Source organism: Miscanthus floridulus, chromosome 8, assembly GCF_019320115.1.
Source record: "Miscanthus floridulus cultivar M001 chromosome 8, ASM1932011v1, whole genome shotgun sequence".
In the NCBI taxonomy this organism is placed as follows: domain Eukaryota; kingdom Viridiplantae; phylum Streptophyta; class Magnoliopsida; order Poales; family Poaceae; genus Miscanthus; species Miscanthus floridulus.
The window spans coordinates 216,946,039-217,017,828 of NC_089587.1; the positions used below are offsets into that span (position 1 = coordinate 216,946,039).

Below are 71,790 nucleotides of genomic sequence, written 5' to 3' on the forward strand. Positions count from 1 at the left end.
TTTGATCGGACGAAACGCGCGGCGAACCTTCCGATGACATCCGATGGTCGGCAGAGCTCAGACCGAAAGCAGCCCAGGTGGGAAATGGGAATTGTCGGCCCAGGGCCAGGTTGCAGCCTGGGTGCGGGGGAGCGCGGCACGAGCGGCCGCCGCGGGGCGGTTTTTGCCACTGCTGGGCCGCGAGCGCGCAGACGCGTAACAGATGGGCCGTGGACTGTTTCATCGGGCTAGGCCAAATGAATAGTACATGCAGAGTTTTGTTTTATTATTTTCAGAAGCAATTTTGTGGAATTTTGTCAAGTTTTGAATCTTTATCAAAATTTAAACCAATGGGATAATTTTTCAGAGAGTAGATGAGTAAGGTTGAAGGCTTCTAAAAAGTAGATAAAGAATTTTTCTATGTTTCCGTTGCAAAGTTTAATGTTTATTATCTTCTAATTAAATTCGAACCAACGGGAGAATTTAATTTGAAGAGCAGTTATATTTAGTAAACTATGATTATGTTTATCCTCTAATTAAATTAGAACCAACGGAAAAACTTAAATTAGAGGAGTAGTCTGTTTTGTTTAAGTCAGATTATGGTATTGTCATTTTCTGACCAACGTTGATGATGACAATATTATAATGAGTTCAAGTTTAAGGTTTAAATCTCTGATAATTTTTACATCAACGTGGTCAATTTTCCAGAGAGTTGATAAGGAACAAAAAAATGCTTCTGAACTAAAAGAATGTATTTTATTATTAAGTTTCCGCTGCAATGATGTTGATTATCTTCTAATTAAATTCGAACCAACGGGAGAATTTAATTTTAAAAGTAGTAATACGTATTTCAAGTTGATTTATGAGTTTTGTGCATTAATTCTATTTTCTACCCAACGGTGATGTAGAATTGATGCAGAAGCACCTTGTTTATTTAACCGATGAAATCACTCGGCTGCGTGCCAACGGGCTGCAATGCTAGGCTATGTGAATGAAAAGGCTTGAGTCAAGCCAGTTCAGGACTGATTTTTGTTAGTTTATTAATTTTCTAATTAAATTAAAACCAATGGAAATATTTAATTGGAAATAAAGTATAAGTGTCTCGGCGGTCTTGGGCGCCCCGGCCTCCGTCGCCTCAGCCTCAGAGACCTCGGGGGCCTCGACCTCGGTGGCCTCGGCGACTAAGGGCACCTCGGCCCCATCCGACTCACAAGCCCCGCCCTCGCGGGGCGGAAGCGCTCCCTCCCCCGTCTGTGTCGGGGTCGCCTCGGCAGCCCCTCCTTGGGTGGCCGGCTCATTCGGGTCGGCCCTCGCCGATGCCGCGCCGCGTTGTATGGCGGCTTGCGCCTCCGCCGCCCAGTGGGCGGAGGAGCCAGGGCTCACCTTGAGCGCCTTGAGGGGCGCCAAGGAAGCACCTCCGCAGGTCGCTTCCTACTAAGGACAAATCACCTACAGGGTCAGCACGAGACCAAAGAGTGAACGGAAAACGCTGCGGCTCTACCCAAAAATACGCTTACCCCGAGCGAGGCTGCAACCGCTTCGGCACTGCAACCCTCGTCTGCAAAGGCGGTGGCGGCGGCAGGGGCGTGGCCTCCGCATCCACCGGCGCCGGCCGGTCCCCGATAGGCCCCGGTGCTCCCTCGGTCCTTTGCAGGGGCGGTGGCGTTGCACGCGCCGCCGCCTGCTCCGCTATTGCCATCAGGCCCATCGGGCTGACGGCACGCTTGCCCAGCGCCCCGCGCCTCGGGCGTGTCGGCCTCGACCCCGGGGCGGGCGACTGCCGACCCCGGGACAGCTCCTCCTCCGCCCTCTGGGAGCGCCGGACTACTTGCCGACGCCCCAGGCACCGTCTCCCCGACGTCAGGGAGATGGTCCAGGGGACCCTGCCCCATCTCACCCTCGTCATCCCCGTCCGAGGCATCCATCGATACCGACGGTGACGGGGACTCCTCCAACGGGAGGCCATCCTTCCTTTGCTGGTGGCGGCGCTTGTCCAGTTCCTCGCGCACGAGGATCTTCTTCGTGCGCTTCGCCGCCTTGGCGTCCTTCCGCTTTTTCTGCGCCTCGGCGTGCGCCCGGTTGATCGCCCGTCGCCTCGCGTCCTCAGGAACGGGCGGCGGAGAGGCGCGCACGTCCCTCATCCCCTGCAGGAACGGTGAACGCGCATAAGGGAACGAGAAGTAGGGAGAAACGGAGAAGGCTCAGGGGCCGCAGCGGCGCGCGACTTACCCGCGAGAGGAACCCCTGCGACGGGCGCATCGTGATGGGGGTCAGGTTGCCAACCCTCAGCTTCGCCTCCACCGTCTCCCCCACCCGGCGAAGAATTTCCTCGTCGGAAAGGGCGGAGGAGGACATCCGGATGCCCTCATTTGGTTCACCCGGCCTCATCTCGAACAGGCGCCGCCACCGAGCCATCAGCGGCAGCACCCTTCGGCGGTGGAAGGCAGCCACGACCATGGCCGCAGTAAGGCCATGGCTCCGTAGCCTCTCTAGCCCCTCTAGAAGTGGCTGTAGCTTGGGCTGATCCTCCCTCGCGACGCCATACTTCCACCTCTCCGGGCAGCTCCCCACAATCCACCCAGTGTAGGGGGAAGTCCTCCGTCGTCGTTGCGAAGATAGAACCAGCTTGTGTACCATCGACGATTGGATGACGCGAGCTGGGCCAGGATGTAGAGGTGCTGGCGGTCCTGACGCACTTGGAGAGTGCAGCCGCTGGCCCTCACCGCTTTCCTCGTGCCCGACGTGCCCATCGGCTTAGTGGTGTGCCCCGCCCGGAAGATATGGAGCCACAACTCCCAATGGGGAGCAATCCCCAAGTACCCCTCACAGACAGCGACGAAGATGGCCGCCTGCGTGATGGAGTTGGGGTTGAAGTTGTGGAGCTCCACGCCATAGTAGTGCAGGAGCGCCCGCATGAACCGATCCGCCGGAACGCCGAGGCCACGCTCGTGAAAGGAGATGAATCTCACGACGTAGCCGTCGCGAGGCCTCGGCTCCGGCTCACCCGATGGAGCGATCCACTCTGGCCTGTTGGGGTCCGTCACCGGACGAAGGAGCCCGCCTTCGACGAGCGACTGAAGCATCTCCATGGTGACGTTAGACGGATCCCAAGGGTCCACCTCGATGACAACGATGTCGCCGGCCATGAGTGCGGTGGAGGGTTCGAATGCGGTGGTGAGTCTCTCTCTCTCCCTGGCTCGCCTTTCTCCCTTCTTCTTCCCGACGTCTGCTGCTCTAGCGACGGCTCGATGGGGGCAGAACTAACGCAGGCAAGGTAAGGTGAGGAGGGGCGAGGCTTGTTGCGTATTTATGCAGGGTAAAGGCAAAACGGACGGGCGATGAAATCGGGGAAGTTTCCCCCGAATTCGGCGTGGTTAACCCCGATCCGATTTTACCGCCCATGTGCCCACCTTTTTCTCATTAATTGCGGGAACAATTACGTCCCATCCGCTGACACCATGTCGCGCCCGACCGCTGCGGCAGCAGGTGACGTTCCGTCTCCCCAGAAAACCGCCTCAAAAGGCGCGCCAGTCGTTGCCGAGCCGATGGGTAAGATATTCTTCCCGCCCTATTCCTTTTAGATGAAGGAACCGGGCGCTAAGCCTATTACGGTCTAGGGGTTCGAAGGCTGGGCCCCTAGGGGTTTCGACAGCCGCCCCAGGGCAACAGAGTCAGGGACGACTGCGGGCGAGCCCATACGGGGCCGAGACCCAAGCAAGCGAAATGCTTGGGACGCCCAAAGTCGTGTCCGAGACCGGTAGGGAGGTCTCTGAATGGGATCCCACCCTAGGGAGGCACCGAGCCACTGGGGCCCAGCGAACGGCCCCAGCACCCACTAGAGAAACCCTCCGGTACTCTTGGAGTGCGTCTCCGGACCGCTAGCCGACCCTTAGCGAACGGGGCTCGGGCCTCCACTCGGACTACCCGATAATAGCTCACCGGGAATGTCACCGCTCGCGCCCACCGAGGGTAGCCTGGCATATCCCACCCCTCCTTCCGAGCGAAAAGGAAACGCGAGGGTCGTACAAAAAGTCAGGGGAGCTCCCGATCGCCCTCTCGCTCCATGCAGAGGCTCGGGGGCTCCTCCTGCGACCTTGCCTAAACCCCGCGACCCGAACTGACACTTGTGGGCTCGGCAAATGCAAAATCTCTCGCTCAAAGTGAGAAAAAAGACCCTGGGGGAATGAATCCACTCCCCCAGGGCCTCGAGGGCTACACCCAGCAGGTGCGCTCGCGCGCACCCACCGAGGCCTCGAAGTACAAAAAACACAATCCCTACAGGAGCGGCTGCAAGCCAAGTCTCGACAAACCCTCAGGGAGAGTGCACGCACTCCCCCTAAGGCTCAGGGGCTACTGTCGGGTACCATAAAATGGGGTACCCAGAGCGTACACCAAAAGAGTCACTTAAACCTCATCAACAACACAGCCAGAAGGTAAGCCATGGGTTACCACTAGCCCCGTCCGAGCCCACCGGCTCTCCGCCTCGCCTGAGGCCTCGCACGGGAGGTCTCGACACCCTGACAAAATCTCCGCCTCGCGCGAGGCCTCTCACGAGAGGTCTCGGCAAGGAGCCTGATTTCCGTCTCGCCCGAGGCCCCATGCGTACAGCCTTGAATGAGACAGCTATTCTCTGTATCGTCTGAGGCTGGCTTGTCAATAACCCATCACTCCCACCTCGACCAGTCTCCCCGACAGCATGTCACGTCCTATTAATGCGTCAACCACTCCCGCAATCTCAATCGGATGATGGCTCGACACCACGGAGTGGCCGACGGGACAAGGAGTCGCATCAACACCATACCGGCTAAGACAAGGCACGACGGAGATTACAGACCACTGTGTTCCGACGCTGTGCCCATGATTAGCGTCGGTGCTACGCTGTGCCCTGTAACACCCGCTCCGAAGACAACGCGGCATGGGAGGTCTGGCCCGGGTCATCATCGCCTCCGAACCAGCGTACCAGACCGACCGCTCCCTTCGAGCCTTGGCACCCTACATCAGGGCCTCGGCCATCTCGAGATTCACGTCTACCGAGACCCCCACCATGGTTCGGCCTCAGCACCAACCAAGCCTCGGCCTCGCGCGCAGTCAACCCACAGCGACCCGCACGCTAACCGCCGCGCCCGCTTCGAGGTAGCCCTAGGGCTCCCATGATGCACAGGATCGGATGTGACTAGCACGTCGCCCCAGTGCTTCAAGGACAGACCACTCCGACGACCATGCCGCCACAAGAACAGGCTACAGAGCTCAGACACACCGCCTCCGTTCGCACGACGCCGTATAGTTAGCACACGTACTACCCTGGTCCTCCCTTCAACTATAAAAGGAAAGGATTTGGGCCGTTTCTAGGAGAGGAACACAGGCATACACAAAAACAACACCATGTAACACGCATACTCACCCGCTGTCTGAGAGCAACGTCTCAAGCAGCCCGCATCACTCCATGCCGAGACCTGGGACTAGCTCCCTCTCTCACCTAGCTTGTAACCCCCTACTACAAGCACCTCAGTGCAAGGAATACAAGATCGATCTCTCAGACTGGATGTAGGGCACCGATCGCCTGAACCAGTATAAGCCTTGTGTCTCTTTGCATCACCATCCGGGATCGGAACACGCAGTACAAATTTACTAGTTGGTTGAGGACCCCTCGGTCCCAAACACCGACAGTTGGCGTGCCAGGTAGGGGCCTCTGCGTGTCAGTTTCGTCATCCCAACAAGTTCCAAATGGCAGACCCCGTACGACCGTTGTGTCTCGGCACGGTGATTTGGTTTGGGAGCCTAGAGTTCATGTCTCTAGGGCATGAGTACGACATGGTACTCCTCATGCCCCGAGCCCCACCAACCGACGACAAAGTCACGCACCGGCAGCCCAGGCGCAGGCGGCGCCCGGGCAGCCGCTCTCGCCGCGCTCGCCAGGCACGACGCGAGCAGGATCACCCCGACGCTACGCGACTCTAGGGCGACACGCCGCTCTCCGCCGGTATCCTATGACCAGCTGTTGGTGCAAGGTCCCTGGTTGGGGACCTGTCTAGCCTAAGCCTAGACAAGGGAAAAACGCCGGTGGCACGCGGCGACGCCCCATCATCAAGCTCCACTCCACCGCTCCCTGAGGAGCCAACTCCGGCGGAGTAGAGCCCGACGACGGCACCATCCCCATACCCCTTTGGGTTGAGATGAGAAATGCCGCCGCCTCTTATGCTTACGCTTACATTTCTGCTCACGAGGATCCCTTAGGACGCCGCCAGCGCTTCGCTCTCAACTTCGACACCACCACATCGACTCATACCCATGCCGACTCCTCAGAGGGGGACGAGGCATGGCCCGGAGCAGATTTCTCCGGACTCCACGACCCTGAAGCCATGTGCCGCTTCCTGGCCGCAAGCGACTACTGCTTCGGCTACTCCGACTCCGACGACGAGGGCATCTATGACCCCACTCGTGAGTGTTTCCACATCGAGCTCGGGATGCCAAGGGTAGACAAGGAGGACGCGGGCGCAGGCAACCGGTCCCCGCCTCACCAGGGGGTGGACGCTTCCACACCTCCGCGCATTGTCCCACCGGCAGTGTGGAGCAGGAACCTTGCCCCCGCGCTACCTCAATGCCTAGACGTGGAACAGCTCCGTGAGCTCCAGGCCAAGGTCGAACAAGACCGACTCCTCCAACAGCAGCTTCAAGACTCTCTCGAACAGGAGCAGCAAGGTCACGGTGGTGGCGGAGGAGCCCGACGGAGGGCCCGCGATGTGCACCACCGCATCCACGACGATGAGGGGAGTGAGCAACCCCTAGTCTTCAATCGCACTAGCCAGAACGTCACGGCTGCGGTAATGCTAGTCCGCGCGATGCCCGAGCCTTCTACCACAGAGGGGCGACGGGTCCACGGCGAGCTCCGAGATCTCCTAGAGACCACCGCGGTGCAGCAGGCCGAGAGTTCTGTCTCCCGACGGCACGGGGGCGCCTTGAACCTGCCCGCAGCACTGCCTCGGCAGGATAGGGAAGCCTCGGTTCATCCCGAGCCCACTCGAGCACCGATAGCCCACAGGGTCCCCTTACTGCTTGACCGCCTCGGCGACCGACGCGAGGCACATGGAGACCATGAGGTGGTCAGCAGGCGACGACGCCACGACAACGAGGGGCCCGCCCGGGGCTACCACCCACACCGAGGTGGCCGTTATGACAGTGAGGAGGACCGCAGTCCTTCTCCCAAACCACTAGGCCCTCGAGTCTTCAGCAGAGCCATCCGCACTGCTCATTTCCCGACCCGGTTTCGGCAACCAGCCAACCTCGCGAAGTATAGCGGCAAGACCAATCCCGAACTCTGGCTTGCCGATTACCGCCTGGCCTGTCAGCTAGGTGGCGCGGACGATGACCTGCTCATCATCCGCAACCTCCCCTTGCTCTTGTCAGACTCGGTGTGAGCCTGGCTCGAGCACCTTCCTCCCTCACAAATCCACGACTGGCGCGACTTGGTTATGATCTTCGTCGGGAACTTCCAGGGCACATATGTGCGCCCTAGGAACTCCTGGGATCTCAAGAGCTATCACCAGAAACTAGACGAGTCTCTCCAAGACTTCATCCGGCGCTTCTCCAAACAGTGCACTGAGTTGCCTAGCGTCGGCAACTCGAAAATCGTCCAGGCTTTCCTCTCTGGCACCACCTATCGAGACTTGGTCCGAGAGTTAGGACAGAACGTGCCGCGCTCAGCTGCCGCGCTCCTCGACATCACCACCAACTTCGCCTCGGGTGAAGACGTTGTTGGAGCCATCTTCCCCGACAGCGACGCCAAGGGGAAGCGGAGGGACGAGGCCCCTGAGGCCTCAGCCTCCCACCTCCCCAAGAGAAAGAAAAAGGGCCGCCTGGGGAAGCAGGAGGTTCTAGAGGCCGATCTGGTCACGGCCACAGAACGCAAGAATCCCCGAGGCCTCAAGGGCCCTAGGCCCTTCGACGACATGCTTAGGAAACCTTGCTCGTACCATCAGGGCCTGGTAAAGCACGCCCTCGAGGATTGCTCCATGCTCCGGCGTTACTACGCCAAGCTCGGGCCCCTCGACGATGACACCAAGCCAAAAGGGGCCGGCGACCGGGACGATGACAAGGACGATGGGTTCCCCGAGGTTCACAACGCCTTCATGATCTTTGGCGGACCCTCGGCGTGCCTCACAGTGCGCCAGCGGAAGAGGGAGCACCGAGAGGTCTTCTCAGTCAAGGTGGCCACTCCCCGATACCTCGACTGGTCTCGGGAAGCGATCACCTTTGATCGAGATGACCACCCCGACCATGTCCCGAATCCTGGGCAGTACCCGCTTGTTGTCGATCCGATCGTCGGCAACACCCGGCTCACCAAGCTATTGATGGACGGAGGTAGCGGCCTCAACATCCTCTACGCCAGCACCCTAGAGCTCCTAGAGATCGACCGTTCGCGGCTTCGGGGTGACGCCGCGCCCTTCCATGGCATCGTGTCGGGGAAACGCAAGTGACCCCTCGGGCGCATCGACCTTCCCGTCTGCTTCGGCACCCCGTCCAACTACCACAAGGAGGTACTTACCTTCGAGGTGGTCGGATTCAGGGGAACCTACCACGCCATCCTGGGGCGGCCGTGCTACGCCAAGTTCATGGCAGTCCCCAACTACACCTACCTCAAGCTCAAGATGCTGGGTCCCAACGGCGTCATCACGATCGAGTCCACATACGAGCACACATACGACTGCGACATCGAGTGCGTCGAATACACTGAGGCTCTCGTGGAAGCCGAGACCCTCATCGTCGACCTCGACTGACTCGGTAGCCAGCTGCCCGAGCCCAAGCGTCGAGCCAGGACGTTCGAGCCCGCGGAGGCCATCAAGCTCGTCCTAGTCGACCTCGCCTGCCCCGACGACCAGGCGCTGAGGATAAGCGCCACCCTCGACATCAAATTGGAGGTCGTGCTCGTCGACTTCCTCCGTGCAAACGCCGACATGTTCGCGTGGAGTCCCTCGGATATGTTGGGCATACCAAGGGAGGTCGTCGAGCACGCCTTAGACATCCAGGCCAGCTCTAGACCGGTGAAGCAGCGCCTATGCCGATTCGACGAGGAAAAGCGCAGGACCATCGGCGAGGAGGTGCAGAAACTTTTGGCGGTCGGGTTCATCAGGGAAGTATCCCATCCAGAGTGGTTAGCTAACCCTGTGTTGGTCAAAAAGAAAAATGGGAAATGGAGGATGTGTATAGACTACACCGGTTTGAATAAAGCCTGTCCAAAAGTCCCCTTCCCATTACCTCGAATCGATCAAATCGTTGACTCCACTGCGGGATGCGAGACTCTATCTTTCCTTGACGCATATTCTGGTTACATCAGATCAAGATGAAAGAGTCTGACCTGCTCGCGACTTCTTTCATCACCCCATTCGACATGTACTGCTATGTGACTATGCCTTTCGGCCTCAGAAACGCAGGGGCCACTTACCAGCGGTGCATGACCTAGGTCTTTGGCGACCACATCGGGCGAACCATCGAGGACTATGTGGACGACATCGTGGTCAAGTCCAGAAAGGCCAAGGATCTTGTCGATGACTTGAAGATAGCCTTCAAATGCCTTAGAGAGAAGGGCATCAAGCTCAATCCCGAGAAGTGTGTGTTCAGGGTCCCCCGAGGCATGCTCTTGGGATTCATAGTCTCAGAACGCGGCATCGAAGCCAACCCGGAGAAGGTCTCGGCCGTAACCAGCATGGGACCGATCAGAGACCTCAAGGGAGTACAGAGGGTCATGGGATGCCTTGCGGCCCTGAGCCACTTCATCTCGCGCCTCGGCGAAAAAGGCTTGCCTCTGTACCGCCTCTTGAGAAAATCCGAACGCTTTTCTTGGACCCCTGAGGCCAAAGACGCCCTCACCAAGCTCAAAGCGCTGCTCACCAATCCTCCTGTCCTGGTACCGCCGACCAAGGATGAGGCCCTCTTACTATACATCGCCGCAACAACCCAAGTGGTCAGCGCGGCCGTAGTAGTAGAGAGGCAGGAAGAGGGGCATGCTCTACCCATCCAACGACCTGTCTACTTCATCAGTGAAGTGCTCTCCGAGACCAAAGCATGCTACCCCACATCTAAAAGCTTATCTACGCTATAGTCTTGGCTCGACGCAAGCTGTGCCACTACTTCGAGTCCCACCCGGTAACGGTAATATCGTCTTTCCCCCTGGGAGAGATAATCCATAACCGGGAGGTCTCGGGTAGGATAGCCAAATGTGTCGTCGAACTCATGGGGGAAGCCCTGACCTTTGCGCCTCGGAAGGCAATCGAGTCTCAGGTCTTGGCCAATTTTGTGGCTGAGTGGACCGACACCCAACTGCCACCTGCTCAAATTCGGTCGGAGTGCTGGACCATGTACTTCAACGGGTCCCTGATGAAGTCCGGGGCAGCCGCGGGTCTGCTCTTCGTCTCGCCCCTCAGAATACACATGCGCTACATGGTTCGGCTCCACTTCGCTGCCTCCAACAACGTGGCCGAGTATGAAGCCCTCGTCAACGGCTTGAGGATCGCCATCGAGCTTGGAGTACGGCGTCTCGACATCCAGGGCGACTCGCAACTCGTCATTGATCAAGTCATGAAGGAGTCAAACTGCCTCGACCCCAAAATGGAGGCGTACTGCAAGATGGTATGTCTCCTAGAAGACAAGTTCAACGGTCTTGAACTCAACCACATCGCCCGAAAATACAATGAGGCCACGGACGAACTGGCAAAGATGGCCTCGACACGGGCTCCGGTCCCCCCAAACATCTTTGCCAGGGACCTCCACAAGCCTTCCATTAACTATGCCTCGGCAGCGAAAGGGGGCCCACCGGCCGAACCCACCGTGGGGCTCGACGTCTCCTCGGCTGCCAAGACTCCTTCGACCGAGCCTGAGGTCATGGAAGTGGACACGGGGCCTCCCAAGACCGACCAGAGCACGGACTGGTGAGTCCCGTTCCTTGATTGGCTCGCTCAGGGAGAGCTTTCTAGCGATAGGACCAAAGCCTGATGGCTTGCGCGACAAGCCAAGACTTACGTCCTCTGCAATCACGAATTGTACAGGCGAAGTCCCTCTAGCGTCCTCCAACGATGCATTACCACCGAGGCAGGCCAAGCCCTACTTTGGGACTTGCACGTAGGGGCCTGCGGGCACCACACGGTGCCTCGGACGCTCGTCGGAAACACCTTCCGCTAAGGGTTCTACTGGCCGACAGCGGTTGCCGATGCCACCAAGTTAGTACGCTCCTGCGAGGGATGCCAATACTACGCACGGCAGACGCACCTCCCGGCCCAAGCCCTCCAAACCATCCCCATCACTTGGCCATTTGCCATATGGGGGCTCGACATGGTCAGGCCTCTGCAGAAGGCGCCCGGGGGCTACACCCATCTCTTGGTAGCAATTGATAAATTTTCCAAGTGGATCGAGGCTTGTCCGATCAATCAAATCAAATCCGAGCAAGCAGTGCTATTCTTCACCGACATTATCCACAGGTTCGGGGTCCCAAACACCATCTTCACCGACAATGGGACACAATTCATCGGCAAAAAATTCTTGGCGTTCTACGACGACCACCACATCTGTGTGGCCTGGTCGGCCGTAGGACACCCAAGGACAAACGGCCAAGTAGAACGTGCCAACGGCATGATCCTACAAGGCCTTAAGCCAAGAATTTACAACCGGTTGAAGAAGTTTGGCAAGAAATGGCTCGCCGAACTCCCATCAGTCACCTGGAGCCTGAGGAACACTCCAAGCCGAGCCACGGGGTTCACACCTTTCTTCCTGGTCTATGGTGCTGAGGCCATCCTCCCCACTGATTTGGAATATGGTTCCCCGAGGCTACAGGCCTACAACGAGCAAAGCAACCGCACCGCCCACGAAGATGCCCTCGACCAACTGGAGGAAGCCCGAGACGTTGCGCTGCTACATTTGGCCAAGTACCAGCAAACCCTACGGCGCTATCAGGCTCGACGCATTTGAAGCCGAGACTTGAAGGTAGGCGACCTGGTGTTGAGGCTGACACAAAGCAACAAGGGCCGCCACAAGCTGACCCCACCATGGGAAGGGCCGTACATCGTCGCCCAAGTACTGAAGCCCGAGACCTACAAGCTAGCCAACGAGAAGGGCAAAATCTTCACCAACGCTTGGAACATAGAACAACTACGTCGCTTTTACCCTTAAATTTCCAAGCATTGTATATATTGTTTCTCGGAATACAATTAAGAAGCGTTCTTTAGTCGTTCTAATTTTTCAAGAAACCCCCCAAGCCCATCGTGTGTCTCGGCAATACGATAACACTGTAAGGGAGACTCGGCTCTACCTCTGCAGAACCAAGCCTCCCTCGGGGGCTAGATGGGGGACTCCCCCTAAGTCCCACGCACCATTCTTCAAGCACCATTCTTCAGTCGTTTTTCGAAAAAAATTCCTACGCCAAGTCTCTCTAGCACGCTCTGACGAATCGGTTGTAAAAAACCCATAGACCAAAAAGTCTGTTTCCTAAGCAGGAGGCCGGTAGAGTCACGAGATGGCCTACGCCCCTGGGCTACAGCACTCCCTCACCACCTCTCGCCCAAGGGACGGCTTAAGCTCCAAGGAGGTTTTTTGCAAAAGAAATCTGATTAGAGATAACAGAGGGCAGAAGCTCGGAACTACAAGAAAAACAACTAAGAAACACGAGTACTTTCAAAAGAGGCCTCGACGGCCACAAGTGTTAAGAAACAAAGTTAATTCCAACTCTATTTTACATGGCCTTTTGGGCCTAGGTCAAGGCTCAGGGCCTCCAGCATCGGCAGATGGTAGGGGAGGGACCACCTCCTCTTCGAACAGCGTTGCCAGCGCCGTGCCAGGGCCTTCCGCTGCCTCCATCAGCTTTGTGACCGCCGTGTCGGCCTCCTCGTCATCATTAGGCAGGACATAGCCATCACTGATGGCCAGGAGGTCAACGCCGATGTAGTGAGAGGCGATGATGGCCAACGCGCGCTTAACACCCGTGTGCAGTGCTCCTCGAAGCCGCTCGCGCATTTGGCCGCTCAGCGCAATCAAACGGCTCCCAAGGGAGCTGCCTGACTGAACCCCCTCAACTTCCAAGGCCTCACAGGCGGTACGGGTGGCACTTTTCAGCGTCTCGTGCTCCCCAATCTCAGTCTCGAGCACCACCTGCACCGCAACAGAAGCCTCGGCTGCCCGGGTGACCTCCGCCTCCAACCCTACACCTAGGGAAATGGAGTGAGATTGAGTGTGAAGAAAAATGTGCCAAAAAAGGGACGGAAGCCTGCGGAACTCACCCCTGGCCTTCTGCTCCCAGCGTCGGGCCTCGACCCGAGAGGCCTCGGCTTTCTCGCCCCAGCGTTGGGCCTCGGCCAAGGAAGCCTCGGCCTTTTCCTTCAGGCGCTGGGCCTCGACCCGAGAAGCCTCGGCAACCCTAGAAGCCTCTCTCCCTAGCTCTACATCACACCAGGGAGTTAGGAGGCAAACACAAGAAAAACAAAGAAAACGAAGGGGACAGTACTCACCCTCGGCCTTTCCCCTCCAGACCACAGCCTTGGTCCGGGAGGCCTCAACCGCCGTAAGGGCCTCATCCAAGGCGCCTTTCGTCAGCTAGTGCGCACTCTGCTCCGCCCCCAGCTGCCCAGCAAGGGCCTTGCCCGAGGTCGTCGCTTCTTCAGCCCGGGACCTAAAGGCATCCCGATCACCGGCGACGCGGGTAAGCTCCCCCTCCAACTCCTTTACCCGCGCCACCAAAGGGGCGACCTGCTCCTGCACCGTGACCACTTCGACCTTCGTGTCGGCACAACAAAGCCGAAGGTCCTCCACCTTCGCGCTCCGCGCCGCCAGAAGCTCGTTGGCACCCGCAAGCAAGCCCTTTTGCCGCTGGAGCTGGTCCTAGACGTCCCTCTCCCGCCGGAGAAAGACCGACTTCCCAAGGGACCGGGTCTCGAGCTCCTGGGGAAGCAGAACAGGGGTCATTCGCTGCAACAAAACTCAGAAAAAGACAATATCGCACGAGAAAAGAAAGCACGAACCTAGGTGACTCCGGGCAGTTTGTCGGCCACCATGGACAGTGCCGTCCGTAGTGACCGCTCCGCCAGCTGGCGGTATTGCTCGAAGGTGTCCCAGCACCCACCCTCGGCTACGTCCTCAAGGGCAAACAGAGGCTCCCCCTCAGGGTCATCCCGGCTCCACCACAGTACACGCGGGTGATCCCACCCGCGAGGCTCGGGTCGCACCCGCACGAGGGCTGAGCTTCCCTCGCCTAGGTTCAGAACCGGCTGTTCCACGGCGCCGGTCTCCTCGGCGTCGACCACCTCCCGCGCCCGGGAAGTATCGTCAGAGGAGATCGGATGGACCTCCGCCTCCCGGGCGCTCTCCTATAACGACGGTGGGCCCTGAACCAAGGGCGCCACCAAGGCCTCCGCCGCCTTCATCTCCACCTCCTGGGAAGACGGCCTCGCCACCATCACGTCGGCCTCGGTGATCTCGGGGGCTCCGGCCTCCGCAATCATGGCCTCGACGGTCTCAGGGGCTTCGGCCTCTGCCATCGTGGCCTCGGTGGTCGCGGAAACACCGACCCCCGCCGCTGTGGCCTCGGCGGTCTTGGGCGCCCTGGCCTCTATCACCTCAGCCTCAGAGACCCCGGGGCCTCGACCTCGGTGGCCTCGGCGACTAAGGGCACCTTGGCCCCATCCGACTCACGAGCCCCTCCCTCGCGGGGCGGAAGCGCTCCCTCCCCCGTCTGTGTCGGGGTCGCCTCAGCAGCCCCTCCTTGGGTGGCCGGCTCCTTCGGGTCGGCCCTCGCCGACGCCGTGCCGCATTGTATGGCGGCTTGCGCCTCCGCCGCCTAGTGGGCAGAGGAGCCAGGGCTCACCTTGAGCGCCTTGAGGGGCGCCAAGGAAAGCACCTCCGTAGGTCGCTTCCGACTAAGGACAAATCACCTACAGGGTCATCACAAGACCAAAGAGCGAACAAAAAACGCTGCGGCTCTACCCAAAAATACGCTTACCCCGAGCGAGGCTGGAACCGCTTTGGCACTGCAACCCTCGTCTACAAAGGCGGTGGTGGCGGTAGGGGCGCGGCCTCCGCATCCGCCGGTGCCGGCTGGTCCCCGACGGGCCCCGGCGCTCCCTCAGTCATTTGCGGGGGCGATGGCATTGCACCCGCCGCCGCCTGCTCTGCTGTTGCCGTCAGGCCCATCGGGCTGACGGCACGCTTGCCTAGCGCCCACGCCTCGGGCGTGTCGGCCTCGACCCCGGGGCGGGCAACTGCCGACCCCGGGACAGCTCCTCCTCCGCCCTCTGGGAGCGCTGGACTACTTGCCGACGCCCCGAGCACCGTCTCCCCGACGTCAGGGAGATGGTCCAGGGGACCCCACCCCATCTCACCCTCGTCATCCCCGTCCGAGGCATCCGTCGATACCGATGGCGACGGGGACTCCTCCAACGGGAGGCCATCCTTCCTTTGCTGGCGACGGCGCTTGTCCAGTTCCTCACGTGCGAGGATCTTCTTCGTGCGCTTCGCCGCCTTGGCATCCTTTCGCTTTTTCTGCGCCTTGGATCCTCGGGAACAGGCGGCGGAGAGGCGCACACGTCCCTCATCCCCTACAGGAACGACGAACACGCATAAGGGAACGAGAAGTAGGGAGAAACGGAGAAGGCTCGGGGGCCGCAGCGACGCGCGACTTACCCGCGAGAGGAACCCCCGCGACGGGCGCATCACGATGGGGGTTAGGTTGCCACCCCTCAGCTTCGCCTCCACCGTCTCCCCCACCCGGCGAAGAATTTCCTCATCGGAAAGGGCGGAGGAGGACATCCAGATGCCCTCATTTGGTTCACCCGGCCTCATCTCGAACAGGCGCCGCAGCCGAGCCATCAGCGGCAGCACCCTTCGGTGGTGGAAGGCATCCACGACCACGGCCGCAGTAAGGCCACGGCTCCGTAGCCTCTCTAGCCCCTCCAGAAGCGGCTGCAGCTTGGGCTGATCCTCCCTCAGGACACCGTACTTCCACCTCTCCAGGCAGCTCCCCACAATCCGCCCAGTGTAGGGGCGAAGTCCTCCGTCGTCGTTGCGAAGATAGAACCAGCTCGTGTACCATCGACGATTGGATGACGCGAGCTGGGCCAGGATGTAGAGGTGCTGGCGGTCCAGACGCACTTGGAGAGTGCAGCCGCTGGCCCTCACCGCTTTCCTCGTGCCCGATGTGCCCGTCGGCTTAGTGGTGTGCCCCGCCCGGAAGAGATGGAGCCACAACTCCCAATGGGGAGCAATCCCCAAGTACCCCTCGCAGACAGCGACGAAGATGGCCGCCTACGCGATGGAGTTGGGGTTGAAGTTATGGAGCTCCACGCCATAGTAGTGCGGGAGCGCCCGCATGAACCGATCCGCCGGAACACCGAGGCCGCGCTCGTGAAAGGAGATGAAGCTCACGATGTAGCCGTCGCAAGGCCTCGGCTCTAGCTCGCCCGACGGAGCGATCCACTCTGGCCTATTGGAGTCCGTCACTGGAGGAAGGAGTCTGCCGTTGACGAGCGACTGAAGCATCTCCACGGTGACGTCAGACGGATCCCAAGGGTCCGCCTCGATGACAATGATGTCGCCGGCCATGAGTGTGGTGGAGGGTTCGAATGCGGTGGTGAGTCTCTCTCTCCCTAGCTCGCCTTTCTCCCTTATTCTTCCCGGCGTCCGCTGCTCTAGCGACGGCTCGATGGGGGCAGAACTAACGTAGGCAAGGTAAGGTGAGGAGGGGTGAGGCTCATTGCATATTTATGCAGGGTAAAGGCGAAACGGACGAGCGATGAAATCGGGGAAGTTTCCCCCAAATCTGGCGCGGTTAACCCCGATCCGATTTTACCGCCCACGTGCCCACCTTTTTCTCATTAATTGCGGGAACAGTTACGTCCCATCCACTGACACCACGTCGCGCCCGACCACTGCGGCAGCAGGCGACGTTCCATCTCCCTAGAAAACAGCCTCAAAAGGCACGCCAACCGTTGCCGAGCCGATGGGGAAGATATCCCCCCGCCCTATTCCTTTCAGATGAAGGAACCGGGCGCTGAGCCTATTACGGTCCAGGGGTTCGAAGGCTGGGCCCCTAGGGGTTTCGACAGCCGCCCTAGGGCAATAGAGTCAGGGACGACCACGGGTGAGCCCATATGGGGCCGAGACCCAAGCAAGCAAAACGCTTGGGACGCCCAAAGTCGTGTCCGAGATCGGCAGGGAGGTCTTTGAATGGGATCCCACCATAGGGAGGCACCGAGCCACCGGGGCCCAACGAACGGCCCCGGCACCCACTAGAGAAACCCTCCGGTACTTTTGGAGTGCATATCTGGACCACTAGCCGACCCCTAGCGAATAGGGTATGGGCCTCCACTCGGACTACCCGATAACAGCTCACCGGAAGTGCCACCGCTCGTACCCACCGAGGGTAGCATGGCACATTCCACCCCTCCTTCCGAGTGAAAAGGAAGCATGAGGGTCATACAAAAAGCCAGGGGAACCCCTGACGGCCTTCTTGCTCTGTGCAGAGGCTAGGGGGCTCTTCCTGCAACCTTGCCGAGACCCAGCGACCCCGGCTCGCACTCGAGGGGGCTCGGCAAAACAAACCCTCCTTCCGAGCGAAAAGGAAGCGTGAGGGTCATACAAAAAGATAGGGGAGCTCCTAACGTCCCTCTCGCTCCATGCAGAGGCTAGGGGGCTCTTCTTGCAGATATGCCGAGACCCCGCGACCTAGGCTTGCACCCAAGGGGGCCTCGGCAAACAAACCCTCACACACGAGGGACGTACAAAAAGCCAGGGGAACTCCTGATGGCCCTCTCGCTCCACGCAGAGGCTAGGGGGTTCTTCCTGCAACCTTGCCGAGACCCAGCGACCTAGGCTCGCACCCGAATGGGCTTGGCAAACAACCCCTCTATCTGAACGAAAAGGATATGTGAGGGTCGAACAAAAAAGTTAGGAGGACCCCTGACCGCCCTCTCACTCCGCGCGGAGGCTCGGGGGCTTCTCCTACACCCAAGAAAAAGACAAATGACCAAAGCCCGCGCTGGAAGTTTCGTTAAAAACACGATAAAGGGCATCGACCCCGTTACGGTCCAGGGGTTCGAAGGCTGGGCCCCCTAGGGTTTCGACAGCCACCCCAGGGCAACAGAGTCAGGGACAACTATGGGCAAGCCCAAGTATGGCCAAGGCTCGAGCGAACGATCGCTCAGGATGCCCCAAGTCGTGTCCGAGACCGACAGGGAGGTCTCCGAATGGGATCCCACCGTAGGGAGGCAATGAGCCACCGGGGCCCAGCGAACGGCCCCGGCACCCACTAGAGAAACCCTCCGGTACTCTTGGAGTGCGTCTCTAGACCGCTAGCCGACCCTTAGCGAACGGGGCTCGGGCCTCCACTTGGACTATCCGATAATAGCTCACCGGGAATGTCACTGCTCGCGCCCACCGAGGGTAGCCTGGCATATCCCACCCCTCCTTCCGAGTGAAAAGGAAATGCGAGGGTCATACAAAAAGTCAGGGGAGCTCCCGATCGCCCTCTCGCTCCATGCAGAGGCTCGGGGGCTCTTCCTGCGACCTTGCCTAAACCCCGTGACCCGAACTCGCACTTGTGGGCTCGGCAAATGCAAAATCTCTCGCTCAAAGTGAGAAAAAGACCCTGGGGGAATGAATCCACTCCCCTAGGGCCTCGGGGGCTACACCCGGCGGGTGCACTCGCGCGCACCCACCGAGGCCTCGAAGTACAAAAAACACAATCCCTACAGGAGCGGCTGCAAGCCAAGTCTCGACAAACCCTCAGGGAGAGTGCACGCACTCCCCCTAAGGCTCGGGGGCTACTGTCGGGTACCATAAAATGGGGTACCCCGAGCGTACACCAAAAGAGTCACTTAAACCTCATCAACAATAAAGCCAGAAGGTAAGCCATGGGTTACCACCAGCCCCGTCCGAGCCCACCGGCTCTCCGCCTCGCCTGAGGCCTCGCACGGGAGGTCTCGACACCCTGATGAAATCTCCACCTCGCGCGAGGCCTCTCACGAGAGGTCTCGGCAAGGAGCCCAATTTCCGTCTCGCCCGAGGCCCCGTGCGTATAGCCTCGAATGAGACAACTATTCTCCATATCGCCCGAGGCTAGCTTGTCAATAACCCGTCGCTCCCACCTCGACCAGTCTCCCCGACAACATGTCACATCCTATTAATGCGTCAACCACTCCCGCAATCTCAGCCAGACGACGGCTCGACACCACGGAGTGGCCGACGGGACAAGGAGTCGCATCAACACCATACCGGCTAAGACAAGGCACGATGGGGATTACCGGCCACTGTGTTCCGGCGCTGTGCCCACGATCAGCACCAGCGCTACGCTGTGCCCCATAACACCCGCTCCGAAGACAACGCAGCATGGGAGGTCTGGCCCGGGTCATCATCGCCTTCGAACCAGCGTACCATACCAACCGCTCCCTCCGAGCCTCGGCACCCTACATCAGGGCCTCAGCCATCTCGAGATTCACATCTGCTGAGACCCCCACCATGGTTCGGCCTCGGCACCAACCGAGCCTCGGCCTCGCGCGTAGTCAACCCACAGCGACCCACACGCTGACCGCTGCGCCCGCTTCGAGGTAGCCCTGGGGCTCCCATGATGCATAGGATCGGATGTGACCAGCACATCGCGCCAGCGCTTCAAGGATGGACCACTCCGACGACCATGCCGCCACAGGAACAGGCTACAGAGCTCGGACACGCCGCCTCCGTTCGCACGACGCCGTATAGTTAGCACACGTACTACCCTGGTCCTCCCTTCAACTATAAAAGGAAAGGATTTGGGCCATTTCTAGGAGAGGAACACAGGCATACACAAAAACAACACCCTATAACACGCATACTCACCCGCTGTTTGAGAGCAATGTCTCAAGCAACCCGCATCACTCCGTGCCGAGACCTAGGACTAGCTCCCTCTCTCACCTAGCTTGTAACCCCCTACTACAAGCACCTCGGTGCAAGGAATACAAGATTGATCTCTCAGACTGGATGTAGGGCACCGATCGCCTAAACCAGTATAAGCCTTATGTCTCTTTGCATCACCATTCGGGATCGGGAACACGTAGTACAAATTTACTAGTTGGTTGAGGACCCCTCGGTCCCAAACACTGACAGGAAGCGCCATAGCTTTCACCATCGCCACTGGACCGCGTCTCCACGTCGCTGCTACCTCGTCGGTGGCGCAATGACCGCGACTGCGTTCGACGTGAGGTACATCACCAAGTCTCCCATTAAGCTAAGTATTACCCACTAATCTACGCCTAGAAATACTTTCAGTTCTATCAATGGTACCAGAGCCATGGTTGCTAGTGGGTAGATCCAGTTTGGGGTAGAAAATAGGAAAGAAATCAAGAAAGAAGTGATCCAAATTGGATTAGAAACCCCAAACATAACCCCAACCATAACCATAACCCTAACCCTAACAAAGAGGTCGGCGAGGGGAGGGACCTACCCGGTTTTTCTCGCTGCTGTCATCACCGCCGTCGCGTGGGAAGAAGCTCCACCGTCGTCGAACTGGCACGTGGGGAGAAGCCGAGTCGTGCTCGTCGCCGTGCGTGCGAGCCCTGGCCGAGAGCACCGTGATAGGACCGCTTGAGACGGTGCGCTCACCCACTGGGGAGCACGCGCTCCGCGTGAGGGGACCCACGGCGGTGCCGCACTTCGATCTAAGGTTTAGGGCGAGCCCTCACTGCAGCGTCTGTGGGGACTAACTGCACCACCGCGGTGCCACTCGACGGCACCGCCACCTCATGTGTCGACCTAGGGTGTGTCATCTGTGGTATGCAGCGAATGAGTAGCTAGGGTTAGGGTTAGGGGAGTGGAGCCACACGGAGTTAAGGGCACCGCCGCCTAGACCGCTCGATGGCGGCGCGCTCAGCCTCGGGCGAGCGAGCTCACCGGCGGTGACGCCACTCTGCTGTGCCTCTCGTCTCTCCGTCGTGGCGCCGAGGACAGAAGAGAGAAAGCGAAGAAGGAAATGACGCTAGAGTTAGGGCGCAAGCGGCCGTGATGCGATTTTGATCGGACGAAATGCGCGGCAAACCGTCCGATGACATCCGATGGTCGGCAGAGCTCAGACCAAAAGCAGCCCAGGTGGGAAGGTGGGAAATGGGAATTGTCGGCCCAGGCCCAGGTTGTAGCCTGGGTGTGGGGGAGCGCGGCATGAGCGGCCGCCGCGGGGCGGTTTTTGCCACTGCTGGGCCGCGAGCGCGCAGACGCGTAACAGATGGGCCGTGGACTGTTTCATCGGGCTTGGCCAAATGAATAGTACATGCAGAGTTTTGTTTTATTATTTTCAGAAGCAATTTTGTGGAATTTTGTCAAGTTTTGAATCTCTATCAAAATTTAAACCACCGGGATAATTTTTCAGAGAGTAGATGAGTAAGGTTGAAGGCTTCTAAAAAGTAGATAAATAATTTTTCTATGTTTCCGTTGCAAAGTTTAATGTTTATTATCTTCTAATTAAATTCGAACCAACGGGAGAATTTAATTTGAAGAGCAGTTATATTTAGTAAACTATGATTATGTTTATCCTCTAATTAAATTAGAACCAACGGGAAAACTTAAATTAGAGGAGTAGTCTGTTTTGTTTAAGTCAGATTATGGTATTGTCATTTTCTGACCAACGTTGATGATGACAATATTATAATGAGTTTAAGTTTAAGGTTTAAATCTCTGATAATTTTTACACCAACGTGGTCAATTTTCCAGAGAGTTGATAAGGAACAAAAAAATGCTTCTGAACTAAAAGAATGTATTTTATTATTAAGTTTCCGCTGCAATGATGTTGATTATCTTCTAATTAAATTCGAACCAACGGGAGAATTTAATTTTAAAAGTAGTAATACATATTTCAAGTTGATTTATGAGTTTTATGCATTAATTCTATTTTCTACCCAACGGTGATGTAGAATTGATGCAGAAGCACCTTGTTTATTTAACCGACGAAATCACTCGGCTGCGTGCCAACGGGCTGCAATGCTAGGCTATGTGAATGAAAAGGCTTGAGTCAAGCTAGTTCAGGACTGATTTTTGTTAGTTTATTAATTTTCTAATTAAATTAAAACCAATGGAAATATTTAATTGGAAATAAAGTATAAGTGTATGTTTTTTCTGATAAGAGTTGCAATAAGTAACATGCATGTCTAATTTGACCAACGTTGGATTAAGCATGCGTGTTTGTATATAGATTTATCCCGCATAGGGAGAAGTTTGGCACAGTACTTATGCTAGTCAATCCTGCATGGCGAGAGAAGTTTTGTGATGATTCACATGTTTTGTATCCCGCATAGCAAGAGAAGTTTGGGTAGCTCTTATGCTGTCCTAGTATTGACCGTGTGAAAGCTCTAGTTTGGTTTTGGTGAATTGATGAAACCCTAAGTGCTAACCTAGTTTATCAAAGTTATTATGAGATAGGTAGCACTACTTTAAGTAGTGAAGCAAATGAAGATCATGACATGATAATGGTGATGGCATGGTGATGATCATATGCTTGAACTTGGAAAAGAAGAAAGAAAAACAAGAAGCTCAAGGCAAAGATGAAATTGATAAGAGTTTTTTGGTTTAGTGATCAAGACACTTAGAGAGTGTGATCATATTTAGGATCGATAGCCATACTATTAAGAGGGGTGAAACTTGTATCAAAATACGGTTATCAAAGTGCCACTAGATGGTCTAACTCATTGCATATGCATTTAGAATCTAGTGGAAAGCTAACACCCTTGAAAATATTTGTGAAAATATGCTAACACACGTGCACAAAGGTGATACACATTGTGTTTAGCACTTGGGAGTAAGGGTTCGAAACCTCACCGGCGGAGTGTCCGCCCGTAGAATGCGGACAGTCCGACAGTGTCACCGGCGCCCTATACAGAAAAGACAGGGTTTCACAGAGTGCACCAGACGCTAGTCACGTGGTGACCGGACACTGGGGAGCAGCGTCTGGTCAATTATAAAAGAAGATGGTACTCTCGGTCTCTTGACCGGACGTAGACTGAACATTGTTCAGCGTCCGATCATTCTGATGTGGCGGCACACAGTGGAGATAGTGAGTGACCGGACGCTGAGTGAGTCTGGTCGGGCATGACCGGACGTGTCCGATCGCGAGTGGTACCTTACTGGAAGTGACTGGACTTGGGGTCCTACGTCCAGTCGTACACTGTAGTGCGTCCGGTCATAACTTAAATGTACTGATGACCGTTGAGATCGGGCGATCAGCATTTGAAGCAGGGGCCACATGACGTGCATCGCACGACCGGACGTTGGGGTCCTACGTCTGGTCAATCTGACCGACGCGTCCGGTCGCCTCGACTTTTCAGTGAACAGAGAGCCAACGGCTCTATTCGTGGGGGCTCTCTATTTAAGCCCCATGGCTAGCTCAAGCTCACCCTCTTGGCCATTTGTATTGACATAGCAACCTTGTAAGCTTAGTCAAATCCCTCCCACTCATCTCTATCATTGATTCATCATCTTTGTGAGATTGGGAGAGAATCCAAGTGCATTGCTTGAGTCATTGCATCTAGAGGCACTTGGTATTCATGTTTCGCTGTGGAATTTGTTTGTTGCTCTTGGTGGTTGCCACCACCTAGATGGCTTGGTGCAGCGGAGGAGGATTGGCACAAGTTGGTGATTGTTCGTGGCCACCTTCCCCGATGGAGTACCAAAAGGTAACCCTAGTGGATTGCTCGTGTTATTGAGTTACCTCACTTGTGGGTAGGTTCTTGCGGTGTCCAATTGTGTGGACGAGGTTCGTGCAACACCTCTTAGCCGTTGAACCACCAAGTGTTGGTCAACACAATGAGGACGTAGCGTGTTAGCAAGCACGTGAACCTCGAGAGAAAATTGGTTGTCTCTTGCCCTTTGGTATTCTCCCAGTGATTGATTTAGTGTTCATCTTGTGATTGGTTCACTCCTCTACATGGCGGTATAATTATCCTACTCACTTATTTATATTCTCACGAACTAGTTGTAGCAAGCTCTTTCGTGTAGTTAGAATTGAGAGATTGCTTTGTAGTTTGAGTTCATCTAGTGGAGCTCTTTAGTGTAGCAAGTGTGAGAGCTCTTAGGGAGTAGAGACTTAGTAAATTGTGTGTCTAGTGATCATAGCAACTAGAATTGTTGGATAGGTGGCTTGCAACCCTTGTAGAGCTAGAGCAAGTTTGTATTTTGCTATTTGTTATACTAATCAAATTGCTCTAGTTGATTTGTAGATTTTTAAATACGCTATTCACCCCCCTCTAGCCATATTAGGACCTTTCACCATGGCACAATAGAAATGCATTGTCATGGTCAATACTAACCAAAAGATAAGAAAAGATGCAAGCGTGACTTACAAAAGTACTGCTAATGAAAGACCTTGTTGAGTTCTTGAATTGAAATAAGAAAAGTGTACTCCTAAACGGATCAAGAAATAACTTTATTTACATGACATAATCATGTAAATGAAGTAAGTTATAAGTGTCTCCTTGTTCACAGGCTTTCTAAATATTAAGATCAATTAAGAAAAATACTCTTCATTAAAAGTGAGATAAAGATCAATTAAGAAAGATACTCTTCATTAAGAGTGAGATAAAGATTAATTAAGATGAAACCGTTGGAGGAGTACAACGGTCACAACAACGATACCCCTAAGCAGATAAATAGCTAAATTTCTGGACCTTTTAAAGTCCCGACAGTAAGATAGCGTAGTCAGCCTCAAAGATGTTAAGGTGGTGCTTAAAGCGCCATATGAGGTTTTAACAGATTAAACCCAAAATAAAATATTTGAAGATACACTATCTTTAGAAAAGATGGGAAGATCTAGGGGAGCATGGTATGTAGAGGTATGTAGAAACCTAAGACTTGAAGAGAAGAGGGACTGCGTGTCCACTTCAGTGACTCAGGAGCAACAAGTTTCTCAATACCTATTGATGTTGTATGACTAATACAACACATGTTGTTAGCTCTTCGAAGAAGATGAATAATATAAATAAGGATCTTGTAATACAGGAGCCTGTAGAATCAATTGTCTCTTGGCAATGAAGAGTAACAACAGCCCCATATGAAAGTGTCAGTAGCTGAGGGCCCAGAAGGTCTCAAAGAATTAGTAAACCAGTTTTTCTGAAGACTATGAAGTCTATGTTAGTAAACAAATTCAAATGGAGGATGATCCCACCTCATTTGAAGAAGCCATGAGAAGCGTTTACTCATTTAAATGGCAAGAAGCTATAGAAGTTGAAATGAATTTGATGAATACCAACGATGTTTAGGACTTAGAAGAAATTCATAATGGAGCCAAAACAGTGGCTGTAAATGGGTCTACAAGACAAAATGTGACTCCAAAGGAAATGTAGAAAGATATAAAACATGACTTTTAGCAAAATGCTTTATACAAAGAGAATGAATAGATTACAATGAGAGTTTTCTCTCCAGTCTCATACAAGGATTCTTTTAGAATCATAATGGTGTTATTGGCACACAATAATTTAGAGTTACATCAGATGGATGTAAAGACGGCATTACTCAATGGGGATTTATATGAAAACGTTTATATAGCACAACCCAAAGGTTTTGTTGTGGAAGAAAAAGAACGTATGGGATGCCGCCTGTAGAAATCCATTTATGGGTTAAAATAAGTCACAAAACAGTAGTATTTGAAGTTGAAACAATAAGAAGGACAATAGCATTTATGCGAAGTTCAAGAATGGAAAATTTATTTTCCACATCCTGTGAATAGATGACATTCTACTCACTAGTAGTGATGTTAATCTGTCAATGGAGAAGAAGAAGTTTTTGTCCTCAAGTTTCAATGTAAATGATCTTGGTGAAGCGTCATTGGTTCTAGGAATCGGAATTCATCAAGATAAAAGAAAATGGGGTATTAGGACTATCATAAAGGCATACTTAGAAAAGATTATAAAGAAATAAAGTATGCATACGAGTAAACCTACGCCTGCTCCTATAGTCAAGGGTAATAGATTTGGAAACTTTAAGTGTTCCAGGAACCGATATGAGATCGATCAAATGAATATGGTTCCATATGCTTCAGATGTTGGAAGCTTGATGAGTGTACAAGTACAAGTAAGAACTTATCCTGACGTAGTTTATGTATTCGGGATATTTTGGCAGAAGTCCAGTCCAGATATAGATCACTGAAATGGAGTTGAGAATGTCTTGCAATTTTGCAAAGTATCATAGGCCTCATGCTGAGTAAGAAAGAATAAGTACTCTCAAATAATTGAGGGTACAAATATTAAGTCTTGGCGAGATGTGTAGTGAAATCCACAGTAGTTGCTAACACTCGTAATTGGAGTATTATTGTGGAAAAACTCCAAAGAAACAGTTGTGGTGTCATAAGTGATGCATACCATAGTATAGCTTGACATGAGGCTTAAGGAACAGGCAAAAGAATGTTAAGAGAATTTATATCCGGATTTAACAAAGGTAGACAACAACAATAATCATTTAAAGTAAGTTAACTCCTAAGACAATAGGTCAAGTGTGCTGCCAAACACATTGACACTAAGTTATATGTTGTAAAGGAGAAAATTCAGAACTATTTTGAAAGCATTGAGCACATAAGTACTGAGTAAGTACTTGCGGATCCACTTACCAAAGGCTTACCACACAGTTCGTTCAGAGAACATACAGTTGACATGGGTTTACGGGAAAGCCTATGATTTCTAGATACTAAGGGGCTAGTTGAGTATCTGTTTCAAAATAGAGGTGCAATGTAGTTGTTAAATCTAATGGCAACTGATGCACGCTCTATGTATTGATCTGTGATGGAATGAAAAAAAGAAAAAAAAAGTTAAGTTTAAGTCATAATGTGGGATCAAGGGCGAGAATGTTAGGTTGATCTTCACTAATTGGCCCAGGGCCCTTGATCCGTGCCGTGATCGGGGGCGTTCAGCCTTTCTACTAGCTGATGGGCCCCCGTCGCGTAGCGCCATAAAAGGACGGTGGGGAATGGGGCACAAGACACGAGGTTACCGCAGCCGCCAGCGCCCCACCATGTCCTAATCCTAATCCGATCTAGAAGGGCGCGCTGTAAGCGACGGGAAAAGTCATTGCTTTCGCCGGCGCCACTGGACCGCGTCTCCACGTCGCTGCTACCTCGGCGGCGGCGCCATGGCCGCGACTACTCTCGACGTGACGTACATCACTAAGTCTCCTATTAAGCTAAGTATTACCCACTGATCTATACCTAGAAGTACTTTCAGTTCTATCAGTTTGTGCGAGGTCCCGTCAGCTAACCACTTCAGCTTTTTTGAGCCGCACCGAAGTCCACTCAGTGTTGTGCGTCGTGCACGTCGTGGCACCTAGGCCCGGTTCTGCGGCACTACTTCAGCGAATGAACGAACACTGTTTTTCTCTCACAACAAATCAGTATAAGCATCGGTGTAAGTCAGGTTTCAGCAAAACAAACAGCAGCTTAATTGCAAACGGCATTGACACTTGCAAGCAATGCCGATGCCGGGTGCAGTACTGCAGTCTGTTGAACTGCACTGTTTGGCCCTGGTCCAGCACCTGCCTAATCTACTAATGAACGACAGACAACAGTGTGGTTACAGCGCTAATGCTGGCTCGTCTTGCATAATTCAGAGTAACCTCGAGCCAGCGCTGATGGACTGGAGGAGCGATGGTTCCTCTGTAGTCTGTACCCGAGGCGTACGGCTTCTTCAGCTTGTGTCGTCTGCACCGTACCGGAATGCAGCAGGCGTCTTCAGGACCGATTCCATGAGCGCCGTGAGATGCCTTCAGTTCAGGGCTCTTCGATGCGTTACACGGGCCTAGATGGCCAACTGATCTGACAGATGTTGATCTGACAAATGCCTCCGACACTGCACGTGTCTAGACGGCGAGTCCTGTTAATTGCGATTAGGACGGCCACGACAGCGAACATGGCACGCCTGCGTGTCCCACTGCTGGCCAGCCGAACCACTACACGAGCTCCCGGCCAAGCACACCACACGAGCTCACAGGGACCATGCATAGGTTTGTAGCATCGTATGATTGAAGGCACTCACTGATTCCCTTCCAATCAAGCACAACAAAAGCGACGCGACCGGCGAGCAGCGAGCATGCATCACCGACGATGCCCGGAACGGACTTGCAGACTCTCATCTGTCATACACCTTGCCAATGTGGTTGCAAAATCTAGGTGGCAAACAAAACATCTTCAACTAAGTATATACAACAACATACTCCTTTCTTAAGCAATGTCTATAAGTTTGGGCACAGCGGACATCTGCAGTTCTAAAATCTACATCATTAACAAATTGGTTTTACAAAGCACAAGGACTAATGATACAGTCACATGGTATCACACCAAACCAGAAAGCATGAAGAAGCAGTATGGAGTATAAGCACTCTACCCGGGTCAATAAACTGACCGGACTGAATCTACATACAAATCCTCTATTCGACCGAACATTTTTTGCCAATGGCCAAAACCTATGAAGTGAAAATCACAGGCAATCTATCCGCCTACGAGACTGAAGCTCTGGATTAATGGATACTCTGGCCATTGTGTGTTCATGTTCACCTACTATAGACACTCCTTCACGAGTGATACTGCTAGGTACAGCCGTACAGGTCTACAGCTTTACCACGGACCTGTCAATGTCCTCCGCAGACAAATTCTCTTTGCCGTGGGTCCAACTTGCCGTCTCATTCTCTCCGGGACCTGCAGCAACCATCAAAACATTGTTATGTTTGAGCAAACAGGATCTGAGGTATGCTTTTCTGTACAGAACTAGTGGTTCGGTAATAACAGCAGTGGTCTAATCCTTTTTCCCTTTCAAGCAAAACATAATTATGTAAGTTGAAACTTGCAACAAAAAAATCTTGCAAGTCAGAACATGAAGTTCTGTACAAAACAAATAAATAGTGGTTTACGATGCATAAAAAACAAAAGGTGTCTCCACGAACTTTTCCTCTAGAAGAGTTTATACTGATTAGTCATTTTGGGGGGGGGGGGGGGGGGGGGGGAAGCCCACGACAAATAAAATTGGCCACGAACCTCATGGAATTTCAGATAGAGAGATAATATGTTTGCTTTGTGCAACATCCACTGATTTTTTTTTTCATTCAAGTAAAATTTAACTGTGAAACTTTACTATGCATAATTTTGAGATGAAGCTAGGAAGTTGCAATTGCCCATCAATCTTATTGGTCTCATTTCTCATAACATCAGCACACCACAACAGTTTATCCTACACAGACATTTTTAACATCCGGTGGTAAAATAGGAGCTGCATATTTTCTTGGCCGTTCTCAATTTTCTAAGATCAACATAAGACCACAGATAGACAGTACAACTATTCAATTAGTGGGAAGAGCTTGAGCAAAACATTGACAAAAACATAGGTAACTTTACAATAAAGCATTGGCATCAACAGGCAAACTGCGCACAGAAAAAGCACAGACCGCATGGCGACCACAGTTGTGGAAGCTGGCCAATCAATTCAGAGAATTTTAAAATCATTTAACCAGATTAAATGCCACCACCTAGCCCCAGTTGTAGGAAAATACAGTTAATCACATCCACATCGGTTCTGGCCTTAATCATTTTTTAGTTTCTCTACAGCTTTACTTCAGAAGGTATTGCTTTAGTCAAATATGGGCATGATATCTGGATATCACTAGTTGTCAATGGACAATAACATTTCTCATATGAACAAGTCACAGAAACCACAAGTTTAGAAAACTTCTATTTTCAACAATAATAATTGTTGAGTTTTTAAACCATCCATTGCCAACAAAAGAGGCAAAATGATATGATCATAGAGCTATACTATATTCATGATGTTGATAGGGTTGACTGTAATACTTCATGACAAGACAATCCACAGATTATAGAATTCCTTTTGTAGAAAACAGTTTTGTTCACATCAACCAAGTTCGCTGCTAGTAATGAAACGAAAGAGCCTATAGCATGTATCCAGAGCAAAAGTAGCCTCATCAAAATGGGAAGAAATTACCTCATTCTTTTGTTTCTCCAACATTTCGACCTGCAAATTAGAAAAGATAGTCGGTTACTAAACAACAGCAGATGAAAAGATTGTGATCTGTGTTTGAGAAAAAAAAAAGAAAAGATTGCGATCGCACTACACAAAAAAATAGTCAGACAAGAGGCTGCAAAGCTCACATGTTCTAGTTCAACAGAAATATTGCTGACAATAAGCAGTATTAACATGAATTAGAATCGAAGAAGATTTCAAATAAAGCAGGCAAGCATCTAGTCATAAATGGTTGCGTTAAATAAAACTAGTCATAAATGGCAGTTACAGCAATTCCTTGGCTGGTAAACTAAATTAAGAGAAAATTACAGAGGAAAAGGACAACTCTTATGAACTAGATGCACACGAAAGATCTATGGTTCTTTTATCTGGACTTTGACTGCATTTCACTTTGTCAAATGCTCTATGGTGGTTATCATTCAAATTATCATCACAAAAAGTGCTACATAGTTCCTTTTGCTAAAAACTAAATGTACTGTGGTGAGCGACAAAAAATAAAAATAAAAATATTGATAACTTGACCTTTTGAAAACCTAATAAAGTAAATAATGTACAAGTATTTATATATAAAAAAAGATGTGACAATGTGCTAAAGTACAGAAGGTTCTCTAGAATCCCAAACAATCTCAATTTCAAGTGTGGATATTAATTAAACTATTTGAATTTCACTATTTCAGAAGAAATACTTTCATAAGTTAATATGCATGTGACCCAAGAAAAAAAAATGCAAACATTGTATGAGCATACCTGCTTCTTCTGCAATTCATCGTTTAGCTCTTTAAGTTTTGCCACCTCAGCTTCCAGCTCCATCATATATTCCTGGCAAATATTACAAAGTACAATTATGTCTACTTAAAATCACCAGTAGTTTTAGAAGCCTGAGAGAAAGGAGACTAGATTCATTCAGAAATAGCTTTCACTTAGATTCCTCCGTCCTACATCTCCAAGAGATCAGCAGTTTATATTATTATTTTGCAAATAATTGACAAGTTCATATGCTTATACCAATGTAGCATAACTATACATACTACTAAGGCACATATTCTAGTTTATTTCAAGCAAATCTGACCCAAAAGGATTGTCATGGTGAGATTTTCTCAACACCGTTCCTGCGAAATACAGTACTTAACATGTTGAGGAAAAATAAAACATAAACATTAAACTTACACATGTCAGTGTAACAGTTACTAGTAAGCAGGAAACGTGACGATTTGATACAGTTGGGTAAAGACAGCACCAACAATGTACTCACAGACAGAACATTACCTGTTTCCTCTGACGCGACCTCGCGGCGGACTCCCGGTTCTTGATCATCCGTCGTTGCCTCCTCTCAACCACCTTCTCCATAGCTGGTGGCTTCCTTCCCCTCAAACCAACACTGAAAACGTACGGCACCGGTGATGGCGATAGAGACGACAAGTCGTCTCCTTCCAGCTTCCCGAACCCACTTGCTGTCACCGGCCGAGGCGATACCGCCGGGGCCGCAGAACCACCTCCCTGCTGCTGACCGACAGCCCCCGACACCAACCCATTCCCGAATTGCAGCGGAGGCACCAAGGGATCAAACACAATGCCATGGGGAAACAGCATTGGCGGCTGCGGAGGAGGTGGCGGGCACACCGGCGCCGGTGGTACGGGCGGCGGTGCCGTCATGTCCTCCCTCACCACGCCTGCGCGGACGAGGAACTCCTCCAGCGTGATCTCCCCGAGCGTGGGCTGCCGCTGGGCCGGCGGGGGCTGCGCCGCAGCCTCGGCGGGCGCGGTGGAGGGTCCTCCGCCGACGCACATGAGGTCGCGCCAGACCTCGTCGATGGTCTTCTGGCTGAGCGTGCGGGGGAGGGTGAGCGAGCCCTGGCGCTGGATGGACGACCCCCGCGCGGCGTGGGCGTGGTCCGCCGCCGCCGACGCGTTGGCGGCCGCGACGTTGTGTATCTCCTCCGCCGACCAGATGCTGCGGAGGAGCTCGTCCATGTTCATGGACCCGAAGTCCTTGGCGGCCCCGCCGAGCGAGCTCTGGAACTCGTCGAACGTGAGCGAGTACACCGACCCCTGCCGCGCCAGCGGGAGCGGCGTCATCGGCGGCAGGTGCTCCGGCTCCTGCTGCTGCCGCCGCCTCCCGCTTCCTCCCGGGAAATTCATCCCTGATTCGCGTCACCCACCCACCAAACTCGACCCAATCGACGCTTCGAAAGAGCCCTCGCAAGCACAAGCACAAGCACGCGCACGCCCAGAGGCCGAACGGAGCTGCCAATCAGGTGAGCTCAGAGCAGGGGTTAGACGGAGCAGAGTGGCTTAGCGACAGGAGATGCCAGAATTAGCAAGGGAAATTCCACGGATCAAGAGGAATTTGGTGGGGAGACCTGAGAAGCGAGGTGGACGACGCGCGTTGGTGTCTGGCCGCGGGTGCGGGAGGGAAAGAGGAAGACCGCGGCGAGGGGGAATGGGTGGACAGGTGTCGCCCCCGAGGAGCCGTGTGGGGGCGTTTAAAACGGCGCCAGGCCCGAGGCCGCGACGAAATCTCAACGGAGTTGGGTGCGCGCCGGGTAATAAAGTGCTAGTAGTCCCCCCTTTGGATTTTGGCCTCGCGCACGCCGCACCCGTACACAGACAGACGCCTAAGATCTCGCGCCTGCCCACCGGCCACCGCTGATTCGGTGGGTGATTCCGCTCCTCGTGCTGGGAGGGACTGGGGGCTGGGATGATCGAAATGCCGGCGGGGCCGGCATATCAGTGATGTTGGGAATCTGCTGGGTGCAGCGCACGGATGGGACAAGGCTTTTTTTCTTCCAGCTCCCGTTCGTTGGACAGAACGTGGTGTGGTGGTGGGCTACGCCGCTCCGGAGCGCGCAACGTGGCGGCCTCCGCACGACGCTGACGCCTGCGACGCGACGGGCTGCGCAATGGGGGCGCGCAAGGTGGGAGCATCTGGGCGCGCGCAGCCAAAGGGATTGGACGGACGGATCGGGGACCGGCCACCGGCCATGACGCGGCGCACCGCACCCCCCGTCGTCTCACCGGTCACCGCTGATTGGCTGCCGCGTTTGTCTACTGTATGTACTGAGAGCAGGGGGTAGTGCAGTGCAGGTGTCCAGGCGAGTCCGCGTCTCCGCGAGTACTGGCCAGTGTTCGAAACCGTGGACACGGCCAAAACCTGAAATCGTGCACTGTACAAATGGATCAGCCTCACGTCGACGTCTGGGGTGATGTGATGAACCCCGCGCCTGAGGTTTCGTCTAAAACGCGGACACACGCGTGTCGTCGCCTCGAGCCCTCGACGATAAGGCTGATGCGGGTTTTGGAGTCTGTGCTTGTTGATGCCGACTGCGCCTACATGTTTCGATTGATGCAGCATTTCGTCAGGGAACCACTTTTTTAAGTTATCACAGCAGATCTTTGTTTAGGCGTGATTTCTATACTGGGCCTGGTGCCAAAGAGCAATTTGTACTCCTGGCGAGACTTTCTTTGCCGCTTACCCCTCCTTGGGTTTAAATGTCACCTTTACTAATCACGAAGCCAAGCCTGCTTTTCTTCCAAACAGGAAAATGCACAAACGTAATAGATTTAGTGGACATTTTAATACTAGTAGATATTTGGGGTTGATTATGTCACCTACCTAAGTAATATTGAAAAAATGATTAGGCCTGCTCGGCAGTGCTGGCTGCAGCAGCACCCCTCAGCACTCAACAGCAACTATAGGAATCAAGCCACAGCCACAGCTAACAGCTGCTCCTAAAAGGGTGCAACTGAGCAGGGCCATTGTTCAGATCAGTTGCCTTTCAAATTTAATTTCTTGTCATCTTTTGTTTAATTTCTACCTTCAAAGACTTGATTGGACTAAGTATCTCTAAGAGTTTTTCTTAAACTTATTCTCTAAATCTATATATTTTCACTCAGTCAATAACTTTTTTATATCCTGTGTGCACTCTAAGAGCTAGTCTTGCGCTTTTCATCTTTATTAACGAGAAATCCTTAAAAATATTTGGAGATCTAATTAAGAGGCTATTGAAGGGTATTTTTTACTAAAATTTCTATTCCTATCAATTAAGAATAATTATGAAAAGTATAAAGAGACTCTTGCAATTACTCTAAATTATTAGAGCACATCACTTGACCGTGGCTCTTGAATTACAGTTACAACGTGTTGGCATGAACCAGTACGAGTCAGTCCACTACCAGGACACCTGCAGCCGCATTTTCGGTTGGCTGGGTTGGATCGTGGATTATTTACTGCTGGCTGATTTCGCTGGTTTGGCGTGAGAGAAAAATATTATTCTAGCTTATAATTCATGATCGTATACGTACGATCGTTTACGGCCAGCCGAACAGGCTGCTGGTTGAGCCCGGTGATCCAGGCGCACTCCTGGCTGACGACGGCGGCCGTGGATGGGCTGCGGTCGACCACGACGTCGTAGCCGTCGGTCCAGCTCTCCATCCCGGGCACCATCACCTGCCAGAAAGAGCCCCCCCGCAAGCGGGCTGCGGGCCTCCAGCGCTCGCCGACGCGTAGATCGCGTCGTACACCATGCGGAAGTAGGCGTCCCGCATCGACACCGTGTAGTCGTTGGCCCGCGCGGACCAGCCGAACTCCGCCACCAGCAGCGGCTTCCGCAGCACCGCCGCCGGCGTGCGACGCCATCCACCGCCGCATGAACACCACCTGCGCGTCGTTGCTCGCGCGGGGCACCCTGCACCGGACCGGTACGGGAGCCGTTCTCAGCCCGGTTGCCGTGCATTCACGCATGTACCTTGAGTGTCGTTAGAACTTAACATTGGTCGGGGTACGAGTGGATCGTGGCGAAGTCGATTCCGGGGATCAGGTTGTTGGAGATGAAATCGGTGCCGACGGCGTAGCCGCCCGGGTTGAAGTTGTGCGTGCGGTCGGGCGTGGACTCGCCGTAGAAGCCTTCGAGACCGATCTCCAGCATGTGGTTTGGATCCACGGACTTGACGTAGCCGGCCATCTCCGTGATCCACGCCTGCAGAGTCTTCCCGGAGAGGTCGCTCTGGCAGCGAGGCTCGTTCATGAGCTCCCACGCGAAGATGGTTGGGTCGTCCTTGTACGCCACTCCCGTGATCTTGTTCACTCTCGTGAGGACCGCCTGTGCATGTGGACACACACACAGAATGGTGCATCAGGCGTCTTGAGATAAATGCTAGTACAGATTATTATTTACACATGTTTATTTATAATTTATACAGGAAGCATATGTATGGACAATGGAGACATGGAGTGGTCGACGGGCCTTGACATGGTTCTTGTAGAACCCTTTGGTCACGCTGTTCGTGAAGAAGTCATCATCAGAACTAAGGTTGTGCCCCTGGGTTCTTGCCCACTGCTTCTTTCCGCCGTACCCATCCCAGTTGTTCACCAGGCTCAGAATCAGATGGATCCCGCGCTTCTTTGCTTCGGATATCACATAGTCCAGACCCTGAGTTAATACAGAGAGAACACGATCGATGTTACTTCATTACCATCGTGCATACTATATCTGTCATTGTTGGCAATCTGAAGAAAATTTTCAGAGAACAATGATGCACAAAATCCATTCAACCATGCATGTATTGCTTCAAAAAAATCATAACCAAAAAGCCGAAATATAACTTGTGCAGTTGTGCTTAACAAAAGAGTCTGTCTACTGTACACACGTGTGTTTTAACATAAGCCAACACATGGTTGTTGGCTGTATGAAAAACACACAGATTTCAACATAGAAAAAACCATGTGTTTTTGGACTAGTTGGCACATGGTTGTTAGATGCCTAAGAAACACACGAATTGAAACACTGGAAAAAAACATGTATTTTAAGAGAATGCAACACACAAATTCCATCAGGCAAACAAGGCCCACAACTGTTGTTCAGCCCAATAAAGACATGCCAGAGAGGCCCACTAACTAAGAAGACAGAGAGACCTAGTTCAGCCCAGAGCCTAATAACTAAGAAGACAGAGATGAGATCAGATCTCTTCGTGGAGAAGCATCTTCGTGGAGATCAGATCTCTTCGTGGGGGCAAGCAAAGCACTGCTCTGCGTGGAGATGAGATCAGATCAGAGCAGGGGAAAAGAGAAAACAACCGGTAGATCAAAGATGAAGATCTCCTTTGCGTGGGGGCAAGCAGACCAGAGGAAAGGGGCAACCAACCAACACATTCAAGAGGAACCACTAACCTCAACAGCCAAGGTAAGCACACCAACTTCCTCGTAAAGATGTAATCCAAGATTGCTAGTATTTGATGCAACCAAATTCAGGAATCAGAAATACAGATTCGCAAATTAAGGAACTCAGGAAACAAAAATACAGAATACCTAAAAACAAATTGCATATTTCAAATACTGCAACTGGTATTTGCTGCTAATGTAATTATACTGATTAAACAAGCATTTTTTAAAAAAGGTAAAGTGAAGCTTATATGTGTTTTTGTTTTGTTTCTCTAAAGTTATTTAAATTTTCCACTCTTGAACTTTTGATTGAGACTCAGCAGCTAGAAATCATAAATAAATTTATATTCTGTATCTGACCCTTGTCTTGAAGGCAAGGTGCTAGCTATAGGTTGACTTACACCTTAGTAACAGAAAACAAGTATCAAAAGCAACATCAACATAGAATGGGCAGTGATTACCTCTTAGTGAATAGAGAGGCATAAAATCTTTAGTCATGCCATTTGCTTCATAACTACAAGACAATAAGTACCATCTGGATCAGGTTCATTTTTTTAGATAAAGACATGGGTTTATATATGCAAAACCCCAAATCACAGGTACCATCTGGACAAGGTAGTAACAGAAACAAAATGGCTACCTGTACTAGGAAAAGGTCAAGTGGTTTGATTACATAGCATTCAGTCTGAGCTAGGTGGTTCAAAGAGTTCTACGAATTTACACTAGTTACCTGTGTTTAGGTTTACTTGGGGGTTCTACCATTGGCGGTGTATTCTCTATATTTGCGACATCCTCCTTGTCCTCAACAGTAGGAGGCATAGGAGGCTCAATATTCTTTACTGGTGCCTGGCTAGATTCCTCTGGACACATAAACCAATTAACACTAGCTGAAGTTTATTTTGCTCACCAGCGATGCGCTCTTCACATTCCTTCAATAGACGAGTAAACCTTGAATCACCTGATGCATAGAAAGAACCCAACTCAACAGCAGCCTTTGCAGTTTGGTATTCTTCAAGCTTAATGCATGCAGCACTGTAAACAAGAAATAACTTAGTACATAGACAAAATGTAGTAGAGGAAATTATGGGAGTGTTCATGTATAACTTTTATTGAAAAAAGAAGATTGCCACTAACCATTTCCGATAGTAGGCTTTATGCATCGTAGGATCAAGTTCAAAAGCTTCTGCAAGTTTAGTTAGTAATTCCTTTAATGCTATACATTTATTGTGTTCAAAAACAAATATGCAAGCCAATGATGGTAGCATGAATAACACTACAAACTATGCTTTCTATTTCTGGATGTTTTAACAGAACATGAATCTAGAAAGAAGAATAAGGCTGCAGGAAATGTCAGAGGCACAATATCAGATTCACAATTATGAGGATATGATTTGCCAAGAAGAAAGCAACAATGATGTAAAATTACTCCTAATTCAAAATAGTTGACACAAACAATAAATAAATGAGAACTAATGGCTTCTTTATTTTCTTGCAGGTTTTAATTGCTTCCCTTATGCAACAAATACAAGCACCAGTCGAGTTTGATCAACTACTTGAGGTAAGAAACACAATTCAATGATGCAATGAAAAGCTATGTAAGTACTCACCTGCTTGCTTTTTTTATGAAGCAGAATAATATGTATGTCAAAAGTAGATGTGATGATTATCCAACATCAGTGAAGTCACAAGAAACAATTAAGGAAGTGCAGTCAGCTCCTTACCAAATATTTGCAGGCACAAATTGCTCCAGACACCTTTCAAATACCTACAGATACAAAAAGGTGAGCAAAATCATTGCTCATAATCAAAAAATGCCAACATAAGAAGGTTGTTTTTTTACTATAATATATTTCAATGCAGGGAGGCTACACTGAACTTATGATGGAACAGATCAGGAACTCTCAGGAAGATAATCAGACTGACTGGAATACGTAGATAAAATTTTATAATACCAGTACACAAAAATTACAATTTAGACATATGTAAATTACACACATATGTGCAATGTAATTTCAGCATAACAGTACTTTAATTTCAATGCTTCATTATAAACTGTGCAGCAACATGAAGAGATGCAAGGATCATTAACAAAGATGATACTTGGAAATGATAGGAATGAGGTAAAACTATATTATATATGCTTGTCAGACTAGTTGTGTTATATTATAAATGGTAACCATTCTCATTATCAAACAAATAAAACAGAATATGAGACTTGAAGATCTAGATGGAATCTTTGGACCACAAACTGACTGGTCAATATCAGAGTCAAGGCTGTCATATGAGGTACATACAGACAGCTGAGCCAATTTGATTACATTTATAAGCAATACAAATATGTACTGGCATCAAAGTAAAACTTATCTTTGCAAAAATAGGATGGAGAAATGGCAATCGTCGCTGATGATGATGGAGCAACGACAAGCATAGCTGATGATGATAGATCTGAAATTCAACAATACCATTGGCAAACTGATGTATTCAATAACATGGACATTGATGAGGTACATAAAAAATTATCACTTCAACTATTTCAGTCCACACTGAAAAAAAATATCTGTATTATAAATCGCATTACTCAGAAACTGAGACTGCTGCTAATATATTTACAGGCGCAGCATGAAAATCAAGATGACCAACCAACAATGAGAGAAAATGACTTGAGGATCATAGCAGTAGAACCAACAAGTTCAGATATTACATCAACAGTAACAGATGATAATGAATATGTAAATGGCAGCCAGGAACTGACGGAGGAAGAGATTGAAGAATTCATAAAAAATGAGCAGGTTGCAGCATCTGAAGGCAACAATGCACCAATCAACAGCAAGTACACCCCACAGCTATCAATGGAATTTAAAAGTAGGGGTGATGCTCACCATTTCTTCAACTTCTATGTGTTCCTAGCTGGATTTCAAGTTGCCATAACACATACAACAAGAACTCAAAGTAAGAAGAGAAATAATGAGGTAGTCAAAGTGACAATGAGATGCACTCGTCAAGGAAAAGAAAAGGAACCAAAGTGTTTAGAGCAAGAAGAAGCTGAAGTAGACAAGGATGTTGGAAAGAAACCGGTAAGAAGAAGGAAAACAAATGCTCAGCAAAAGTCAGATTGTTCTTGTGTTATGATGGTGAAAGAAGAAGGAGCTGTATGGAAGGTTAAAACTCTTGATTTGAAGCATAATCATGAGCTATGCCCTGAAGACAGGGATCAGCTATTTTCTGGTCACAAGTATATGACAGAAATGGAAAAAGGACTTATCAAGACTCTGAACGATAACAATATCCCGACTAGGAAGATGGTTTCTATTCTATCGTATCTTAGAGGGGGGCTTACAGCTATACCGATGAAAAAGAAAGATATCAGCAACTACAGGACAAGGCTGAACAGAGAAGTTAAAGGATCAGATATGACACAAGTACTGGATTATTTCAGAAAGAAACAAACTGAGGATCTGTCTTTCTTTTATAAGTTTGATTTAGATGAGGACAAGAGAGTGAGAAACTTGTTTTAGACAGACTATTCTTCTATGAAATATTATTTAGATTATGGAGAATGTGTAAGTTTTGACACGACATATATGACCAACCGATACAACTTACCTTTTGCACCATTTGTTGGAATCACCGGACATGGGCAAAGTTGCCTTTTCGGATGTGCTTTCCTGCATGATGAGACAGTGGACACTTTTAAGTGGGTATTTCAAACTTTCCTTCAAGCAATGGGAGGAAAACACCCTCAAACAATCATCACAGACCAAGACATGGCGATAAAATCAGCAATAGAGCAAGTCTTCATAAACACAAAGCACAGAAATTGCTTGTTCCACATAAAGACCAAATGCTACAATAAGAATGTCAAGGTCTTTGCAGCAAACGAAGGACTATATGAAGACTTCGAAGATATAGTGAACAATAGTCTAACGGTGGAAGAATTTGAGTGACTTTAGAAGAGAATAATTGAGGAAAAAAACCTTCAAGGGAATAACTACTTTTCCAAGATGTGGGAAATGAGGAAAAGGTTTATCCCGGTCTACTACAAAAACGACTTTTTCCCTTTCGTACAGACTACATCCAGGAGTGAGGCAACAAATGCGAGGTTTAAAGACAATGTAGGGCCAACCTATAGTATCATCAGCTTTCTGAAAGAGTACAATCGGATTGTTCATACCATAAATCGAGAAGAAAGGCTAGAGGACAGCTATAGCAAGCAGAAAAGGCCAAAGGAATTTATATTCAGCTACAGAATAGAGCAGCAGGCACAACAGCTATACAACAGAAACATATTCAAAAAGTTTCAGCTACAACTGAAGGCAACATCAAGGCTGAACTACAGGGAAACTGAAGATGGAAAAACATTTGAGGTGTGGCAAAAAAGTAACCAGATTCAGGAGGTTCATAGGTTCAGGAGATATACAGTAAACACTGAACTAACACAAGGAGAAGAAGAATTTACTTGCATATGTGCAAAATTCAGCAAAGATGGCATACTCTGCTCTCATATCCTGAAAATAGTCATTGAAAAGGAAATCAGCACAATTCTAGACAAATACTTCTTAGACAGGTGGAGAAAAAAAGGATATGAAGGTACATGTTGAAAGACAAGAAGAAGAAACACTTAAAACAAGCTCATTGTTGAGATTCAACATATTATCTAGGAGATCAACAATACTGAATTTAAAAGGATCAAAAAATAAAAAAGCCATGGAATACCTTATGGCAGAATTCAACAAGATGGAAATCAATTTAAATAGAATGCTATGTGCTCAGCAAACAGGTGAAGCACAAAATAACCAGCAAGGAAATGAAGAAGGACAAACTATAGCAGCACAAGCTGGAGATCCACAGACTGAAATAGATGATCCAAAAAGAATTCAGAGAAAGGGAAGGCCACCTAAACCTGTCAGAATGAAGACACATATAGAAGAAATAAAGAAGAAACTGGTGGCAGCAGAAAAGAAGAAAAAGAAGAAAACAAATAACATAGACAGTGCAGGTATAAAATTTAAGGACATACAAATAGAATTTGAATCCAAATGCAAAAATTCTTATTTATGTGAACTAATAATGTTTTGTAGGCTCCCCGGTGAAGCCCAAAAGAAAGAAGAGGAAGGAAACATCAAATGATAGCACTGATCCCGAAGCCACACCACACTAAGGACACGGTGATCAAAGACATGCAGCAATTCACGATGATCAGCAGATAGAAGCAAAATTTAAGTAGCCAACATATTTATGTAATTTATATAATGAGCAGGATGTTACAGACCTTAAATTAAATTATGCCTAGATCTAAAATTACATATGCTAAGAACTACAATTGCAGTGCCCAATATCTGCAATTTATATTATCGGTGATTGCAATTGTGAAACTCCAAGTAGTACAGATAGAGTGATAAGTACAATTACCCAAATGTACAGATGAAAGTGTCATAAGGTGCCTGATTAAGTATTTAGAATCTGACCTGTTTCACCTCTCCATACCACAGACAGGGAATAGCGGCGAAACCGACAACACTAGGAACAAGGCATAGTAGAGCAGGCTGCAATAAGCCCCAAAAATAATTATAGTATTAAACAAAAACTGACCCTTGAGGGTTGCCAATAATTGACAATTCATAAATTTTCAAATTTCCTTCAACTGTAGCACAACAAAACAACTAAAGATGATTTCTATCCTATCATTGTCATGGTCTGAACAAGCAAACACAAGAGATGAAGCCAGTTTGATTCCTTTATCTTAAAAAATGAAAAAAAAATTATGCGCAAACAGAAGAAATGGATGGACAGACAAAGACTAATATACCGAACACACCAAAATGTTGTTGTTTTAGCTTCAAGCAGAACAGATAAGAAAAATCCTTGCGCTGTTCGCACCCAATTAGAATCTTCATCAGAAAACACTTATGAATGTTATCTTAGAAAATACAGAATATCGAACATAGTCGATAGTTGACAGGATGCTCATATTTATTTAGAAACCAACAAGAAGAATAGTAACAACCAAGCCAAATAATTGAACTTGATGATATCATACACTGTTGGGAGTTAGCTGCTTGTCATGAATATAGATAAAGTATTATCCATTCTCCTCCATTAACCACACACACAAAATTTGAGGGACAAATATATAGATTGGATGTAGTAAGCACCTACAAATGGTGTAACAAATATAGGCAAACGAAAGAAGCATAGGGACTGACCAAGATCAATATTTGGATGGCTTCAAGTAATTTTGCAGCGGCACTAGCTGATGGTTGTGAGCTTGTGTTCGACAACCGAAGTGCCTGTCACCTCTATCTCTTCAGCTCAGTTCTTTTTTAGATGGGAGCAAGTACATTCTCCTGCATGCAACCAATAGAGTAACTAGTGAATTAGTCTCACCACAAGAGATTACACAAATTTTAAATGAGAATTTGATGAAAACTTTTCAGATTTACTTAGCCTTCACTTATTCAGGCATACTTGCAGAATATATAGATCAACTAGCACAAAAATGATAAAATCACTGATAGATGAACAAGCACTGCATGCAAAACGAGATCTATAGACGGCACCAAAAATAGCTCCAAAAAAATAAAGTTAGCAAGTGGGCCTAACCAACACACGAGACCCCACCATTCCACTCACATGAGTATACCTGAAATGGTCATACCTACAAACAAGCTTAGATATACCAAAATTCAAAGAAACCTAATCTTTACACATTGAGAGCAAATGACATTCAATTGTCAGAGGCACCATTTTCTCAAAAGCACATGGGCAAAGATAGAAAATAACAATACTCCAAAAACAGAAGTAGCACCACCCAAAAAAAGGCCCACAAAAAAACCAAACTCCATACTCTCTTGGTCCTTGAAAAATAAAAAAGGCAACAAACAAAAGCAACCAGTACAACAGATCTGCAGATATAATCATAAAGTGCTACCTACAAAAAACATATAGTCTACCTGAAAAACAAAATGCAGCTGCCAAACACATCAGAGCTAGCAAATACATCTACAAAATGCCAGCCTTAGCAAAATCGCCACCCCAAAAACTAGTAAACTTATATTACTGAGTGCTGACACAGGAAGTAGTGACCAAATAGCTAGTACCAGAAGTTCTGGGAATGAAAAAGGTACAGTCTTACATGATCTGCCTCCTTACTTGGCCAAAATAAGGTTCAATAGTTCAGCACCCTCACATAGTCTGCAAAAATAGAAGGTAAGACTTAAGAGTTGTGAAAGCATCTAGGCCCCTAAGTGGATTTTGGTGATTAATGTCAATACAAGATTACTATGACTAACGTGTGTTATGCAGAGGCAATTAAGTTAGGTCATGGTAATGGAGATCGATTGGGCAATTGAGGTTGTCATGCCCCTACGATGGAAATCGTTTCGGTTTTCAAAGGATGGACGACAAGGTTAAGGATAACTAGTTCTAAGTGTCAATTGAAGTTGGAGAGACACTTAGAGTAGTTTAGTACTTTGTTTTTCCTTTGGTCGTACTATGAAGGGGGGTATGAACGGGTAGCTTGACCTAGTTGAGGCTAGTGAGTTAGGTGTGGTGCACACTTGTTAAAACTAGCTCTAGGTAGCTCCTATGAATGCCTAAGATCCTTTGGAGCAAACTTCATTCACATATGATTGAAAGTTGGAAGTGGATGGAGGGTCAAATACTGACCGGACGTTGGCTCCGGTGCGACCGGACGCTGGCCGTAGGGTCCGGTCAGTTTATTTGACTGAGGAGAACAAGTCTGGAGTGACCGGACGCTGGAAGGTCGTGTGACCGGACGCTAAGGACCAGAGTCCGGTCGACTCCAGTAAGGGTCCAGACTTGAGAAAGTGTGACCGGACGCGTCCGGTCAGTGGTGACCGGACCCTGAGTATCCAGCGTCCGGTCGTTTACAGTAAGCATCCAAGAGCGACCGGACGCGTCCGGTCGGTACTGATCGGACCCTGACAGCGTCCGGTCATCACTTGAAAACTGTTCGCGGGTTGAACTGACCGGAGCGTCCGGTCAAAACGATCGGAGCGTCCGGTCATCCCGCAGAAGCTCATAATGGTTTGTTTTTCAGGCTGCCTTATAAATAGAAGCTCCACTCGTGAGTGGAGTGACTTTTGCTCATTCCAACAGCTGAGAAACACGTTTGTGAGTGCCAAGAAGAGCAAGGTCCTAGTGAGGTGTTTGTGATTTGAGAATCCAAGAGTGAAACCTCATTAGTGAATCAAGAGTAGACAAGTGTGCATCCATCTTCTCATTAGGCTTCGCGTGGTCAAGTGAGAGTTCGTGCTTGTTACTCTTGGTGATCGCCATCACCTAGATAGCTTGGTGGTGATTGGGAGCTTGGTGATCACCCGGTGGAGCTTGTGGGTGACCCAACTCAAGTTGTGAGCGGTTTTGGGTGATTCGCCACGATGGAGTGTCGAAGAATCAACCCGTAGAGAGCACTTGATCCTTGCACGGATCAAGGGGGAGCTACACTCTTGCGCGGGTGCTCCAACGAGGACTAGTGGAGAGTGGCGACTCTCCGATACCTTGGCAAAACATCACCGTGTTCCTCTCTCCATTTACTTTGAGCATTTACTTTAAGTTTTTACTTTGAGCAATTCAATACTTGTCTTTACATTCATAGAATTGCTATGCTAGAGTAAGTTTGGAACATAGGTTGCAAGTCTTTTGTGCGTTGATTTGATAGAAACACTTTTTCTAGACACAAGGGGTTAATTGGGCTATCCGTAGGATTTGATTATTGCAAGAAAATTTAGAATTAGCCCAATTCACCCCCCCCCTCTTGGGCATCTTGATCCTTTCAATTGGTATCAGAGCCTCGTGCTCACATTTTTAAGCCTAACCGCTTAGAGCAAGATGTCTCATGGGGATGGACCTCCTCCTATCTTCGAGGGGGATGATTTTCCATATTGGAAAATTCGCATGGAGGTTTACCTAGAAGCTCTAGATGTTGGAATTCTTAGAGCCGCTTCTCAAGGGTTCCCAACACCTAAGAATGCCGCACAACTTCAAGGCGATGAAGTAAACTATGAAAAATGGAATGCAAAGGCTCGCAACACCATCTTTAGAGGCCTTTGCAAAGATGTGTTCAATCGTGTAAGGAACCACAAAGACGCCCATGCACTATGGTCAGACATTTGTGCACTCCATGAGGGAACCAAAAGTGAGCGTGAGGAACGCTATCATCTTGTGATTAAAAAACTAAATTCTTTTGAGATGCTTCCCAAAGAAAGTACTAATGAAATGTATTCTCGTTTGAATGTTCTTGTAGAGGAAGTCAATGGGCTTGGACTTACTCAAATGTCACCATCCAATGTTGTGAGAAAGATCTTGAGTGTCCTCCCCATTGACAAATATGGGCACATTGTGACCGTGCTACATCAAGGTGATCTTTCTGCCGCTACACCGACACAAATCTTGGGAAAGATCAATGCTCATGAGATGTACATGCACATCACGCCACAAGATGGCTCATCTTCTACAAAGAAGAAAGAGAAGGACTTAGCATTCAAAGCTAGCCAAGATAAGGGCAAGGCAAGACTTGAGTATGAGAGCTCAAGTGATGAAGATGATGAAGAAAGTCTTGCTCTCATGGTGAAAAAGACCACCAAGATGCTAAAGAAGCTAAATAAGAGTGGCATCAAGTTTGACGGCAAGAAGAAGAAGTTCTTCACTAGCTCAAGAAGAAAGCCAATCTCTGAGATGGATTGCTACAATTGTGGCAAACTTGACCACCTAGCTCATCAATGCACAAAGCCCAAGAAAGACAAGTTCAAGAACAAGGGCAAGAAAGATGATTCAAGTGATGAAGATGAAAAGAAAAAGAACAAGCCATACAAGAAGAGAGATGACAAAAAGAGAGACTTCTACAAGAAGAAGAAGAGTGGCAAGGCCTATATTGTCGGTGATTGGCTCACGGACATTGATTCATCAAGTGGATCATCCGATGATGAGAGTGACAATGAGAAGGTGGCCGCCATTGCTATTGATCTTGCATCCTCACCGCCATCATCCTCTACACACCTATGCCTTATGGCCAAGAGTGAACGCAAGGTAACTAAGAGTGATGATAGTAGTGATGATGAGCAAGCTAGTGATGATGATAGTGATAGCGATGATGATTCATCCACATATGATGATCTTGTCAAAATATTAAGAAAATACACTAAGATCATTAGAAAGAGTAGAGCTACAAATGAAAAACTTGATGCTAAAAATGATTCACTCTTAGCTAAGTGTGATACATTAGAAAAGGCTAATGATGAGCTCAAAGAAACAAATGATTCTATATCATCCAAACTCAAGGAGCTCAAATCTTCTAAGAAAGAGCTTAAAGATAAACATGATAAACTTGAGTGGGTGCACAATGAGCTTATCATTAGTCACAACAAGCTAAAAGATGAATATACAACTCTAAAGATCAATTATGATACCCTTGTTATTGCACAAGAATTCTTACCAAATGAGCCACATGTTGCTACTAACCATGTTGTTAAGATTGATATAGCTACCTCATGCGATGATTTAATTGATGAGAGCATTGAGCATGGATCTAGTAGCAAAGGCAAGCAAGTGGTTGAGTGCAATGACTATGATGAGTATGTCAAGCTCAAGAGTGACCATGAAAAGCTCATGAAAGATCTTGAAGAGATGAAAAGTCACAACACCATTGTGCTAGAAACTCTTGATCATGACAAAGAGTTGATCCTTGAGAATGAGAAGCTCAAAGAAGAAAACAAGAAACTCAAGGAAGAGAAGAACAATGATATTCTTAAGGAAGAGAACAAGAAGCTCAAGATGGAGAAAGAGCATCTCAAGGTGGGATTGAGCAAGTTTGCTAGAGGCAAGCATCTCCAAAGTGAGCTACTCATGAATACCATCATGAAGATGGATAGAAGTGGCATTGGTTATATGGCAAGTGTAGAGAAGAAGAAGGCTCAAGCTCAACACCAACAATCAAAGCCAAAGCTAAAGCCAAAGAGATGTTTTGAGTGTGGACAAGAAGGCCACTTTGCTCATGAGTGTCAAACTCCACCACCACAACCCTTGCCCAAGCATGCTAGACCCTTTGCTTTCAATGCTCACTACATGCTTAGAAAAGATTCTAGTGGAAAGATGAAAGTCATGTTCTTAGGACCCCCCCAACAAGAGTAGGCCTAAGAAGATTTGTGTGGCTAAGTCACTTGTTGAGAAGGTGAAGGGCCCTCAACAAGTTTGGATCCCTAAAGCTTGAATCTCTTGTGTGTAGGTGAACTACAAGACCGGTGGAAGTCATTGGGTTATTGATAGTGGTTGCACTCAACATATGACCGGTGATCCTCGTATGTTTACCTCACTAGATGAAGAGGTAGATGGACAAGAGAAAATAATATTTGGAGATAATTCAAATGGCAAGGTTAAAGGATTGGGCAAAGTGGCAATATCAAATGATCATTCCATCTCCAATGTGCTCTATGTTGCCTCATTGAGTTTCAACTTGCTATCCATTGGGCAATTGTGTGATCTTGGCTTCCAATGCTTATTCACCGAGAAGGAAGTTGTTGTATCCAAAGTAGATGACAAACAAGTGATATTCAATGGATTTAGATACAACAATTTATATCTAGTTGACTTCACCTCCGAAGATGCAAACTTGAAGACTTGCCTATTCACCAAAACAACACTTGGGTGGCTATGGCATAGAAGACTTGCTTATGTTGGGATGAGCTCACTCAAGAAGCTTATGAAGAATGATTTGGTGAGAGGGTTGAAGGATGTGAAGTTTGAGAAGGATAAGCTTTGTAGTGCATGTCAAGCCGGCAAGCAAGTTGCAAACACTCATCCAACCAAAGCTTTCATGTCAACCACAAGAGTGCTAGAACTCCTACACATGGATTTATTTGGACCAACAACATACAAGAGTTTGGGAGGAAATCTCTATTGTCTTGTGATTGTGGATGACTATTCAAGGTATACATGGGTGTTCTTCCTTCATGACAAATCCGAAGTTGCATCTTGTTTCAAGAAGTTTGCCAAGAGAGCTCAAAATGAATTTGAAGTGAAGCTCAAGAAGATAAGAAGTGACAATGGCAAAGAATTTGATAACACAAACATAGAAGCTTATTGTGATGAAGTTGGAATCAAACATGAAGTCTCCGCAACCTATACTCCTCAACAAAATGGTGTAGTTGAGAGGAAGAACCGGACTTTGATCACTCTTGCAAGGACAATGCTAGATGAGTACAACACCCCTGAAGCTTTATGGGCGGAAGCAATCAACACCGCATGTTATGCATCCAACCGCCTATTTCTTCAAAAGTTCCTTGTCAAGACACCGTATGAGTTGCTCAATGGGAAGAAGCCGGACGTCTCCTTCTTTAGGGTGTTTGGTTGCAAGTGCTACATCTACAAGAAGCGGCAACACCTAGGGAAGTTTCAAAGACGTTGTGATATAGGTTTTCTTGTTGGTTACTCATTGAAGTCCAAAGCATATAGAGTATTTAATCATGCCACCGGCTTGGTTGAAGAAACATATGATGTGGAATTTGATGAATCTAACGGCTCCCAAGGAGCACATGAGAATCTTGATGATGTAGGTGATGAACCATTGAGGGAGGCTATGAAGAACATTCCGGTGGGAGACATCAAGCCAAAAGATGATGAAGATGATGTATAAGTCATTAACCAACCTTCTTCATCAAATATACCACAAGATGGTGAAAAAGATGGGAGAGTGGAAAATGAAGATACTCATATCTCTCATGAGCAAATGGTGGTACAAGCACAAGATGTTGATGCTCCACAACCTCCTCCTCAAGTGGTCAATAGAAGAAACACACCTCTCCTACAAGATCATCCACAAGATCTCATCATAGGGAGTCCATCAAAGGGTGTAATGACTCGATCTCAAAAACTTACTTCATTTATTGCTCATCACTCTTTTGTCTCTTGCTATGAGCCTACCAAGGTAGAAGAAGCTCTTAAAGATCCAGATTGGATCAATGCCATGCATGAAGAGTTGAACAACTTCACTCGCAATGAAGTTTGGAATCTTGAAGAGCGACCAAAAGGTGCAAGAGTCATTGGAACGAAGTGGGTGTTCCGCAATAAGCAAGATGATCAAGGTGTTGTTGTGAGGAACAAGGCAAGACTAGTTGCAAAGGGGTTCTCTCAAGTTGAAGGTTTAGATTTTGGAGAGACCTTTGCACCGGTTGCAAGATTAGAAGCCATCCGTATCCTTCTTGCATATGCATCACATCATGAAATGAAACTATATCAAATGGATGTGAAAAGTGCATTTTTAAATGGCTTTATAAATGAACTAGTCTATGTTGATCAACCTCCCGGGTTTGAAGACCCTAGATATCCTAATCATGTTTATAGGTTGTCCAAGGCATTATATGGGCTTAAGCAAGCCCCAAGAGCTTGGTATGAGCGCCTTCAGGACTTTCTCATTGAGAAGGGCTTCACCATTGGGAAGGTTGACACCACACTATTCACCAAGAAGCTTGATGGGCATATCTTCATTTGTCAAGTATATGTTGATGATATCATCTTTGGATCATCAAATGAAGACTCATGTAAAGAATTTAGTGAATTGATGTGGAAGGAGTTCGAGATGTCAATGATTGGTGAGCTTACATTCTTTCTTGGTTTTCAAGTCAAGCAAATGAAAGAAGGCATCTTCATCTCTCAAGAGAAATACACAAAAGATCTTCTCAAGAGATTCAAGATGGATGAATGTAAGCCAATCAAGACACCAATGCCTACAAATGGACATCTCGACCTAGATGAGGGAGGTAACCCGGTTGATCAAACTCTCTACCGTTCTATGATTGGTAGCTTGTTATATTTAACCGCATCTAGGCCCAACATCATGTTTAGTGTGTGTATGTGTGCTAGATTTCAAGCTAGTCCTAAGGAAACACATTTAATTGCTGTAAAAAGAATCCTTAGGTATCTTAAGCACACACCAAGCATTGGTCTTTGGTATCCCAAAGGAGCTTTATTTGAATTAATTGGCTATTCCGATTCGGATTACACCGGATGCAAAGTTGATAGAAAAAGCACATCCGGAGGGTGCCATTTGCTTGGTAGATCACTTGTGTCTTGGTCCTCCAAGAAACAAAATAGTGTGGCTTTGTCCACCGCCGAAGCGGAATACATTGCCGCGGGTGCTTGTTGCGCACAAATATTATACATGAAACAAACTTTGCTAGACTATGGAGTAGTTCTAAAGAAAGTACCTCTTTTGTGCGATAATGAAAGTGCGGTAAAACTTGCAAATAATCTGGTTCAACACTCTCGCACCAAGCATATAGATATCCGCCATCACTTTCTAAGAGATCATGTGGCTAAAAATGATATATCACTAGAAGGTGTAAGATCCGAAGATCAATTAGCGGATATCTTCACAAAACCGCTAGATGAGGCTACATTTTGTAGATTGCGGAATGAGCTCAATGTACTTGATTTTGGTAACTTCACTTAAAATCGAGCTTGTGTTGTCCCTTGCATTCATTGTAATATACAACATGTTTAATTTGTGGCAATGCACATAGGGCTTGTCTAACATGGTTAAGATAACCGCCAAAAAGCGTGTGAAGAAGCTTAACCTTGGATCAAACTTGACAAGCAACTAGATTTACTTACAAGTATTACATATGCATGAATGTTGTCTTTGTCGTTTTGTTCCATTTGCCCTCTTGTTGCCTATTTTCTTAAAAAGAATTATAGCCTAAGGCAAAATATTTTGAAAAATATGAGGGTTTGAGAGAGGTCACTCACATCAGTCCCAATTGGTGTTTATTTGGATCTTATTCAAGTTGGGACTTGATTGGGAACAGGCAGCGCGAAGGAAGTTTGAAGATTTGCTGAAAAAGGTGCACCGGACGCTGCACCAGACGCTGCTGTCCAGCGTCCGGTCAGTTCACAGGAGGTGAACTGCTGCCGAAGGAGTGACCGGACGCTGCGTCTGTGCGTCCGGTCAGGAAGGGTTCAGCGTCCAGTCGATCGAAGGAAGACCAAGTTGTACTGACCGGACCCTGCCTGCGTCCGGTCATGGACCACCGGACACGTCCGGTCCCGATTCCAGAGGATTTGGACCTCTCTGGAATCGACCGGACGCTGGGTGGTAGCGTCCGGTCGCTACCACCGGAGCGTCCGGTCAGTGGTTTCTCGCGTGGCTTCAGGACTCTTTTCCTCGTTTCCTTTTCTGTCGTGTTTTGGGGGATTACTTAACCGTACCACCACGTCCTCTGTCTGCATCCCGCCGTGCCCTAGCCTGTGCAGCCGCCAAGTCGCGCCGCCGCCTCCTCGCACCTTAGCTCGCCGCGCCACCGAGCTACTGCCTCGCCGCGCCTCTGCAGCACCGCGCCGGCCACCTTGCGCCCAAGCTCGCCGTGCCGCCGTCCAGCCAGCTTCGCTAGAGCTTTCCAGCGCAACCCCGCGCCTGCCCGTCACAGCCACCGAGCCTCCCTTGCCGCCACTGCTCACCCGCGCCAGTGTCTCCTCCATCGTTGGTAAGACCTGACTTTTCAATCTTGATCCTCTCAATGACCTAGATCAAGTTGCAGTCATTGATTCCCCATTGCATTCAGGTTGTTTGACCTAACCCTAGTCGGTTCTGAGTTCCCTGCGCGACATCTCATCTTTTCTCGATTCGCGGATCGTCAGGTAGAAAGCCATTCGATTCAAGTTCGCATCAACATTGCTTTCTCTATTAGGGTTTTGCATCTATTAGACATATTGTATTTATTTGTATATCCATCTACTCTATCATGCAGCGAGTCGGTTCCGTTGTGGTTCTTGTGGCAGTTGGCAGTCAACTTAGAGCCAAGCTCGCGAGTAAGGATCGAGGCCAAGCCTCGAAAGCGGTAGTTTGACAGTTGATCTTCATCAGCGGTAGTTCACCATCTTGTCAGTTCAGATGGCTCGCACCAAGAACGTTGGTGGTGGCCCAGGTGATGATGATCGGAGGCCCCCACCTCGCCAGCCAGCCGGATCTAAGGGCAAGTCAACCAAGCAGGTGACATCCAAGAAGCGGAAGTACCCCGACGTAGAGACAGCGAGAGCAGCAGCTGTTGCAGAGGCTACAGAGCGTGCCGAGAGAGGTGGTGCCCGCAGCGGAGTTGTCATTGCAGATCAGTCGGTTTCACCAGCACTGAGAGCTACGATTGAGGATTTGAGCGTCGTCATGGTAGTCCAGCTAGGACTGCCACGTTTGCAAGACGACGGGTTGCCATTGAGGAGGGTCCGTCAGCACAGCAGCAGCCCCCACCAGTAGAGCCTCAGCTAGCCTAGGAGACTCAAGAGGGTCAGGAGACCGAGCCGGCACCTCAGCTACGCCGCTCGAGTCGTACCAGTGCTACAGTTCCACCGAGGCCAGTTACATAGCGCAGAGGTTCACGTCCTCCACCCAGACCTCAGGGTCTGCCTCCAGTGGTTCACCTCGACTTGAGGGCCACCACCGCCAGACAGGTTCAGCAGCTGCGATTTGTTGAGTTTGAGGTTTGGTTTCCTCCAAGGAGGGATGAGAGAGCAGCTGAGGGTTTCTACACGCCACTACAGGAGGATTTCTACAATGCTTATCTCAACAGTGGGGCAGTGTTCAGATCTCAGAGAGTCTGTCAGATAGAGTCTATTGTGGCAGCAGCCGAAGAGAGCATTCGGCCATACTTGTCATATTTGTACCATCTTGGGTTCGTCAGTTTTATGCTTCACTCTTCATCGATCCACATCACAGGTTTATTCACTTTGCTTTCAGAGGCAAAGACTACAGAGTGACGAGTGGCAGGGTCAGAGAAATACTGAGGCTATAGGAGCAGCCTGTCAAGATGCATGAGGTCTGTTATGGACAGCAGGAGCCTCCTAGGCGTCCTCATGGAGGGTTGGTGCCTCCTACAGATTTAGTGCGACATTGCTTCAAGGAGCCTTTTGGAGAGGGGTCGAGGAGGAACCCCAGTGACTTGACTCCTACAGCGAGAGTGCTAGAGGCCATTATCAGGAGGACACTGCTTCCCAGGTTGGGATATAGAGAGGGTCTGACTTGCTTACAGCTCTGGCTTCTTAATGCCCTGATGCAGCAGACAGTATTTGATATCTAGGACCTCCTTCTTTCAGAGATGGAGGATACAATAGCTGAGGGATTCAAGGGTCGCAGGCAGCTTCCCTATGCTCACTGGATCATGTTTCTTATCCGCAGAGTAGTGCTTGATAAGCCCCCTGGTATGATGGATGAGTATACAGGTGCCACCACAGAGTTCCCAGCTTACAACCTGTCATAGAGGATCAGACACACCACTCCTCAGGCACCTAGATAGCCTAGCCATCGTCCCGACGTGCCAGAGTCCGCAGCTCAGCAGGATGAGATCATCAGAGGGATTGCAGCCACTGAGGAGAAGGAGCTAGAGGCACAGCAGGAGGTGAGCGAGTACAGTGACAGTTCTGATGATGACTACCTGCCCATACCTCAGATGCCTCCACGTAGACACGATGCAGAGGCTGGTAGCGCTAGTTCTGCTCCACCTACTCCACAGACAGACCCCGCTCTCATTGCTATTCTTGAGCGGATGCAGCAGGATCAGACACGACAGGCACAGGAGACAGCTGCCAACTTCGCATAGTTTCAGGCTCGTCAGGACGAGTTCCAGCGGCAGCAGCAGCTCCTTCAGCACCAGCAGTTACTTATGCAGCAGTAGCTCATGGGATTCATGCAGCATGTAGTGATAGCCATTGGGGTCCCACTGCCACAGCCTTCACCCCAGCTTGCACAGCCTCCTACCACTTCGATGACTCCTGCAGTACAGCCCAGTGGGCTCCAGAGTCAGGGACAGCCTCTAGCTTAGTTTGCTTCACCGCCTATACAGGTGTCCCAGTGGTTAGCCTCAACCGTGGTAGCCCCGTAGTTCACTCCACTTCAGACGGGCTTCACACCAGAGCAGTCTTCCTCGCTATTCGTGCCTGAGACGTTAGTCTCCAGGAGTCTTAGAGCATCCTTCAGCGAGTTGACCGACATGCCTACTCCGCCTCATATGCATACTGCCGGTCCATCTACAGCAGCTCCAGTCGCAGTGACTACTCAGAGGCTCCCCTCGTCTGTCGCCTCGTCCGATCCTACGACAGACATACTTGCAGCTTCATAGGCAGCCCTAGCCCCAGCTCAGACCCAGACCGCTTCAGCGACACTTCCTGCCACAGAGGGTCAGTCTGTTCAGAGCTCAGGGTCAGATGATGATGGTGCCCAGTTCAAGCTTGCCCCACGTTCTTCAGCGCCCGGCTCGTCCGCTGCAGCCCCGCCCTAGGTTTTGGTGTTTGACGCCAAAGGGGGAGAGGGTGTTCGAGTATGTAGTCTCAGGGGGAGCTACATTTAGGGGGAGCTAGTTATATAGTATTAGCTTATTATATACATTTGGAGTTTAATTTGTGTGATACACTATTACTTATGCATTCGTGTGTTTACTTTCATGCATACTATTATATATATGTGATAGTGCTATCTACGTGATTGTGATATTTGACATGTGTGATTTCTACTTTGCATTATCTATATGTCATATCACTTGTGTTATGCTCATTTGCTTATGCTTCCGCGTTTATACTTCGAAGCAAATGAGCTTTGTTACTCGTACTCATGCTTAATTCATATTCTTTGAGTACACTGTGTTGGCTTGGGTCATATAAGCTTGCCTAACTCTTTTGTTCTTATCGACAAAAGCTTATATGAACCAAGCCCTTCAAAACCCTCACTCGTTAACATACTCGAGGTGGTATTGTCATCAATCACCAAAAAGGGGGAGATTGAAAGCATCTAGGCCCCTAAGTGGATTTCGGTGATTAATGTCAATACAAGATTACTATGACTAACGTGTGTTATGCAGAGGCAATTAAGTTAGGTCATGGTAATGGAGATCGATTGGGCAATTGAGGTTGTCATGCCCCTACGATGGAAATCATTTCGGTTTTCAAAGGATGGACGACAAGGTTAAGGATAACTAGTTCTAAGTGTCAATTGAAGTTGGAGAGACACTTAGAGTAGTTTAGGACTTTGTTTTTGCTTTGGCCGTACTATGAAGGGGGGTATGAACGGGTAGCTTGACCTAGTTGAGGCTAGTGAGTTAGGTGTGGTGCACACTTGTTAAAACTAGCTCTAGGTAGCTCCTATGAATGCCTAAGATCCTTTGGAGCAAACTTCATTCACATATGATCGAAAGTTGGAAGTGGATGGAGGGTCAAATACTGACCGGACGCTGGCTCCGGTGCGACCGGACACTGGCCGCAGGGTCCGGTCAGTTTATTTGACTAAGGAGAACAAGTCTGGAGTGACCGGACGCTGGAAGGTCGTGTGACCGGACGCTGAGGACCAGAGTTCGGTCGACTCCAGTAAGAGTCCAGACTTGAGAAAGTGTGACCAGACGCGTCCAGTCAGTGGTGACCGGACCCTGAGTATCCAGTGTTCGGTCGTTTACAGTAAGCATTCAAGAGCGACCGGACGCGTTCGGTCGGTACTGACCGGACCCTGACAGCGTCCGGTCATCACTTGAAAACTGTTCGCGGGTTGAACTGACCGGAGCGTCCAGTCAAAACGATCGGAGCGTCCGGTCATCCCGCAGAAGCTCATAATAGTTCATTTTTCAGGCTGCCTTATAAATAGAAGCTCCACTCGTGAGTGGAGTGACTTTTGCTCATTCCAATAGCTGAGAAACACGTTTGTGAGTGCCAAGAAGAGCAAGGTCCTAGTGAGGTGTTTGTGATTTGAGAATCCAAGAGTGAAACCTCATTAGTGAATCAAGAGTAGACAAGTGTGCATCCATCTTCTCATTAGGCTTTGCATGGTCAAGTGAGAGTTCGTGCTTGTTACTCTTGGTGATTGCCATCACCTAGACGGCTTGGTGGTGATTGGGAGCTTGGTGATCACCCGGTGGAGCTTGTGGGTGACCCAACTCAAGTTGTGAGCGGTTTTGGGTGATTCGCCGCGACGGAGTGTCGAAGAATCAACCCGTAGAGAGCACTTGATCCTTGCGCAGATCAAGGGGGAGCTACACCCTTGCGTGGGTGCTCCAACGAGGACTAGTGGAGAGTGGCGACTCTCCGATACCTCGGCAAAACATCGCCGCGTTCCTCTCTCCATTTACTTTGAGCATTTACTTTAAGTTTTTACTTTGAGCAATTCAATACTTGTCTTTACATTCATAGAATTGCTATGCTAGAGTAAGTTTGGAACATAGGTTGCAAGTCTTTTGTGCGTTGATTTGATAGAAACACTTTTTCTAGACACAAGGGGTTAATTGGGCTATCCGTAGGATTTGATTATTGCAAGAAAATTTAGAATTAGCCCAATTCACCCCCCCCCCTCTTGGGTATCTTGATCCTTTCAAGTTGGTTTTGTGTATAAAGACAAATGGTAACTGTGGTGACTTAAGACTTAATATTTAAGAGTTAGTCTGCAAAACAAAGAGATGGGGAACATCTATTTGAAATCACAGGATCATTTATGCCATTATTAGCTACATTTTAGAACAAGGAAGGTCCTAGGTGTGTGCTGGCACAATCACAATAAACAGAATACAATTTTTACTACAGAAAAACAAAGACAAATATTTGAAATGTGTTACACAAATCACAAAAACAATTTTTTTCTATGGAAGGACAAAGACAAAAATGCGGTGTGTGCTGGCACAAATCACAATAAACAAAGGAAATTAACATTAGGAGAATAGGTTAGCACATTAAACTGAGATAACAGAAATACAATGAGTGTATCGTACCGCCTTAGCCACCTTGTATTCGTTAACAACCTTGTGAGAAGTGTAGGAGAACTTGGTGTTAGGGCCTAATTCAAGGACAATAAAATGGCTGTAAAAGTAGAACAAAGTTTGTTAGAAAAATATTCAATATAAAATCTAAAACTGAAATTACCATTAGTAGCAGGCAAAGGACTTACTAGTTGGTGTCGAACCACTTGGTCATCTCCATAGCAGGGACAGTGGCATTGCCCCTGGCCACGGAGAAGTAGGTGTCAAACCCAATCTCTCCTCCAGTCCATGAGTAGCGCTCTGGGACAGCGCCGAGCATGGCGGTGTGTGTTGACACAAATCATAATTAACAGATTTCAAAATGTGTTAGCACAAACAAGTCACAAGAGACAATTTGGAGCACACAATAACAGAGAAAGCACACACTAATCGAATCAGACATCATCTTTAGAAGAACAAGAGGGACGTCCACAAATCTCAAGCTTGTCCTTGTCTTCGCTATCAAAGGTTACTACACTGACACATAGTGGACAAAAATAACAAACAAACAAAGAAGAACATAAACTTAGAATAATGGTTCAAAAAACAGTTAACATCAAGCATCCAAACAAACCATCCAACCAAATATTATCATCCACTTTAGTTTAGCCTCTTGATTGTAGATTAATATTTACAACCATTTCAGCACCAACTATTCTCATCAACGTAGTTGCTTCTTTACAAAGTACCATGCACTCATAGCATGAACCTACACACTACATGACAGGAACCTAAACACAAGATCCAAACACAACACGCAGGTCATGCTCTCTTATAGTACTGTTCGTAGACCTGAGAAAAAAATATTAGAAACAAAAATCAATTGAGTACATGATGGAACAATACACAAAGTGACATTGCAACTAGTACTACCTCAGCATCATATTTCATCACTTTAGATCGACCATCTTCAGAACTATTGTATTCATTGAAAATCATGTCATTGATGTACTTGATACGAAGATGCCCAATATCAGCTTCACAAAACTTGTCCATCAAATAGACATTTAGCTCCCAAAGCTCTAGATTCTTCATCGCAAAGATACCACTATCATTGCTAAAGCTGAAACAAGATATGAGAAAGACAAGACAAAATATTATAAGCACCACACAAAATGATATGATCTAAAAAAAGACTATACACTACCTACTTCTCAGTCTGCTGAGGTACATCTGCATAGATAACTTCATATCCATGGAACCCAAAGTCAATTTGAACAACTTCACTCTAGACTGTGGTCAAGTTTGATATCTAAAAGCAGGTAGAGGAAATAATTAGAGTGCAGATATATATTTTTTCTTATTTGAACAAAATTTCACATTGCATTCAAACAAAATGATGTGAATCCATGTGCTGCTGCCACTTACAAATTCATCACGGACAGCTTTATGGAAATGTGAGTCTGCTCCAAAATGTAGAGTATAGGAATCCAAGATTACAATCAATCTTTGAGTGATATACACAACAACCACATACCACCGATCATGGAAGAGAATTAGAAAATAAAGCTGACAAAATAACCCAAAATGAAAAAGAAGGGATTATTAGCACAACTGCAATGCACACAACATATGTGCTAAAGCTTAAAAAAATTAAAAGAATGTGTTACTCACATATTGGCTGTTTGCTAATGACCTTGCACGACCAGCACCCTTAAAGCATTTCACTGCATTATCATATAGCTCCTTCTCCTTGCTATCATTAGGACCGTGATTTCCAATAAAATAGTCCTACAAAAACAGATTGGTCAATATTATTTTATTTGATATAGTTACCACATGTAATTGAGAAAAAAAAGACAAACAAATGACACTTACACCAACTTTAGAAAAGAAAAAATACTTGTTAATCTAAATATTTCTGATATTTGCTATGCGGGATCATGTGGCATGTGTGCACAATTGATATTCTAACACCTCCTGGAACTCCCCGTGTTCAACTTTAGTATTTGGTATTAGTGCTTAATTTTCCTACTTGTCAATCAATGACAGACAAAATCAACTAATGCTTATGCCCCAAAAGAGTACTTCAAAACAACCTTCACTATACGTTAGAATGAGCTAACTTTTGCTGATATAAAGCACATTTTTTAAAGAATGTGCTATGCATGTGTTTCATTAAGAGGGGAAACAACCCACAGAAGCCTAGGATGACAACTGCGCTACAATTTAAATATAAGAATATTCACCACACAAATTTGAGAACATACTCCAGATAAAGCTTCCTGCACATGCTTGAAAGTCTTCAGCATCTCAGCAGTATCAATATCATCATCTGTGGGATTTCGATCCTAAAAAAGGCAACAACATATATCATATTATTATAATACACAAGTGCACAAACAAAATAAAATCAAGTGAACTTAGTACCTCGCCAACATTCATAGAATCAGAGTTGTTTTCTTCTTCAGACTTCATAGCAAAGTCATCCTCACTCTCACCATATCCAAAATCAGCATCAGAAAGAAATAAATCATCATCCATGGCTACATAACATAACAAAAAAAATTGGTTAATGACCTCATTGCTAGCTACAGCCAATAAAAGAAGAAGCAAAACAACTAGCTCGAAAAGTAATTGGACGCTTACAGAACAAATAAAAAAAATAACTGAGAGCCTTCCTGAAAAAATAACCTGAAACTCCAAGATCACTGGAATAACTAGAGCCAAATATATTATATATCATAGTTCAATATAATAATTACAAGCCAGCAATAGCTGGTATTCATAAAAAAACCAATACTTATAATATCAACTAACCAAACTACAACTCAACATCATCACCATTGTTTACACTAGGATACCTATATCGGCACAGAGGGCACGACTTATCGCTACCAAGCCACTAAAAATGCATATCTTGTGGAAGACATGCATACAAGGCAGCACCCTCAGTGTCTCCATGGCAGCCTCTAAAGCAGCTTCGTCATCGTCCTCTTTTCTGATATCTAAGACACCCAAGCAGATAGCACAGACATCGTCGTCTTTCAAAGGCACTAAAATAGGTTCCCTTTCAACACGAGGAGCTGACGATTGAATAATAGGGGGACATGAAGAGCTCCGCATGCGCCTGTCCATCTAAACTCAAACGATCAAAGATGAAAATATTAAATCAATGTGTTTCACTAGGAACTACAAATATTGCATCATCTATGTCAGACCGCAATGTTGTACAATTTGCTCAAAATAAAATAGCAAATCACAAGCACTGAAACTGAACATTAACAATACATCACCATTGCTTGAAAATAACATATCATACAATTATGAAGTACTGAAATAAATGTATCAAGGATACTTATCCATACACATAGATATTCTAAAAAACTAAATAAAGAAGAACAAGACTGAAATGAACAGATTGCTAAAGCCATAAGTAGCAGCTGGTACTAACAAGCAAAATATTTCAGATTTGGTACTAACAATATTGCTTTAGCAAAGTTCTTTGAAACTCCGTAGAGTTCCAGTAAGCATAACAGAATTCAACATTTTCACAGTTAAGGAAACAATTAAGGAAAATTATGTATCACTACAGTTAAGCAAGCAAAACCAGCATTTTCACAGTAAAGCAAGCAAAACCAGCATTTTCACTATAGTTAAGGAAACAATTGTTGTATCAAGCCAAATTAGATCTATTCCTTAAAGAGAAGACTTGTATTAAAATAGAAATGAGATGCACTCCTTAAAAATGTACTGTCCAGTCCCAAATAGCCCATCCAGAAGAATATCGATGCCCTAAAGCAAGAACACTTGCATGCTCCAAGTTAACTAAAATTGCATGCTCTAAGAACAAATATTACACATGTTACACACCATAATTGCAGTAGTTGAAGTGTGCAATTTACTACTAATAAATGTGCAATCAAGAAAATGGTGCTTCTAAATAAAGTAATAGAATAAAATCACAGTTCAGTAGAATTCTAATGCAGTTTGCTTTAGGGACAACCAATATTGACAAGAATAGAAGCAACTGAAAATTGATGTATACAATCTTACCAAGGGGCCATATGGAATGCCAGTAAAAAGAAGTATATAATCAAACAGGCACTTTAAAAGAAATGACAAAAAAAAAAGATAATGGATGATAAGCATCCTACCGAATCAGAAATGTAAAGTTGCTGAATTCATTCATGACTTTGATATCATGAATTACATTTTACAGTTGCTGAATTAACAGCCTATCCTACTTCAATTCTTGGACCAAAGACAGAAGTTCAAAAATCATGTCAATATCATAATTACTTGATAAAAAATCATGTCAATATGACTATAACAGACATGCAAAAAGCTTTCATGAAGTGTACGCACTGGCCCATTTGGATATCATTGCATCAAGAAAAGGACAACAATTCTGCAGTTTTAACACACAAATAGCTAATTTTATCCATGATCAGAGGCACTACAAAAATTCCTGTAAGCCATAACAAGGCTACCTGTTTGGCCTAGGTACAGTGCAATGCAATTTATCCTCACACAGATCTAACAAGACAAATCATCATTTTAACATTGGGACAAATTATCAGTTTGGCCGTAATAAGCATGCAGTCCTGAATTAGCTTAATTCAAGTCTCTTATGAAATTGATAGAAATTGAAAAGGGACAACTGAAAACATACAAACATACAAGACACAGAAATGATAGGACTCACTACAATATTATTACCTTGCTGACAGCCTTCAGTGGGTACCCTCCTCCAAGCCTTGGATCTCTGCAAGCTAGGGTTACTAGCCATCAACAAAAAATCAGGATGTCAACTAGCCATCAACAAGCTTGATGTACAACAATGAAACCAATCACAGATATAAAATGTCACAAAAAAAGATGACACATGATGTATACAAACCAGGGAAGAACAACCTAAAAGCTGGCAATGCTTCAATCTGTGGTGCACACAAAACCTGAAAATAAAGGACACATTAGCATGGAGGAACTGATTGAGATAAAAACACACATCGTGGATTCAACCAAATCTTCACTACCTAAAAGAGCAAGAACAACAAATGAACAGACAGTGGTGATGCCACACACTGAGACTAATACATTCTACTAAAAGCACTAAATAGACATACTGAAACTACAATAGAGTGTACTGAACCTTGTATGCAACAGAGGAAACAACACAAAAGAACTGAATCTGATTGAATCATGAGTTCAATAACTCATAAACATCAAACAAAACCCAACAACACAAAAGAACAATCCATCAAACCAAACCCTAATTAACAAGTTCACCAAAAAACGAGATCTACACAGAGCCCGCAAACCAAACCAAACCCTAACAAGGACTAACAGAACAAACCCTAGACGCATTCGAACCTCACCCACACAGAGCCCGCATCCGCTCATCGACAGACAACAACAAGCAATACATCAAAACGAGATCTACAACAAGCAATGCATCAAAACGAGATCTACAAACACAACCCAAAGCTCATCGGAATGCAGGACGAAGAAGCTTCGCCCCACCCACCGCCTGAGCGAGGCACCACAGCACTGTGGGAAGCGAAGCGCAAGGAAAGAGCCCCCACCCACAACTCCGCCCCACCCATTCCCTGCCGCGGACAACCTTCAACCCACCCGCCGCCTGCCAGCGCCACCGTGCGATGCGGAGAGGATTCGGCTGCAACCTAATCCTCAACCACATCCACTGCCACAACCGAATTGACAAACACAACCCAAAAAAACCCTAAACCCAAACCAAATCGGAACGGAATCCAAATCTTACTAACACAGAAACGGGATCGACTACGAACCTCAACAACGAATCCGAGACGAAGAAGAACGAGCCGGAGCAACTACCGCTTCCGCCGATCAAATCGCCTCTAGCGCACCGGGAAGCAGCTAGTCGACAGGTCACCGAGCAGATCAACAGGACGAGGCGCCGCTGCCGCCGATACACCGCCTGGTCACCGCGCCGGGAGGGAGAGGGTTGCCGTCGCCGCGATGTGAGCGAGAGAAATGGGACGCGACCCCTCGGCTACCCGGCGATGTGAGCGAGAGAAATGGGGATGTGAGCGAGAGAAATGGGGGAGCCACGCGACCCATCGGATACCCAGCGCGACTTCCAAAATACAAACGCCATGTACATGAGCCAGTACGCGTTGAAGCCGTTCGAGTAGAACGGCCGCCCACCGAGCGTGAAGCGCGTCCCGCTCGCCTTCGCAAAGGCGGCGGCGTTGTTGCCGCCCTCGCCGGCGCCGTGGCAGGTTCGCACGAATGCGGCGGCCGCTAGGGCGGCCAGGACGGCCAAACCCAACAAGATCACCCGTCTGCTCGCCATTGTCTTTGTACACACAAGCCGACGTTACGATGATCGACAAGATGCAATCTTGTTGCAATGTTAACGACGATCAGTGTTCGTTATTTGGTACATGTGTGGGTACATAGGACTTGTTCGTGGGAGTGCGCTTAATTATATAGTAACGGCGATAGATCGCGCCATGGCTGGAGACTGGGACTAGGGCAGAGGCGAGACGCCATGACGATACGGGTGCTTGCGAGTTGCGACCTTGCGTGCGGTGCGTGCATAGGTCGTTGCCTCTTCGGATCCCGTCGGGGTGTTTGGTTCGAGCTACTAACGGTTTAGTCACTTTTAGTAACTCCAAAATTACTAGAGGACTAAAGCCATTTTAGTGGCATTTAGTCATAGCGTTTGATTAAAAAGTTACTAAAGTGACTAAAAGCTACTAAATTTAGTAGCTACTAGTTGAACCAAACATGTCCTTAGCATGCATGCATCATGGCACGAAACTACTAACTGCGTGGCGTAGTGGGGTGTGCGTGGGGAGATTAGGAGACGGCAGGCCGTTTGGTTGGAGGAAGATGAAAGGATGTTCCAATGTCCCACGCTGCTGGATCGTCAGGGGAAGTTGTGCAAAAAGATGTGTATGCGTGATGATACAAGTGGACGTGCTATCACTTGTCTTTCATCTCCAATACTTCCATCTCTTCACATTCACCTTGTTGAGTTTTTGCATCACATGCATCATGACATTTACACTTCATGGCTTCATGTAGCTCAACCTTGCTTGTGGACTATTTTCAATATTTCATCTCACATTTGAAATCATTAGTGCACAAATTTTGTCATTCAATTACCAAAATTCAGACAGGTCTTTTTGGCATGTCATCCTCCGATGCCTTGCTTCCTCACCGTGCTCGCTAGATAACACATGTGGTCGCATTAGGCATGTGTCTGGGCCTAAGGTTGGGCTCGCTGGATGGCATTGCAAGTTTAGCCCGTAGTGCCGTGCTGGCCTGATGCCAATTGTGTCGTCCAATAGGGGCCACCCATATTTAAGGTTGATATTAGAAGAAACTTGTTGATATTTTTTTTCTGAGCAATCTTCATACACTGACTGAGAATATTTTGTAGATGGTTTGCACTTCGTTCATTAGTTTTCAGGAGTAGCGAAGAGTCGCAAATAAAAAATAATTGATACTCGGCGTATTTTGGCACATACCTGGCACAAGACGCGACTACAGAATTCTTGTTCTGATTTTTCTGATTATTCAAAGCTAGGAGATTGAATGGCTTGGGCTGTACAGAAGTTCTGCACTAGCTGGAACGTTGCATTTTTTTTTTTTGGTTCTACATCGAAGCCATGCATGCATCTCAGGTGTCTTTCTTCTACATCGAAGCCATCAGTCACAAATCAATCACATCTTGTAGGGTTTGTTGCATTCCATGTTAACATAATCGTTTTAATCTTCTATTTCGAAGGAAGGGATCAATGGAATATATACTTTTGTGGTCGCTATAAAACTTCTTAGTGAAAACGTGTTTATCATTATACAAAAAAAAGGAGGAAAATTTTTGTCGTCTCATTTCCAAATTTCCAATCACTTCGAAGGAAGGTTAACAAACAAGCCAAGTCTCAGTACTGAACCGCAAGCCTCCAGGAGACCAGGACTGAATCAAACTAAGTTTCAAAAGAACGAAGAGAGCAAGCTGCATTCTGGCGCAGCCCTGACCTTTTTTCATTACGTGTAATGCGCCCATGATTTGGGTTACATACACAATTCCAGGAAAGCTACACATCAAGCGGGATAAATATCAGCTCAATCCAGATTCTAACTAGCATGAAGCTCATGAAACGAACTTTTTCTACCGGGTGTACAGAGTTTCATTGTCGCAGACTATACTGCAGTATTCAGTATTCCACGCCATTAGCTACACGAGTGGATTTCGCTCAATGACTTTCTTCATCTGCAACTCCAAAATGATATCTTGTTCATCAGATTGTGCAAATCCCATTGACAATTAGGCCATGTAGTCAAAATCCAATTGACTTCAAATCCATAACTGTTGCTGGAGAAGAGCTCTTGAGAAAGATACACAATTCTAGCATTAGAAACTATTTTGGGATAATACATACACAAATACAAAATTATAAGCAGCAAAGCATTAATATTGAACTAGTGTGAGTTTTAGATGTTAAAGTACATATAATATAAATGTCAAAGGGACTCACCGAATAGAACTATATCCATTGCTGGATCCAGAGGCACCAACTGTGCCACACCTAGCAAGCACGGTAGGTAAAGCAGCAGCTGAAAGGCTTGCCAGTTTTGACAAAAGAAGGTTTCTTCTTGGTTGTCCCCGCACCACACGGATCTTCACTAGAAGAAACTACACTTCGCATGTCTTGTGCTTTCTTCTGAGCAGAGCGGAGTTTGCCTAAAATTTTGTCCATTGACGATGATCTTTTCTTTTCAAGTTTCATCTGGAAAACAGAGGATTCATTATGTAAGTTTATTTCATAAGATACGTAGCGAAAACGAGTAGACCAGGGGGTGGGGTTCAAACATTTGAAACTATACATGTGGACCACAAACAATACCTCCAGCTTCCGAATAGCTGCCTCTGCTTTGGCTTTCTGTAGATTTTCCCAAGCAGTGATCTTTGCCTCCTCCCTTTTGCACCTTAATAACACAAATAATGAGAGGTGCAGTTATTATTATTTTTTGAAATTGCAAAAAAAAGAAGAATGTGTAAGAGTAGCACATTAATTCTATGAATACCTCATGCTTTCTATTTTATGTTTTACCACCTCATCAGTAAGAAAAGGAACAATGCTTTATAGTCTGAGCTTCTATTGGATTGTGGCAAAATAAAAAAAAAACTTGACCATGGGAGAAAAATATCCCCTTGGGTTCCTCTTAAAAGAAGGGAGTAACAGACCCTGGCTGGCCAGGAAACTTGCTGAAACCAGTTCTCAGTGAGGTATCCAGAGTCTTTGAACATCAGGGTTCGAGCTCAGGTGGGCACTCTAATAAACGAAAGATTGCTCGGTAAGTGATATTCCGTATGTGCCACTAGCTGTAGGATGAAAATGGACAACTAGTACTCAAGTGGGCAAAATATTTCAAGGGTATCACCTAAGGTCACTATCTGAAATTTAGTCCAACCGACTGTCTGCAAGTTATTTTAAGTTCTCAATAATACTAAGAGCATATTAGCAGGTCATTTAATAATAGTCAATCAACATTCAGCACAAGTCCTTTCTGTGAATTTGAACAGGTATTACAGCCATAGTAGCTTCACTTCAACATTGAGCTGTCTTTTCTTAGTAAACATGAAATAGGCTTGCAGTATTAGAAGTTACAAGATGACAATTGGAGCAATATATTCTTTTTGCATTAGTCCAATTCAAAACTGGGCAGTGGTGTGAAATGGGATTTTTAGCAGATGGGCAGATGTAGGCAATATCTTACTTTGACATGCACCTTTCTCTTTCTTTTTCATCAAAAGATGGAGCTCGGGTTTCAACAGTCTTCTTCCTCCATTCAACGATATTTGTTGACCTCTTATCAGAGCCTCGTGTAACATGTCGCTTGGACCACCGAGTCACAGTTACTTGGTCATCAACCTGCACGTCCCTAATTTCAGGTTTATGTATATGACTATTTGCTTCTTTTATCAGATGTCCTGAAGGCAGACTGGAGCAGGAATGCCTCGCTTTTGGAGAAGATGATATACTATCCTCAGGATTCATCTGTGTGCCGACATCTCTCTTTATGATTGGACTGGAAATCATGGAAGTTGCTTCTACCTGGCCTTGAAGTTTATCATCTGTGCTCAGGGTGGAAAGATATTAAGATTGGTTTTTGTCAAAAGAAAACTGATCAATGCATAACCCATAGTGAGTAAAATGGCAAAACATTCTATTTTAATTCTGAACCTTTTCCTGCTCATTCAAGGCAAGTAAGACAGAAATAACATATCTGTTGTATGGTTGTGTGCTTATACCCTACCACTTATAATATCCCTTTTTTAGAAACCCAACACCTAGTATATGAACAGAATGGTTTCTTAAAAAGACAATCGAAGGAATATTTCAGACTTTTTAGGTTACAGTAAGCAGTGTCTTAAAAATCACTAGATCACTTAGGCAGTGGGGTGGGCTGATTCATAAAGCAGTGACCATAAGCAACTCTATTAGTTTCATAGGCACAACTGAGACAGCCAATGTCAAAACAGCAGATGATATTATGAAACAGATAATGCAAGATGATGACTTGGTAAAATAGTTAATGGAACCAGATAAAATGCAAAGTAGCAAAACTTTACATAGTTAAGTCTGCTGTGGTACTATCTTGTCCATTTTATGGGCAGAAAATCCTTAACTCAGGAAAATAGAAGGACTTTAAAGCAAGGTTCTTAAGGGGGGAAAGGCAAGATGTGGTGAGCCACCGCCTTCCAATTGCCTAGGCGACACCTAGGCAGTGATAAGGCGAGGAAGGGCGACGCCATACCAATATAACAAGTTGCAAAACAACAGCATGGAGTGGAAAAAGGAAAGGAAAAAAAGAGAAAAAAAAGGAGTAATAAGGGCTGGGCCAGCCCACCAGCCAGACCATGTACCCCTCCTCTGGCATGACCTACAAGGATACATCTACAGGGGACCCCGATTCCCAACACCGCCACTCGCCCTCACGCCTCACGTGAGTACTCCCTGACTCGGCGCCGCAACTCACCCTCGCTCCTCACATGAGTACTCCCGCTTGCTTCTCTCTATCTCCAGATTCGCCGCTGCCGCCCAAAATTTCTCCCTCTCACTTCTTTTCCCTTCCTCACGGTTCTATGCCCTCAGATCAATCACTGCTGCAGTCCCCTTCCAGATCGGATATGTCGTGGCTGACCAAAACAAGTGCTGCACTGGCAGCGGGCTCCAGAGTCAGCAGGGATGGCAGCAGCATCAGTTTCTTGGTTTGCCTGCCCACTCCCCTCCCATTCTTCCTCTGTTTTCCCTCCCTCCCTCTCTTTTGCGGACTTTTGACCATGGCGACGGGACGCCCAGATTTCCAGGCCTTATCACTTAGGCGACGCCTTAATAACCGCTTTAAAGTATAAACTGAAAGCAGCTGACCTTTCAACTGTCAAGTTTACACAAGTGAATTGGCCTATCCAAATGAACAGTTCCAGCCACAATATGAAACTAAAACATATGTAAGCCATAAAAAAGCAACTTTATGAGTAGCCAAATCTAAATTAAGCATGCTCAATTGCTTGGCAAATACATGTAATGGACTAGAACGAGCAAACAGCAAAAGTGGCAGAAATCAAGAAAAAGGAACTTATACATACAAGGAAATGCTTAACTAACAGGAAAAGGCTAAACCAAACCTTGTACGGTTTCTTCCGAGATATTAGCAAAAGCAGATGCCTCCATAAGTGTTTCTGTCCACGCATGTATGCTTGCAGAACTTAATATATATGGCTCCTTCTCGGCAGAGTAGGATCTGCTGCTACCATCATCACCACATCTGCCTCTTCCGCTGCTGAAGTCGCCAATGCGCCCGTGCTCTGGTATGAGAACCCCAGCAGAGAAAGGTGAATGCGCTGCGAAATTAGCTGCTGCCAGCACACCATCAAAGCAAGGAACAAGCGGTGAAACAGCTGCATAAGCCCCCGGAATGCCAGCTGGGTGGCCAAGTGGCCCGCTCTTCGACTTGGGCCGTCTATGATGCGGAGCCGGTGCAGACATCCTTCCCATCCCATCACAGGAAACCGGACTTAGGATCCACTTCTCCGCATCCTCCCATTTCGATGGCAGCTTCCTCCCATTGTTAAATGGAAGCACAACCCCACTGCCCCCATACCTTCTATTGCTACCAGTGCCCAGTGGCACGCGCTCTGAACTCCAGCCCTTGGAGTACTGCATGCTGCCTGCACAATGGCGGTTGTAGTTCGGAGTCCCAGGGCTTGGGAACGTGCCTGTGCCTGTGCCTGATCTGCTCCGGGATGATGTCGTTGAGCTCTTGCTCATTCCTCCCTGGTTACCCCCAATCAAGCACCTCGGTGAGAGCACTAGCAGCTCAATACCTCCGGCAGTGTTGAGCTCATGCGAGGCCGGCGGCCGCACCTGTGCAGACCTCTCTGACTTAAGCCGCCGCTGCTTCTGGCACTCTACCAAACAAACAGATTCCACCATCAATCAGCAATAACTTCTACCAGTTCCCTCAACACAACCAACATTCATTTATTTCTAGTAAACGAGATTACCTCTTAATGAGTAGGAGAACGAATCATTTGTTGCTTCTGCCACTTCCTCCGATTCAGCCGAGCTCGCGGTGTTTCCCCCCTCGTCCTCGTCTGCGCGAGAAAGCTATCAGAACGCATGGCGACAAAAATGAGGCAACATAGGAGCACTGGCATTTCAGCGTGGTGAACGCCACGAACCTGGCGCAACCGTGCCCCGCGAGGCGAAGCCGCTGCCGCCGCTGGGAAAGGGCAGCAGCGCGGAGGAGTGCGCCGGATCTGGATCGGCCGCGCCGCGTGGTCCCGGTCCCACCGGCTGCAGAGAGCGCCAACGGTAGAGGTGTCACGTCACCGCACGGCAGGCAGCAAAGACGGATTGAAACGCTAGCGCGCGACCGCGGCGGCTTACGGGACGGTGCCGCCCGCGCCACGACCAGCGGAGCGCGCGCGATCCGTCGGCCACCGAAACGACCAAAAGAGCAATGATAGTAAAGCGACGAAGCGAGTGCGGCCGGGGAGCAGCAGCAGCTCCGCTTTCGCTTCGTTCAAACCCGCTCGGCTTTTTCTTTGGCTTTATGCTTTGCTTAGCCGGAGGGTTTCGACGCCATCGCCAACCTCGGATCCCATGTGGGTTAGTAGCGGTAGTAGTACAAGACAAGCGCGCGTTTGGAATTTGGATTTGGATCTATTGACTTCTACTGCGGCCTCATTCATTAGTTAAGTAATTGATCGGGACACGCCATGCCGAGAGCATGTGGAGGTTAAGCGGTGAGAACAGAAAAGGGAAGAGAGAGACTGAGAGAGAGAGAGAGAGAGAGAGAGAGAGAGATTTTACTGCGGCACCGGGCGGTCGCCTCCGCCTCGTCGGCGGCTGCTTCTTGCGGCGGCGCTCGGGCGGCGGTTTGGACGCGCGGGCGGGGCCGGCGGCGGCGGCGGGGAACCCTAGCGCGGGCTCCGGGCGGGGCATGCTCTGGCGCGCGGTCGCATTCCCCGGGAAGGAGACGCCAGTTGGGGGGAGCAGGGCAGTGTGGACTGTGGAGCGGGATGAGGGGGTTTGCGGCAGAGCGCGATTGCGCGTGGACGGATTTCGCCGTGGGCCTCGGTCCCCCTCTACATTCCCTCGCAAGCTTGGCTCTGTTTCGCCGTACGCAGCCGAGCCATGCCTGTGTAAACTTTTGCCCGCGGGGCGCGACGGTTAAACGAGGCTTGGTAGTGAACGCAGCGCGAGACGTCAAGCTTGCGTGGCGTGGGCGCTGCCGGTGTCGGCCGGCCTCAGGCTCGCGTGCACTCGGTGCGTGTGTAGTCCGTGAATTTCGCGAATTTTGCTACTGCAGCATTTTGGTTTTTATTTGACAATTAGTGTTTAATTATGGACTAATTAGGCTTAAAATGTTCGTCTCGTAATTTCTAACCAAACTGTGTAATTAGTTTTTTTTTTGTCTACATTTAATATTCTATATACGTATAGCAAGATTCGCTACTGTAGCATTTTTTGGAAAAAAATTTGAAAACTAAACGATCACTCGGCCCCAAAGCCGCACCGGAGCCATGCCCCCGACGCCGCACCGGACCGCAGTGGCAAATTATACAGCAGAAATTGCTCATCGCATTTGCCCGTCAGGGTGTTCGGCTGCCGACGAGTGCGGCAAAGTTTGAGGTGGTGTCGAAGATGTGACTAAAAGTTACGAGGTGTGTTGAAAGGAGGTTGTATAGGGTGTTTGTATAATAATAAAAAAATAAATTATATAATTCGTCGGTACTTCACGAGATAAATTTTTAAGTCTAATTAATCTGTTATTAGCATATGTTTACTGTAACACCACATTATCAAATCATAGATTAATTAGACTTAAAAATTCGTCTTACAAATTAGTCACAAACTATATAATTAATTTATATTTAATATTTTATATATATATGTCAAATATTTAATACGACAGCGACTAAACTCTAGTAGAGACGACCACACACCGCCTCAACGGGTCAGGGCGTCACTGCGTCAGGTGCGGCTTTGGCTCGCGACACAGGGGCCCTCGCCTTCCCCGCTGCGACGCCCGTCCTGGGGGCTGGGGCCCGTCTGATGCGCGAACTCGTGGATACGACCCGTTTGTCAGCGCTGCTGTTCATGGCACAGGTGGGCGGTGAGCCGCGGGTCCCCGGCGGCGTCGGAGGAGTTTTTTGACTTGGCGCGAATCTTTTTGTCGGAGCCTCGGAAGGACAGGGAGGCAGGGAGCGGGATGCCCACGCGTGCCGGCACCTCGCCTACGCTGGCACCCAGTGTCAGTGACTTCACTGGCCAGCACGTGATCGATGCCTGTATCCGGACCCGTTCGTCATGCTCCGTCCCGTGCACTGACGGGACGATGTGAGCTGGGATGAGCGCTGCACCAGCAGCACCGGCACCGGCCG

General features: G+C 48.1%; 2 protein-coding genes, 1 long non-coding RNA gene and 1 pseudogene across 3 annotated transcripts; all 4 read right to left on the reverse strand.

Moving 5' to 3' along the window:
* Positions 1-28,129: 28,129 nt before the first annotated feature.
* Positions 28,130-32,489, reverse strand: LOC136478162 (bZIP transcription factor 23-like). Its single transcript, XM_066476509.1, has 4 exons — positions 31,242-32,489; positions 30,723-30,794; positions 29,937-29,966; positions 28,130-28,639 (listed from the first exon to the last, which is right to left on the reverse strand). The coding sequence occupies exons 1-4, from the start codon at positions 32,112-32,114 to the stop codon at positions 28,559-28,561; spliced, it is 1,056 nt and encodes a 351-aa protein (XP_066332606.1). The 5' UTR covers positions 32,115-32,489; the 3' UTR covers positions 28,130-28,558.
* A 1,159-nt stretch (positions 32,490-33,648) lies between these two features.
* On the reverse strand, positions 33,649-37,292 carry LOC136470640 (putative mannan endo-1,4-beta-mannosidase 9; annotated as a pseudogene).
* A 24,267-nt stretch (positions 37,293-61,559) lies between these two features.
* LOC136478164 (uncharacterized) lies at positions 61,560-62,802 on the reverse strand. Its single transcript, XR_010764184.1, has 3 exons — positions 62,651-62,802; positions 61,741-61,795; positions 61,560-61,621 (listed from the first exon to the last, which is right to left on the reverse strand). It is a non-coding gene; the product is annotated as an uncharacterized lncRNA (long non-coding RNA).
* Positions 62,803-64,837: 2,035 nt separating this feature from the next.
* LOC136478165 (uncharacterized) lies at positions 64,838-70,522 on the reverse strand. Its single transcript, XM_066476510.1, has 8 exons — positions 70,217-70,522; positions 69,583-69,697; positions 69,406-69,495; positions 68,527-69,309; positions 66,615-66,972; positions 65,741-65,822; positions 65,372-65,623; positions 64,838-65,221 (listed from the first exon to the last, which is right to left on the reverse strand). The coding sequence occupies exons 1-7, from the start codon at positions 70,346-70,348 to the stop codon at positions 65,423-65,425; spliced, it is 1,761 nt and encodes a 586-aa protein (XP_066332607.1). The 5' UTR covers positions 70,349-70,522; the 3' UTR covers positions 64,838-65,221; positions 65,372-65,422.
* Between the last annotated feature and the right edge of the window lie 1,268 nt (positions 70,523-71,790).

Excerpts from the sequence above, each read along its gene's own strand:
- LOC136478165 (XM_066476510.1), bottom strand. The coding sequence starts at position 70,348 with ATGCCCCGCCCGGAGCCCGCGCTAGGGTTCCCCGCCGCCGCCGCCGGC. Across the intron at positions 66,973-68,526 it reads CTCGGAAGAAACCGTACAAG|ATGATAAACTTCAAGGCCAG; the intron begins GTTTGGTTTAGC and ends CCCTGAGCACAG. Across the intron at positions 65,823-66,614 it reads AGAGAAAGGTGCATGTCAAA|GTGCAAAAGGGAGGAGGCAA; the intron begins GTAAGATATTGC and ends TGTGTTATTAAG.
- LOC136478162 (XM_066476509.1), bottom strand. The coding sequence starts at position 32,114 with ATGAATTTCCCGGGAGGAAGCGGGAGGCGGCGGCAGCAGCAGGAGCCG. Across the intron at positions 30,795-31,241 it reads GGTCGCGTCAGAGGAAACAG|GAATATATGATGGAGCTGGA; the intron begins GTAATGTTCTGT and ends AATATTTGCCAG. Across the intron at positions 29,967-30,722 it reads ATGAATTGCAGAAGAAGCAG|GTCGAAATGTTGGAGAAACA; the intron begins GTATGCTCATAC and ends TCTAATTTGCAG.